This window comes from Adiantum capillus-veneris, chromosome 2, assembly GCF_014529385.1.
Source record: "Adiantum capillus-veneris isolate H3 chromosome 2, ASM1452938v2, whole genome shotgun sequence".
Lineage (NCBI taxonomy): Eukaryota > Viridiplantae > Streptophyta > Polypodiopsida > Polypodiales > Pteridaceae > Adiantum > Adiantum capillus-veneris.
In genome coordinates, this window is record NC_140932.1 from 79,858,340 (window position 1) to 79,930,428 (window position 72,089).

At 41.3% G+C, this 72,089-nt stretch overlaps 1 protein-coding gene across 1 annotated transcript; it reads left to right on the forward strand.

Annotated features, from left to right (window-relative positions):
- The first annotated feature begins 40,330 nt into the window (after window positions 1-40,330).
- Window positions 40,331-54,357, forward strand: LOC147463053 (Tetratricopeptide repeat (TPR)-like superfamily protein). Its single transcript, XM_086486828.1, has 6 exons — window positions 40,331-41,376; window positions 41,934-42,150; window positions 42,390-42,839; window positions 52,962-53,162; window positions 53,280-53,417; window positions 53,880-54,357. Exons 1-6 carry the CDS (start codon window positions 40,592-40,594, stop codon window positions 54,072-54,074), a joined length of 1,986 nt encoding a protein of 661 aa, XP_086342954.1. The 5' UTR covers window positions 40,331-40,591; the 3' UTR covers window positions 54,075-54,357.
- Window positions 54,358-72,089: the final 17,732 nt, after the last annotated feature.

Sequence of the window (72,089 nt, forward strand, 5' to 3'; positions counted from 1 at the left end):
AATGTGCGTGGAGTCTGGACATGGGATGTATAATAATCCGTGGCCCTGTGGGGAGCCAAGGAGACCTTACTTGAATTACTCAGTGATGAATGGAGGTGAAGAAACTAGTCAACAACCAAGGCATCTACAAATGCCAAATGGATCAAGACCACCTCCACGAGGGGTAGAAGGAGTTCCACCTTTGCCAGATCCGAATGTGCATGTGATAGAGGTGACAAATTCAAATGAGGTTGACATGGAAGCAAATGGTATTAATATTGGCCGTGGAAAAGGTAAGGAGAAAGAAGGAGTCGCATCACAAATTGACCATGGATGAGGCAAGAAGGCAAAGGAGACCAAGGAAGCCAAGAGGACTCGACGTCTTATCAACCTCCAAGACTTCCCTCTTGGACATGGTATGGCTCCATACAACCTGTTGAGGAGACATGAGAGGTAAGGGTCCTAATATCTCATGGTGTCAATTTCTTACATTATGTCCACAAGTTGGGTGGGATTTAATGAAGGCAGTTAGCACTAGGAGAAAGTTAAAAGAGAGTGTCCATGTGGTAAAAATTGCACAAGTTGAAATGAATGAGGACATTACTCCGGTGCTAGACTGTTACATCAAAGGAAGGTTAGTTTGGAAAGGTCTAGTGGACAGGGGTGAAAAAATTTGCATCATGACTGAGGAACTCATGCAGAGACTAGGCATGCACATCTATGAGACACATGAAATCAAAGTAAAAATGGCAAACAATAGCACGGGGCTAGGTGCGTAGGCATTTGTAAAAGTGTTTTGTGGAGGCCTTTGGTATTAAGAAGGCAGTGGATTTCTATGTTATGTCTACTAAAGTAAATGGTTACCCATTTATCCTAGGAAGACCATGGCTAATGAAAATGCGAGCTTTGCAGGATTGGGAGAGTGGAAAGTTAATTTGCAAGAATGAAAATCATAAGAAGGTTGTCTTTGACATGAAGGGGCAACACCATGAGGAGCTCCATGAAGAATCATCTCAAAGTGAGATGGAGGAAGATTGGACCGATAGCACTTCAAAAGAAGAAAGTAGCGGTAGCATTACTGAAGAGGAGTCTTTCATAAAAGTCATGGGGGTAAGGTTTAAGCCAAGCAACCAAGAGACCTCTTGTCAAGTCTTGGAAGAGGTAGGTCCTCATGAGAACCAAAATGTGCAAGATGAAGGAATGATAGAAGGTATGATATCAACAACACACACATAGGAAGAAAGAGAGGAGTTCAAATGTGTGCTAAGGAAGTTTCCTAGGCTTTTTGCTAAAGACTACACAGATGTGCGTGGGTTAGATGTTGTTCAACACAAGATTGAGTTAAAGCCTGAGGTCACACATAAAGCTCAGAATCTACGAAGCTCATGTACATGCACTACATGTTCCCATCATTACAAATGAGGAGAACAGAGCATAGCCGCCGCAAATTGGTGGATCTTTAAGACCTCCTAAGTTTATCAGTTACTTTTGCCCCAAATTGAAATGTATGCAAGATGTAATAAGAAGTGGGCACTTCATTATGATGCTTAACGGTGGATTCAAGTTTTATCACATGTATGGAAAATCCCTAATAAGGTCAAGTTCAAAGGAGAGAGAAAGAGAGCGATTTTATTATCGTCCTTAAAGGTCAAATATGACCTATGGGACCAAAGTTACATGTGATGTAGTATGTGTATGGCTGATAAGTGACTCTCGATGATCCAAAATTCTAGTGATGAGAGTCGCAATGGAGAGACCACATTGTGGCTGGGAGAGGAAAGTGTGTAGGTCTAAGTCATGGTTGAAAATGTGAGAGAGGCAAGTTCGGATGTGAACAAAAACTGAGCACTCTAGTAGTGTGTGGTACTCAGACTCTCGAACTTGCAGTGAGCATAATGTGCACAATCAATTTGACTTTTCTCCATTTGCCCCAACGCCATGTCTCGCATCGAAGGAAATGGGAGCTAAGCCGAATGGCTGCAATAGTGTGTATCGCTAACAAGGGGATAGGATCGAGTATGTAAGTGAGTACGGTTTCCTCTTTCATCGAAGAACATGGTTTTGTAGTTGGGGGCAATATGGTGGTGTAATGTATGAAGCGTGGCCCACCGGATTTCTCCCAAGCTGTAATACATTGGCATTGTAGAAAAGCTTCATTCACTTGGGAGTCAATTGAAGCATCAATGTAGCAGTTATAATGCATCCCATCTCCCAAACCACTTCTTTATGTCTTGCATCCATCCCGTGCTCAAGATCTTGCTTTTATGCGTCTTTAGAACTTTTTTGCTTGCTTCCTATGCAATTGTAGGAAGTCGATATGAGGGGTTTTGGCGCATATTTATCATGTACTCCACAACCCTGTCCATGTCCATAACCTCAATTAGAAGAGATCCCGACTCAAGAAGTAGGAGCACATATGGTGTTTGTGTCTTAACTTGGAGAAAGTTTGTAAGAAAACGCTTTTGGACATTCTCAAACTCTTTCCACGTAGACTTTGAGATGCTCCTGCCCCGCACTTCAACTCCATAAAGAAGAACCTGTGTCACCAATGCATCAAAAAGATACTTCTTGAGAACCTAACACTTGATGTTTCCCGCATTACACATGTTCTCAAATGCATAATATGCTCTCTTTCCCGCTTCCAAACGATGCATAGCACATTCATGCCACTTGTGATTGGACGAAACCTCAAGGCCAAGGTACTTAAAGCCCTCAACAACTTCAAGTGTCTCATTGTTGTACACAATGCATGGCTTCTCCTTATGGTTGGTTTTCACAAGCATAACCTTTGTTTTGGATTCATTCACAATCAGCCCATATGCAAGCAAAAGTTCTCAAGGACAACCATAAGCTTTTGTGCATCTTCTAAAGTGTGTGCTAGAAGCACTACATCATCCACATACAACAAAAGCATGATTTTACCACATTGCAAATAGTGACCTCTTCAATGCCTTCTTCTTGCATAAATTCAAGTACTGTTTGTTCCAATTGATTGATGCATAGACCAAAAAGGGTTGGTGACAATGGACATCCTTGTTTAGCCCCAATAGTGCTTACAAAAATTTCTGAAATTTCTCCTCCCATGCGCAATTGACAAATCACCTTCTCAGAGATTTAAGAAACCGCAAGCATAAACTCACTTGGCACTTGGAGTTCTTCCATCCTTCTCCAAAAATTGTTACGTGCTCCTAAAGGAGCTGATTGCACTCTCTTTATGCTGCCAGAGTATTGAAACATAATTTATTTTACTAGCCTTGTAAATGGTTCCTTCAAAATTATTGACTGTGTGCTCTTTTGGTATTTTCGTATCTCATGGAGAGCACAAGTGACGTGCATCCACCTATGCTTATTTTGGATTGGTGGGGGTGGTGGAGGCCGCCTAGTCCAAGCATCTTACTAAAAGAAGCCGAGCCCAAGGAGGATTTGTTTTCTGCTCAATAAGAGGTATCACCAGCACTTCAGTCTTGGTTGGTGCACATCAAGCCCCCCCCCCCCCCGCGGAGGCAGGTGGAGGCCCGAGGGAGCCCATTGGGCGTACCTAAGGTGCAAGCCGACCAGAAGCCCGCTCTGGGGTTTGTGCTCCATGGGGCAACTTTGGCCTATTTGACTTGGCCCCTGGGCCCTCACCTACCCCTAGGGGCACTTTCTGGTGGCCTAATTCTTGCTTGGCATTCGCAACGTATTTTGATCCATGGCCTTTTGACCTTGGATTTTATTCGAATGCTTTATCTCGATCATCATGATTATTACAAGACTAGATCTCATGTATACAATGATAAAAATGGTATCTTCATTGCACCAACACCATTGAAATTTACTTTAAAAAATAAATCAATACATAATCCAACCACAAGACATGCTTTTCTCATTGATTTGTAAAATTTACATCTTATGTGAGACTTTGACATCAACAACTGCTACAAAGGCTTTCCTAACTAGTGGGAATGGATGCAATCATTAGCACATAGATGCATTGCTAACACTATATCTTGCGTTTTAGGTAAGCCTATTGGCATGCATCATGGCCAACACGGCCTTGTTGTAGTGCTCCCAAGGGAGCTGATTGCACTCTCTTTACATTGCCAGAGTATTGATACATATTTTCTTTTATTAGCCTTGTAAATTATGCCTTTGGAATTATTGGCTCTGTGCTCTTTTGATATTTTTGTATCTCACAAAGAGCACAAGTGATAGGCCTCCACATATGCTTCTTTTGGATTGGTGGACGCTGAATAGTCCAAGCATCTTACTAAAAGAAAACGAGTCCAAGGAGGAGATGCTTTTTGCTTGACAAGAGGCATCACTAGCACTTCAGTTCCAGTTTGTTCATGTTAAGCCCCCCCCCCCCCCCCCCCCCCCCTAGGGGTAGGTGGGGCACTTTTTGGCAGCCTATTAGTTCTTGCTTGGCATTAGCAACGTATTTCAATTCATGGCCTTTTGACATTATATTTGATTCGGATGCATTATCTTGATCATCATGATTATTACAAGACTACACCTCATGCATACAATGATAAATTGTTATCTTCATTGCACCAACACCATTGATATTTACTATAAAAATTAAATCAAACCACAAGGCACGCTTTTCTCATTGATTTGTAAAAGTTGCATCTTATGTGAGACTTTGAAGTCAACAACTATTACAAAGGCTTTCCTAACTAGTGGGGATGTAGGCAATCATTGCCACGTAGATGCATTGCTAACGCCATATCTTTGGGTTTTATGGTAACCCTATTGGCATGCGCCATGGCCAACATTGAATCTTGAAAAAGAGAAGCCAAAATGTATTTCATGCCTTGTTGTAGTGCTCCTAAGGTAGCTGATTGCACTCTATTGTGCTACCAGAGTAATGAAACATAATTTCTTTTACTAGCGTTGTAAATGGTGCCTTTGGAATTATTGCTATGTGCTCTTTTGATATTTCTATATCTCACAGAGAGCACAAGGGCCAGGCCTCCACCTGCGCTTCATTTGGATTGGTGGGGGTGGTGGAGTCTACTCTCTACATGTCCATGCAGGAGTATCATGGCGGTACTTTTTTTGCCGCTCTTGAAATGCGTGCCTTGCTTCATCTGCATGTTGGGGGGTCTTTGCACTTAGGAATTGTCTTCCCCTTTGCCCCACCATGGCCACTATCTTCTCCTGTTTTCTTTCCACTTGGAGCATCATTCTTATTGGCCTCTTCCCTTTCTTTCGCTAGTCTTCTAGCTTCTTCGATTTTCTTTGCTCAATCTGCCTCCAATCTCTTCCTCTCTGTAGTAATAGAAGCCTCTCCCTTGTCCTTTTGTGCTACCTTTGCATACACTCTATCAAAGATTTTGTTGATTTTGCTTTGAGCGGGGGGTATCTTGCATCACATGGAATTTCCTCTTGCCGTTGCTTGTATGCCTCGGCCAGTGCCCTTACCCATCAATGCCTTGATAATGAGGGTGAGACTTGTACGCTCTAATCTTTGGCCTTTCACAACTTGACATTCATCTAGTTTGAGCACAAAAATAGCCTTTCCATTTGTCTCCTCTATCCTGAGATCATAATATTGAATCGTAGCTCGTTGTAGTGCTTCTACCTCCATGTAGACATTGTTAAACTTGATGTAGACAAAGTTTTTCGATGAAGACATTGGCATACCATCATCAACCCACTTGTAGCCACCTAGCAATGTGGAAACATCATTGTTTGCCAATTTTCTTGCCATAACCATATTGTACAATGTCAAAAGTATGGACCGTGTCATTTCCTTGCTACGTAGATGTCTTGTGATGCAAATATACAATGCCCTTTATCCCTTATCACTAACACCTGCTGAGTCACAAACCATAAGCATATCAATAGGCATGATAATTTCTTGGAGGTCCTTTAACAAAAGTTTTGAAACACTTTGGTGTAGCATGACATTTGCAAGATTAGATATCATGTTGATGACATACTTCTCATGAATAATGTGTTGAAGGATGAGTGAAGGATAGAGGCCTACATTGAATCCTCCGTACCGTTGCAACCTAGTATTGCTTTTGTACAGCCCCTGCTTTGCAAAGAAAATGGATTCTATTAACAGATAGTAGCAACAAAAGTCAGTTACTTCAAATGCTATAGATACCTTGTTTGTCACATATGTCTCTTGCGAACGCCTCCAAATTTGGAAAGGAGCCCCAAGGCCTTGTGCTTCGTCTTCTTGCGTTGTATCCCATGGGCAAATGAGTGAAGTGATCAACACATCATCGAAGGTTTTCAGTTGAATATCGAAGGCACCGAACATAATTGTTCATAACTCGATCAATGCTTTCAACATTCTCATCAAGCTTTGCCTTTTCCTCTACAACCTGCTTTGTTAAGTCCTTGATTTGCACCATCACTTGTTCCTTTTATCCCACAAAAGATGCCATGAGTTATTCATTTTCCTTCAAGCTTGATTCTTGAAGCATATTGAGGTTGTGTTGAACTTGATTTCACTTTGTAAGTTCTTGCAAAAAGAGAGAATGGAGCCTCTAACAATACCCTAAAAATCCATTGAAGCCGTCACCAAGAAGCGTATAGCTTGTGTGATGTTGCAAAAAGGTGGAGGTGCACCAGTCTATGGATCAAGGGGGTAGATGGTTCCATTTTTCCAAAGATCAATGGCTTTTGCCCCTTGCAATCATAGCACATCCATAGGAATATATCCTTTGTATCGATTACTGTGCATAGTTGCATACTCCTCATCCAAGTCCACATGCAAGAAAAACTTTGAGGGTTTGTTGGTGATGTCTTGCACTACCATCATATCAAGTGATGAAAATGGAGATGGAGACCAAGATTGTGATAGAGTTGGAGATGGAGATGGAGATAGATATCGAGCTGAAGATGGAGATGGAGATGGAGATTGTGACATAGTTGGAAATGGGGATGGAGATGGAGCTTTAGCTTGTTGTGCTTGGCTATGGAGCTTTAGAATGCAAATGAATGTGTAGTTGAGGGTGGAGATGGAAGTTTAGTTGGAGCTTGAGCTTTCAAGGATGTGTAGATATGCACCACTACACAGTAGAGGGGAAAGGGCTATGGTGGGCTCTTACGTGAGAGAGAGGGTGAAGAGAGCTAGAGGAGCTCTAGATCTGTTGTCTATGGATTTTGGAGAGAGAAAAAGAAGCCATTACTCAATTAACCCACTAAACTCATTTTAGAGAGAGGATGGAGAGAGAGAGAGAGAGAGAGATCTGCAACACCTCCGAAAAGGGGGGTGACAAAATTTTCAAATCTACTAGGTGAGAGATGCAGTAGGATCCATAGTATGGGATAGTACTAGCAGCCAAAAGGCCTCCTCCAGGTAGTTAAAACTATATTCTTTCCCTAGGTGAGTGGATCTAATGATTAGATCTCCTTTTGGCCTATTTTTCTTTTTGGAAAAAAAGAAATATACATTTTCAGGCCTAGCCCATGATCTTTGTCAAAGCTTGATTAGCACTTTAACCATTTCACTAAACATCTAGATAAAAGGGCCCAAGAAGACCCCAAACAAGTCCTAATGCCCCCTCCCCCCAAAAAAAATCCCCGAGCCTTGCTCACTATACCTTGACTTAGCTTGTGCCAAGTGGGTGTTCACTACATTAAGCTACACTTGCAATCTTTGGGCATGAGCACTTGTGTTCTATAGAGTGGTGGTTACGTCTTTCAATCTTTGTTCCTCTACTGTACTTATTGCAGAGAGTTTGTTCCAAGAGTGTAGTCAACTTGTTGATTTCCTAGATCTACTTTTGGTTCACTTCTTGCAAGCCTTGAGCTCTTTTTGGGACTTGTCATGCAATTCATGAAAATTTGCATTAAAGGCATCTGCAACCTCAAGCCATTTTCTTGATCTTATGGACGTAGTCCACATATTCTTCTATATATTCTTGGTTGCCATCCTCCTTGGTGTCTTTTGTGTCTTTGTGTATTACTTCTGATAGATCACTCTCTTTGGCGGTAGCTTTTGGAGCATTCTCTTCAATGAGGGGTGATAGTACCACATGTTGGGTTGCATACTTAGAAGATTTTTGGGTCTTTACTTGGCGTGGCTCTCTGGGTTTGAAGTAGTGGCCTCCCCCATTGGTGGTACCACAGGGATAGTAGTTGTGTTTGCTTCCTCTTTGGGTGATGCATCAAGAGTGATAACTTTGGTGTTTACTTGCTCTTGGGTTGTTTCTTCTACCTTTGCTTGTGCCTCCATCTCTTGGTGCTCCTCTTGGGTTCGTACCCTTTCTTCTTCTTCATAAAGGTATGCTAGCCCTACTTGTGGATCATCCTACTAATGAAACATAGGATTCTTTGCTTGGATCTTCTTTGGCTTGGGTTGTCCAAATTCTCCAAACTCTCCTCTTAAGCCTCGGTCCTAAGCCTCGGTCCAACTCAAAGGCTTATTGCTCTCTTTCTAAGTGGTTGACCCTCTTTGATGTCTCCTCTATCTTTACTAGTGGCATCACTCAACCTCGTTTACTTCATTGTTCTTCTATTTATAGAATGCAAGATGCATGTTGAGTGCGAGGGAGAAGAAGAGTAGACACACAATCTTGGTAGAGTGCAGAGTGAGGATAACAATGCTTCATTGCTCTTTATTCTATAGGCTTTAAAGAATAAGGTTAAATGTTAGGTGATGGGTTGGTAGGTAATGATCCGGCCAGTTGGCATGAACCCCAACAATCTCCCATTTAAAGGCCAACATGGCCCAAGTGGCCTATGTATGAACAACATGTACAATCACGAAGAATTCCAATGGCTTTGCCCTACACCCATCATTGCAATGCAATGTACAAATGGATCCAAGGCTAAGCTCTTTGTGAGAGCATCTGCAGGGTTGTCATCATCCATATGAATCTTGACTATCTTGATGCATTTGCTAGCCAATATATTTTGTATCACATGATTCTTGACATCTATGTGTTTTGACTTGGAGTGAAACACGGGGTTCTTTGCTAGTGCAATAGCACTCTGACTATCAAAATGCAACACTAGATTCTGATAGATGCCAAGATCTGCCACTAGACGAGCTAACCATACAACCTCCTTGCTAGCACTAGAAACTGCAATATACTCTAACTCTGTGGTGGAGAACGAAGTGTGATCTCGAAGACATGATCTGGTCCACAGAATATATATACATAGCCAGACATGGATCTCCATCATAGAACTACTCCAGCAAATAGGAATACATAGCTAGATATGGATCTTTGACTATCCACGTAATCCACATAGTCCATATTCGTGTAACCCAATATGGATGCATCAATGTTTCCAAAACATAAGCATTGATTGTTATATCCTTAAGTTATCTCAAAATGTGCTTCACTACCTCCCATTTCTTCTTCTTGGGATTTGCCATGAATTTGCTAACCACTCCCATTGTAAATACAATGTCTGGTCTAGTGGCTACCATGGCGTACATAAGACTGCAAATACAATGTCTACCTTGGTGGCTACTATGAAGGTACATAAGACTACCTACTCCTAAAGAATATGCCACCTTGGTCATTTTTTCTTTCTCAACATCAGATTTAGAAGCATCATTCTTGGTAAGCTTTGCATATGTTTGCATTGGGGTACTCAATGTAGACTTCTTGCTTGCATATTAAAATGTTATAAGATATTGTGGATATAAGTTTTTTGAGATAATTCCAATACTCCACATTGTCTATCTCTTCGGATATACATACTAAAATAGTGACTTGCATCTCCCAAATCCTTCATATAAAACTATGTGCTAAGTGAACTCTATTTAGGTAAGCCTATAGCATGCATTCGCACTGAGAACAAACCCTTAAGCCAAGCATACACCATTTATGTGCATAGTTATATTTTTTCCTATGGAACCTATAAGCCCAAGACATGCTTCTTAATTATGCACACATGATACACAATTATAGCCATATGCTATTTGGTGTAGCCCACATACTACTTGACCTTTTCATGCATGTAGTGGATATCACTTTCTAGCATTTATTGCCACCTTCCATTTTGAGCCTATATAAGGCCACCATGCTTAACTTGTATCTTTCTCTCAAAAATCTTGATCAATCAAGCAAGTTTATTTTCTTTTACATTGAGTGCATTCTCTCTAATAATTATTTCTAATTGTTATGAATCTCTTATTATGATGAATGCCTTATTGCTCTATCCACCATAGGCATTACATGTGGTAACAATGTTAATGCATAAGTAGCATTTCCTAATTACATGGATAGATCTCTATGCTAGATTTAGTGCTCTCTCTCTCTCTCTCTCTAAGTACTAAATCAATTCATAACTCTTTAGGAATAGGCTAATTAAGCTCAAGCCTAATTATCTCTCTCCTTGAGTTTTGGTACATCTATATGCCCACTACCCTAGCCAATGTTTTGGGATAATCAGATTGAGCATTAGAATGTATGCAATATTTCTTCTTTATTGAGACTTGCTTGATTATGTTTTGTTTCTTGCTCTTCTTGCTTTTGCCAAGCCGAGTTACCCCGCTTGATGCACTATTGAAATGCATTTGTGCGCGTATTGTTTCTGCAAATTTTTCAAGTGCACAAATTTATGTTGCATTTGGACTGAGCGTTAAACAAGGACATCTTGATTATTTTTTTCATACGTTTTATGCTTGATTTATTGCTAAACCTTGCTCCTAAATCTTGCTTGATTTCTTTGCTAAAACTTGCTCATAAATGTTGCTTGATTTCTTTGCTAAACCCTGCTCATAAATTTACTTGATTTCTTTGCTAAACCCTGTTGTGTGTGTGTGTGTGTGGGCGTGTGTGTGTGTGTGGGTGTGTGTGTGTGTGTGTGTGTGTGTGTGTGTGTGTGTGTGTGTGTGTGTGTGTGTGTGTGTTCCCCTCTTTTTTTTCCTTTTGAAAGTGTGTGGAACTGTGGCTTAAAAATGAACTTTTTCTTTTCTATTGCTTTTTGAAAGCCAACTACCCTTTTGCTAAAGCCCAAAGCTTGGAGGTTTTTGGCCTTCCCGAAAGGGGTGAGGCCTTAGTGATGCCTCCCCTTTTTACTAATGAAAAAGAGAGACTTATTTTTAAAACATGCACATTTTTTGATTGGTTGGTGGAGACAAAAGACACTCATTACAAAGACAGGAGACACCCATTTCAAGGATTGAGGACTCATGGTTATTATTGTGCCCTGACGATTTATGAAAAAGGCAAATTCTTTGAGAGGTACTGCCCACTCGTGACTAGCATATGTAGCTCCTAAATCCATGGCACGTGTGATCCTCGATAGAGCTCCTCAACAGTTGACCCACCAATACTCACCTTTTATACTTGAGCAAGACAACATGCGACTTTTAAGATGAGCCTTCTAGCTTAGAACATGTCCTTATTATGCTCCGTGCATCATGTGCCACATGCAAAGCTAGCACAAACATTGTGGTGTTGTGGAGTATGAAGAAGAAGAAGTCTCCATCCCACATGGATAGGCCGAGGACAATAACCAAGTCTACAAGATAGCCCAATTTCCAACTCTTGTGCTTGGAGTCATAAACCTTCAACTACAGGGGCATCTCCAAGTCTTAGAAAGAGCAATAGGTGGAGAGTAAGCATGACAGAATACTGAATGAAATCGTGACTATCTAACACCATGCACATAGAGCAAGGGGTCTTGAAGCTGGCAATAAAAAGATGATGTGGGTTGCAAGGAGCTGGAAGCTCCTTCAAGGATCTTGTGAGGCAATTGAAGACGACCAGGGAGAAGGCATGTTGCCCCCAACACCCGTGATGATGAACAAGAGCGCACATGAGACCACCCATGTTGACAAGGGAAAGCTAAGAGAGGGCCCTTGTCTTGAGCATGCAACTACTACCATGATGAATGCGCACACTGCAACCCATATAAGGAAAAGAGCTCGTGGTGTCTAGGATTGGGCAAGGGTAAAGGAAATGGAGAAAAGTATTTTTTGTTGTTGGGATGGGTTATTTCTATTGTTGTAGGCCAAAAGATCCCAGGTTTTGAAGTTATGTTTGGGGCATTCTGCGTTTAACCAGTAATCTACATTATCAATGCATGGATCTCCTAGCATGAGATTCCAAGACTTACGGACACAACGAAGCTGTGAAGGCTATGTTAGCTTGTGTAGAGCTCTCTTTCTCTCTCATGATTGGAGAGGACTCTAGACACATGTTGGGGGGTTTAGAGAATGGTCAAGGGCATCTCCCAAGTAATTATTTAATATAAAAAAGAGAGACCTTATGTAAATAGGGGTTGCCATAGCTTGAAAAACAAATGAGAGGAAAATCTTTTTAGATTCTCTCTTGTTGGGAAAGACAAAGAAGAATCACCAATCTGCATGTAGATCTAGTAGTACTCTCTCTCTCTCTCTCTCTCTCTCTCTCTCTCTCTCTCTCTCTCTCTCTCTCTCTCTCTCTCTCTCTCTCTCTCTCTCTCTCCCCCCCTCTCTCTCTCTCTCTCTCTCTCATTGGTGCAAGGTCCTCTCTCTCTCTCTCTCTCTCTCTCTCTCTCTCTCTCTCTCTCTCTCTCTCTCTCTCTCTCTCTCTCTCTCTCTCTCTCTCTCTCTCTCTCTCTCTCTCTCTCTCTCTCTCTCTCCCCCCCTCTCTCTCTCTCTCTCTCTCTCATTGGTGCAAGGTCCTCTCTCGCTTTCTTTGTAGGTGCAAGCTCTCATTGGTGTAGGGTCCCCTCTCCCTTTCTTTGCACGCACAAACTAATAGGATGGCAAGGGATAGCTAGTACCAATGTTAGGCTGCAACAATGCTGAGGGTAGCCAGGGTTCAAGAGTGTGAAGGAACGATGATGTTTGAGGCCAACAAACATAGGGACATAGGGTCTGTAGCATAAGGAGATGGGGGTGGGAGGGTGCAAAGGAATGGGTATTGTTCAAGGCCAAGGAAGATATATAGGGGTTGTATTAGAAGGAGGGTCATAAAGGAGGAGGTTTAAGCATTGAAGCATGGCTCTTGGTTGGATTTGCATTCCAATGTTGACTAGACCTATTCTTGGTAATTAATGCATCATGTGGGAACTGGAAATGGGAAATCAAGGCTGAACAACAGATAGACAATATGAGGCTCAAAGGCCAGGAGCATGTTGGAGGCACACTAGCTTAAGCAAGAAGGTCGACCGTCTTCGTTTTGACCAGTGACTATAAACAAAACCCTTAAAAGGAAACTCTATCACGTCGGTGTGGACTCTTTGTGATAATTTTTAGAGGACCACAGACTCTTTCAAAGTCCTCTTTTTGAGTTTTCAGGGCGAGATGCAAAAGAGGAGACCCTTGTTAACGAGGACTTCATGTGCAAGGGCAGAGGAGGTGATGAAGATCATGGAGGTATTGCCGACATGAAGGGTAAAGATGGGTCCGAGGTGATGGCATTGAATGGAATCATTGATTCTTCTAGAATGAAGATGAAGTACTCATTAATAAGGGTCTCTCTATCTCTATCTCACACACACACACAAAAAAACTCTCTGATAGAGTCCGCATCGATGCAGACTCTATCAGAGAGTTTTTTTGTGTGTGTGAGATATATAGAGAAAGAATAGGGTTCGTCACCGTTTCATGCTCACATTAGGCAATCCATCCACCTTATCCTTGCCTTCTCTTCTTGCTTATGGGATGGAGCACAGTTGACTCTTTTACTGAGAAACAACAAGGAACGATGCATTATGGGCCGCGGCTCCGCATTTGATATGGGTTGGCAAGGTGTAGGAACAGCAATCAAGGGAGTGGCCTTAAGGGGTTTTCGCACCTTGATGTCCTTGTTCACTCACACGGCTCGCTAGCAACCGCTTCACCTCCACCCTCTTCTACGAAGAGTTCCACAACAACGGTCCTTACTCCACCACTGGGCAGCGAACTGCATGGAAGGAGTATGTGTCATACTCAGTGCCTCTCTCTATCACTCATTCTCAGAGTCTTAGGCGGCCTTGTTCAACAAATTTTTATAGTCCTCTCTCTCTCTCTCTCTCTCTCTCTCTCTCTCTCTCTCTCTCTCTCTCTCTCTCTCTCATGAGTGGATGTCTGATATGTTCAACCTTGCACTTCAACATGGTATGCCTTATGATTGGAGTACTAATTGGGTTAAGCCTTTGCATAAAGGAGGGGATGTAAAGAATGTAAACAACTAGCGGACTACAATGACTGGGTCTCTTATGGCAAAGTTGTTTGGGTGCATAATGGAGATGAAATTGAGTGATTGGGCTGAAGAGAATGACAAGCGTGCAAAAAAGAGCAAGCGGGTTTTCGTCAATGCCATAGCCCCATTGATCATCTTGTCACTCTTCGTGTTCTCATGGAGGAAAGTCGGTTGAAAGGCAAGCAATTGTATTGTTGTTTTGTGGACTTTAAGAAAGCCTTTGATATGATTCCACGTAACAATTTGTGGAGAAGGATGGAAGAACTACAAGTGCCAAGTGAGTTATGCTTGCGGTTTCTCAAATCTATGAGAAGGTGATTTGTCAATTGCACATGGGAAGATAAATTTTGGAATTTTTGTAAGCACTATTGGGGTTCAACAAGGATGTCCTTTGTCACCAACTCTCTTTCATTTGTGCATCGATCAATTGGAACAAATGGTACTTGACTTTATGCAAGAAGAAGGCATTGAAGAGGTCACTATTTGCAATGCGGTAATCATGCTTTTGTTGTACGTGGATAATGTAGTGCTTCTAGCACACACTTTAGAAGATGCACAAAAGCTTATGGTTGTCCTTGAGAACTTTTGCTTGCATAGTGGGCTGATTGTGAATGAATTCAAAACAAAGGTTATGCTTGTGAAAACCAACCATAAGGAGGAACCATGCATTGTGTACAACAGTGAGACACTTGAAGTTTTTGAGAGCTTTAAGTACCTTGGCCTTGAGGTTCCGTCCAATCACAAGTGGCATGAATGTGGTATGCATCATTTAGAAGCCGGAAAGCGAGCATATTATGCATTTGAGAACATATGTAATGCGAGAAACATCAAGTGTTGGGTTCTCAAGAAGTATCTTTTTTATGCATTGGTGACACCGGTTCTTCTTTATGGAGTTGAAGTGTGAGGCGGGAGCATCTCAAAGTCTACTTGGAAAGAGTTTGAGAATGTCCAAAAGCGTTTTCTTACAAACTTTCTCCAAGATAAGACACAAACACCATATATTCTCCTAGTTGAGTCGGGATATCTTCCAATTGAGGTTATGGGCATGGAAAGGGTTGTGGAGTACATGATAAAGATGCGTCAAAACCCCTCACATCCACTTCCTATAATTGCATGGGAAGCAAGCAAAAAAGTTATAAAGACGCATAAAAGCAAGATCTTGAGCACGGGATGGATGCAAGACATAAAGAATTAGTTTGGGAGACGGGATGCATTACAACTGCTACATGATGCTTCAATTGACTCCCAAGTGAATGAAGCTTTTCTACAAAGCCAATGTATTACGGCTTGGGAGAAATCCGGTGGGTTACGCTTCATACATTACACCACCCATATTGCCCCAACCTATAAAACCATGTTCTTCATTGAAAGAGGAAACCATACTCACACTTACATGCTTGAGCCTATCCCCTTGTCGGCGATACTATCGTAGCCATTCGGCTTAGCTCCCATTTCCTTCGATGCAAGACAGGGCATTGGGGCAATGGAGAAGAGTCAAATTGACTGTGCACATTATGCTCACTGCAAGTTCGAGAGTCTGAGTACCACACACGACTAGAGTGCTCAATTTTTGGTCACATCTAAACTTGCTTCTCTCACATTTTGAGCCATGACTTAGACCTACGCACTGTCCTCTCCCAGCCATAGTGTGGGCTCTCCATTGCAACTCTCATCACCACAATTTTGGAGCATCGAGAGTCACTCATCAACCATACACATACTACATCACATGTAACTTTGGTCCCATAGGTCATATTTGACATCCGAGGACGATAATAAAATCTCTCTCTCTCTCTCTCTCTCTCTCTCTCTCTCTCTCTCTCTCTCTCTCTCTCTCTCTCTCTCTCTCTCTCTCTCTCTCTCTATAAAAAAACTCTCTAAAAGAGTGCATGCCGACAGGCACTCTTTTAGAGTTTTTTTTTTAGAGAGAGAAAGAGAAAGCTCACATGCTTCAGACTTCAGTGGTTGAGCAAGGGCTTTGTCCTAGAATGGTTTCAATGGATTCTCTATATCATCCCAAAATATCCGTGTTGACACAGCAAGTTTCAAACAGATGTAGACTCAATTTTATTTAGATGATAGACTCTTGCAAATTGTGTGAATGTTGTGTGGAGCTTCACCATGGCTAGTACTGCAAAGTCATCAAACAAGCACAAATGAGCAAGGCATTTGTCCCATCCCGATTTCAATGGCTTCTCTCAATCGTTCAAAAGTATCCATGTCGACACAACGAGTTTAAGAAATATTTAGAATCCATTTTATTTAGATATTATCTTTATCCATTTTGTTTCAACCGCCCATCCCAAATCTTCCATGTCGACATGGCCAGTTTCGAACAACTTTGACTAGGCTAAGCCTTCAAGACTTTTACAAAGAAGAGAGTATGGTGCCATGATTGATTTGATTTCTTTGTTAACATGAACCTTCATGCATGCCTTGGGGAGTAAAAAATTAGAAGGCATGCAGATGGAAGGAGTCGAGCAACAACATGCAAGGTAAGGATCTGGGAGTCATAAGGGCTTGGCAAAGATGGATAGGCTTTTCTGTTTAAAAGTGTAGCTGCACCATTGACAACGAGGAGAAAGGGATGGGATGGTCAGACTAGCAAGTGCATCTTCAATCGTGCACAACCAAGTTCAACTTGCATATTGTTCTAGTTGTTTTTAGCTCCATAGACTATTGCCTGCAGATTTGAGAAGGGAATCTTTGGAGATTCTAAGTAATAAAAATGAATACAATCCAATAGGTCTCAATGCAAACCCTATTCTTCTTACAAACTCATTTAGTATGTTATTCAATATCCGGATTTTTTGAAAATTGCAACAAATAACAAATGATTTAGAGAAAATGTCAGTGCTCTTGACACTTACTAGGTACTCAAGCACAAAAAGGATGAGAATCAAAAGTGAACTCTATTATAGGAAAAAATACATAATATTTTAATTGCTCAAATATGAATGCATTATTTCATAATAATAGTCAAAGCTCTTAACACAAGGACTTGTACAACAAGAATGTAAATATAGAAACAACAATGTTTATCTCTGCAAGAGAAAGAGGCCGGGGCAATCAATCACATCCATGTTGCTTTTTTTGAAACGGCATGCTTTTTTATATTGCACTCTATAGAGCCATTGTGATTAAATTTTATGTGTATTGGTTGTGCCCTTAGTCCTTTTCTAGAAGTAGAGTTTAGGAACAAGAGTTATTTCTTTAAATTATGTTTACTTATTTTTTTTAAACATAGTTTAATGGTCATGGTTGCCCTTTCCCTAAGAGATGATGTAAAGGATGCAAGACTAAGAGCTAGAAAAAAAAGGATCAACATTTCTTTGCACTCCTATCCAACTTCCCGTGTTGGCAAGGGTAATTTACAATGGTTTTGGTTTTTTGGTCTTTGTAAATAACGTGCATCACAATGGTTTGTCTGAGTGTATCAAAAAGATCTTCATATCAAGGTCATTGTGTGATTTATTAGAAATTGCTTTTTGGAGCATAAATTTTTTCCTTCATTGGTTTGTTTAGGATCCTATATTTCTTAACCGTTTTGATCAACAACCTAAAGAAAAGAATTACTTGAGTGTACCCTCCAATACTCCACACATGGCTTTCTTGACAGTATTGAGGGCACACTAGAGTATTTCTAGTTTCCATGGGTGAATGTGTGCTTGTAATTTCCCTAGGGATCATGTGCCTTTGAGTTTTAGTTTGAGGAAAATATTTTAATATGATTTGTGGTGTTGAAAACTATTCAGAGACATTGCTATGGAGGTGTCCTTTGCTCTTGTTTTTCCAAAAGCGTCTCAATAGTACTAGTCATGAATCCCCTAGATTCTTGATAGTTATGACTACTTTCTTGTTGTGTCACAATTTTGGTTTTCAACGTGCTTTTTCTTGGAAATTTATTATGATGACATTTCTTACTTCATATGTGTCTTTTTAAGAAGTCTTTGGCCATAATTCAAATGGGATGCTGCTTTTTGGTAGATAGTTTTTGACCTTCCAAAGGAAAGAGTGTGTGAAGTGGTACATTTTTTTTTTAATAAGTTAAAAATAATGATGAGGACTTGATATGAGTTGAGAGAGTAACGATCCATGTTTCATATACATAACCAATATTATTGGCTAGAGATGCAAGCTAACTATTATCTTTTGGCACAAGAAAAACTTCAAATGTTCCAACTACTTTTTCATTCATTTTGCTCGGTTTTTTTCTGGCTCAAAAAATCTCGCTCGCCACCCGGTAGGACTCATGGTATTAGAGCTAATGCATAACTAGCACTTTCTAATTACATTGATTAGATCTAAATACTAGATTTAGTGCTCTCTCTCTCTCTCTCTCTCTCTCTCTCTCTCTCTCTCTCTCTCTCTCTCTCTCTCTCTACTAATTTGAATCATAACTCTTTAGTAATAGGCTAATTAAGCTTAAGCCTAATTATCTCTCTCCTTGGATTTGGGTACATCTATATGGCCACTACACTAACCAATGTTTAGGGATAATTAGATTGACCATTAGAATGTGTGTGATGTTTCTTCTTTATTAAGGTTTTCATGATTATGTTTTGTTTCTTGTTCTTCTCTTTCTCTATGTTGAGTTACCCCTCTTGATTAAACTATTGAAATGCATTTGTGCGCATAGTGTTTTTATTGTGAAGTAAATGGGATATAAGAGGTTGTATTTATTTGGCAATTTAAGAAATTTCTTAAGATTTAAGCCAAGTTTGACCAAGCTTAGAAGAGTGTGTAAAAAAGCCAATGTTGGACTTTTAACAATAACATTTCTATATTTTGTTTTCAAAAATAGGTAAATTTTAACAAAAAGAGGGGATATATAATTTTGAACTTTTAATTGTGTTTTTGTCATTCTTGTCCTCTTTCTCTTACTATTGAACTTCCTATCTCTATCTTTACATTATATCTACGGGGCATGCCGAATAGCTTGTAGAGATGTTCAATGAAGACTTTTTCCAACTCTGGCATTTTAATCGTTTCCTTTGTGGCAATAGACATTGCCATTTCGGTTAACTTGTTCACTACCACCCACACTGAGTCACTTCCTTGACTAGTCTTGCATAAACCGGTAATGAAATCCATGGAAATGCTAGCTCGTCAAGGTCTAGACTGTCTCGTAGTAGATGGCCATTGTCGTCATCATGAATGTCTAAATAGTGTCTCCACTTTTTTAAGTGCATGTACTATAACTAGTAACTCTCACTCGTAGCCCGAGTAGTTACGTTGGACACAACCTAACTTTTTGCTTTCAAATGCAATTGGATGGTGCCTTTGCATAAGCATAGCTCCTACGGTCTCATTACTTGCATCTGTCTCCAAGACAAATGGTTCATTTGGATCCACTATACTCAATAAAGGTGCAACTGCTATAGCCACCTTAAGCTTTTCAAAGCTATTATGTTGGGCTTCCTCCCAACTTATATTTTTTCTTTTTGACCTCAATTGGTCTATCAATGGGACTGTGATCTTTGGTTAGTCCTTTACGTATTTTCTATAAAATCTTGACATACCAAGAAAAATTTGTAGTTCCTCAAGATTTTTTGGTGCTGGCCTTGGTGCTGGCCACCTGAGAATATCTTTTCTTAGATTCCAACCCCATTCCCTCTGCGGATATAATGTGACCCAGATAATGAATCTCAAAGAAATCACATTATCTTTCCTTATTAAATAACTTATATTTTGTCAATAGCTCAAACACTAGATGCAGATGTTCTCAGTGTTCTTTTTTAGATTTACTATAGACTAGTATATCATCTAGGAAAACTACTATGAATTTTCCTAGGTATGGACGGAAGATGCTATCCATCAATATCATGAATGTCATGGGTGTGTTGGTTAGTCCAAATGGCATAACCAAGAACTCAAAATGCACAAAACAAGTCCTAAATGTTGTGTTTGCGACATCTTCTAGTCTAATTCTGACATGATGATAGCCAGATCTTAGGCCAATTTTGGAAAAATACTTTGAGCAGGTTTACTTATAGTTTTTTACCCTAGCATAACATCGATGCCAAGGTCCAATTCTCAAGATGGTGGCAAGCCATCTGGTAAATCACTAGGAAATACGTCCTGGAACTTCTCTAATAAATTAAATAAAGCATCCATGTACTTTTTATTAATGGTCTCTTTTGCCTTGGATTTTTTTGTATTAGAATTGTATGCATGCCAAACATAGTTCTCAAATAGTGGGTCTCATCCAAGGCCATGTTATTTACAGTTTCGCTACAAAAAAATATATATTACTTTCACTTAAAATAATAGAATCTAAAAGAAGGTAACAAGCATATACCTTTGCTATCTGGCCTCTATTAATTGCTCTGTGAAGCTCCATGAAAGAGATGAGAGGGCTAGAGGGGACACTACACTCACCCTGTAGGGTGATGACCTACCACAATTCTCAAACTATAGCGTGTTGTACAAATAGCTCCTCATTAGACTAGGGCCTACATTGTACAACCACTCCCTACCTAGGTATACGTTTGCCCTAGCCAAATGCATGACCTGAAAGTCAAGTGTAGCCTCGTAGTCCTGCATGGCTAATGGAACCCCCATTCTTAACCAATGGCTAGATCCATCATCTATGAAGATAGTGACTCTACGGCCACCTATGGTGCCATACATGTGCACCATATCATGTGGACCTATGTTAGGCTACCACATAGCTGGTGTCATCGAACAAGCATGGCGCTCGCCACAGTGGCACATTGTCACCTCTTTGAACTCTCCAGAATTGAGAGGAAGCATCTGCACTATGTGCAACTGCCTAGAGGATTTACCATCTCTCTTAGGCTCACTACCACTCGTGCTAGCTTTGAGCTTCGGGCATTTGGTTTTGGTGTGCCCTATATCATTGCAACTAAACTCAACTAAGCAACAATTTTTCTTTCGCGCTTTAACATAGCTCTCTTTTTTTTTCCAATTTGGACTCTCGTTTATTTTTGATTAGTGGCGATTATTTAGTCCAATGACCACCCTGGTCAATCCTCTCTCCCTTCCTCTCACTATACTGCCTCTTTCTCTTGAATTTTGACCCCTTTTCCTCTTTTTTCCCCAGCTCTATATGCCCCATCTCGTGCACCATGGTGCTTGATGTTGTCATAAATATGTGTATATTTGATCCCCTTGAATTAATCCTTCGGCTGAAGAGGCATAATGTACTTAAGGTAATCATTCGTGAAACCCCTTTTGAAGCCTCACATAGCCTCACATAGTTTAGAATGCATCAACTTCCTTTAACTCGAGCCTATCGCTCTGTACTTTGAAATATACTATGTTAGGGACTTGTTCTGCATCGAGCAGTTGTCCCATAACTTTCAATTTGCTCTTCCTGATTGCTTGGCAAGAACTCTTTTTGAAACATCGTTTCAAACTCTACCCAAGTGACAAGACGAGTGGTCAAACTCATCCACCACTTGTATGCCTTGCCATCCAATAGGAAACTAGCCTCTATGGACTACACATGGGTAGGCTGATTTTGTAGCACATGAATATCTTACCACTTTGCTAGGAACATGTTCACAATATCTTTGTTCCTCTCCCTTTCCTCGCCTCCAAATTGGGCAATTTGAAATCCTTGAGAAGAGCCAATGCTATCTCTACGGATGGCCCCATAGGCGCATCGGCTTGGACCTCCATAACCAATAGTGAGGCTATGCTCACTCGTGCTATGTATGCCCTCCTACTCCGAGAAAGAGGAGATGTCATTGAAGCAGCAAACATTGCATTTAGATGTGTGGACATGCTTTGCAACATTGTGACTACATCAGCCTGAACTTTTTCTAAGGTGTTCAACTTGGCATTAAAGTATTTGATTATCCCGCTAGAGAGCTTTGTCTCCATAAGGATATCGATAGGATCGGCCAAGTCATAGTCATCATCATCATCTTCCACGGGTTTCACATCGTCCTCCTTAGTGATATCAGTCTCCATAAACTTTGGCTCGTCATCTAGAAGTGGGTCAATAGGGTCGACGACCTCTATCACTACAAGAGCTTCTTAAGATTAGCGGGAAGTCGGTATGTTCACCGACAGTTGGGGTAAAAAAATACTCGAGACCGCCAAAACTCAGATATGGATCCAAGTTTTTGCGCTCTCGAGCAAGCGACAAAAAGACGAAGGTAACGCTCTCTCTCCCTCTCCCTCTCCCTCTCCCTCTCTCTCTCTCTCTCTCCACACACACACACACATGAGAGAAGGGAGAGCCAGGTATGCTCCCTCCCTCTCCTCTCTCTCGTGCTCCCTTCCCTTCTTTCCTTTCTCCCTCCCACTTACACACACACATGCACACATTGAGAGAGAGAGAGAGAGAGAGAGAGAGAGAGAGAGAATGAAAATAAATGAAATGCTATATTGAACGTCTTCAAAATTCCAAATTGACCTTTGCCAGAGACCAAACTGATACAATCTCGATAGATCTAATTTAATGTTTAGGTATAAAAGTTCAAAAAAGAGAAAGAAGTAAGCTGAAAAACTAAAATCATTATTACAATCATCGTCAATGTACGAGGGGTAGAGAATTAGTTAGGATTAGGATTTAGGATAGATAACTACTTTTTAATTAAGGTTTAAATCTAAGATTAAGATTAGGGTTTAGGTTTAGGATTTAACTTTTAATTTAAGCTTTGATTTAAGATTATGGTTTAAATCTAAGGTTAGGATCAAGGTTTAGATTTAGGGTTATATGTATACGTGGGCTTTAAAATTAGATAGATCGGTAGAATATGGAGAGAGAGAGTAATAGGAGATAAATCTTCTATTGCTCTCTCTACCCTATCTTTCTAGTCTCTACCCTCTCTCTATATCATATTGCACTCAACTTACCACTTTCTACGTCGCTATAGAGCTAGAGAGGATAATTAAGTGTAGGTAGAGAGAGGGATGATTAGGTATCTATCCCACTCTAGAGTTATGGTTATAAGTGGATCCATTGTTTCGTGTTGTACACAGTGGAAGAGTCCTCCCGTGGCTATAGAGTGCAAGGTATATGTATGTGTAGGTGTAGATTTAGGATTATCTAACAAAGCACGGACTACAAAAACGACTTGTCCGCAAGCCGTTTGTGCATGTGAGCTTGCAAATAGCTTGCATGTAGCTTCCATGGGTTTAGGTGGGTAGAGAGTCGGATGATTAGGTATCTCACATGCACTTTGAAGAAGAGCTTCTTTATTGTGCTCTTTGCTATTGGTCTCTTCATAGAAGGAGGAGAGCTCGGGTGAGATGTATGTGTGCGATGCTCGGGAAAAGAGTATGTGCTAAAAAATATGTGCGGTTTATGTATATGTATGATTAAGGTTATGCATATATGTGACGATCACTGCAAGGTATATGTATGTGTAGGTTTAGAGTTAGGTTTCGGAAGTCCACAAGCATTTTTGGGTCCGAAAAACTTTGCGGACTTTCAAAAAGGCTTGTCCGCAAGCCAATCGTAGATGTGAGCTTGCAAATAGCTTGCATACAACTTCCATGGGTTTAGGTAGGTAGAGAGTGTTTTTGCGTCTCAAAAATGTTGTGGACTTTGGTAACGCTTTGTCCACGAGCCGTTGCGCATGTGAGCTTGCAAATTGCTTGCATGTAGTTGCTATAGAGTGCTTTGAACAAGAGCTTCTTTATTGTATTTCACGTTATGTAGAGTGATTTGAAGAAGAGATTCTTTATTGTGCTCCTTGCTCAACATCTCTTCACATTAAGAGAGCTCGCCACCACCACCATGTAAAGCCTTTCAAAATAAGCGGTAAATGTGAGGATGCAGTCGTTCGGGTGAAATGTATGCGTTGCTCGAAAAAAGAGTATGTGCTAAAAAAATGTGTACGATTTATGTATATATGTATTTAGGTTATGTAGGTTATGTCTTCATCTCTGTGCACCTCAAGACCGAGATGTGTGAGGATCGGGCACGGCTAGAAAATGTGAGGTAGTTTACACTAGCTAGATAGAGCATGGCTTGAGCATCAACAAGAGGGAAAGGGGTTTTACCAGCTACATGGATTTTCATGTAGACGTGGGTGCATGTGTAGATTTGTCGCACCCACAAATATAGGAATTGACCAATAAAGACGAGATTATAACCCGATAGTCTTGATCTCCGTGCACCTCGAGACCAAGGTGTGCGGAGATTGGGCATGGCTAGAAAATGTGAGGTAGTTTACAATGTGATGAGAGAGAGAGAGAGAGAGAGAGAGAGAGAGAGAGAGAGAGAGAGAGAGAGAGAGAGAGAAGATGAAATAGAAAAAGAGTTTGTTTATGTTCAATATTTGGATAGTTCACAGTCATTATGAGTGTTGACAATGATGTGGGGCCGTCCAATCGAGACGCCTATCTCACAACAAGGATCTTATGTCCTTGTAATCAATGCAAACATGTTGTGCGACAAACAAGGCGCGTTTCTTTTCAGCATGTTCGTGAGTTTGGCAAGCTCAACCCATCTATTATAGATCGAGTTGTTGCAAATTACAACTCATTAGACTCCGATGCTGGCCAACAAGCAATGATACTACAACTTGATAGACCTTTTCGGATGTGCTTTACTCAAGCAGCATATGTGAGGCCACAAAATGCACCCTCTTCAATCTTGAAGGGTGACCATGTAGAGCACATCCCAGATCAAGCTATGTTTGAGCCCAAGATCGACAAAATGATCGAGATGATCATGGATTCAAAAGGGATCATCTACGACGACATGAATCGTGAGGCCGACACGCCCTTGTATGATGGAGCATGAGTGTTTAGATTGAAACTGCTACTAGATCTTTTCAACATGCATGCAAAGTTTGGATGGAGTGACACTAGCATCACATAACTTTTTAGGTAATCTTTTGCAACAACTTCAATATACAATGTACCAAATTACGAGAGATGTTATTATGTTTCTCTGTGTAGATTGCTAAAGGAGCACATTTTGCTAGCTGATAATGTGATGCTAGATTCTAGAGAGATGCAAGAAAGATCCTACAAATCCTAGGGATGGATTACAATTCCATTCATGCTTGTCCTAATGACTGCATTATTTTCAGGGGGGATATGTGGACATGCAGAAGTGTCTGAAATGTGATTTTGTTAGATATCAAACGGACCTCTATGGACAAGTCCAGTGATTTTGCAGTTTTTTTTCATGTGGTTGTCATAGGCTTGAGTACCCCAAGTCGAGAATTCGACACAACACACGAGAATCCTTTAAATACTTCACAACTTTAAAAAATTAAGTCGACACAGCCCGCCATAGTTCCTTGCCCAGAGGTATTGGCCCCAAAACCTGGCGCCTCTTTCGGTATTTCTTTATTATATTAATGCTTGAGAAAAGTACAACTCCCAAAGGGTCCTTTGCTCTCAGGAGTGTGTGTGTGTGTGCCCCCTCTCATGCTTTCTCCACCCCCTCTCTTTTGCATTATTTAATTATATCATTTGGAAATGTGTCCTTCTTTTCCTCTTTGAGAGAAAAAACTTAATTATTTATTTTTTATGCATCTAAATTCTCATTGGACCCCTTTAAAACCTATCCAATAGGATTCAAGCACATCATGAGGGCCATATGTGGAGGATTTTGACATGTGTCTTTTATGCTTCTTAAGTCATTTGGTTTGAATTGAACACTTCAAGCACTTAGTCAATTAAGCATGGAAACCGTTTATGCCTCTTGAGAGTTTATCTTTGAATTCAACTTTCGAGAACCTTAGTCATTTAAGCATGAGAATCACCTCAAGCTTGGGCAAGGTTCCCACAAACACTTTAAGCACTTTAGTTAGCAAGCCGACAAGCACCTCATGCTTGGGTAGGATTCCCACCTCAAGGTCAGCCCTAGCTTGCTTAAGGTCAAAGGACTTTTTAACACTAACTTTTGGAGGTCTTTAACGAAGCTAGCCCTAAGGTCTTTTAAGCTCCATTAGATGCATGTTTCTCTTTGATAGACTACCTCCTTTTGGACCCCTATTAAGATGTAACCATCTCTCCTCTTGGTCCCTTGATGAGGTAAATCTAGAAGCACTTATTGCACTTGCTCTTTGGTAGACCGTCTCCTTTTGGACCCCTATTGAGGTGCAACCATTTCTCCTGTTGGTCTCCTATTGAGATAGCTCTAGAAGCATACATCTATATCGTAACTCTTGTTTCCTTTTTATCTTCCCATATTAAATGATCAATTTATGTATGAGAAAATCATTTGATAAAGTTATATATTATATTTTATGACATTACCTCTCTCTTGAAATCATAGTCGTCCTCGACTATGAGGTAGAGAAGATAAAGCAAAGTCATTAGTCCATGTTTCTTAGCGGGTAGAGGATCCCTTTTTACCCTACGACATCATTCCAGAATGGATGACTAATCCATTTTGTTCTTGGGAGACTTAGCTACTGCAAGAATGTTTGCTCTTTAGTCCATATCATACTTCGAAAGTAGAGTGACAAGTTCTACTTGGTGTTTGGGAGACGTCATCCCCACAAACATGATCCTAAGCATGCATACTTCTTAAATTTTGTGCACAATAAAAGAAAGAGAATGAGTCTTATAAGACAAAAACATTGTTCATTTAAAATGTATTTTCGTTTGCTTACTCTAGTGTAGCATTGTAAGCATTGAAAAGGTTCGTATTATCCTTAAGCTAGGTTCCTTGCATCCATCTAGTATCTTTAAAAGGATAATTCTTAAACTTAACAAGATATCACTGGATAACATTACCGTTTCTTAATACCTTGTTTTCGTGTCGAAGAATCGATTCGGACTACAACACCTCTTCTTGATCTTCGATCTCTGGCGTCCTCCATTATTGGTTCTTTTGGTGGCTCTCCTTTGTAAGGCTTGAGTAGGCTCACATGGTTAGCATTGTGAATGAGCCAATGGTTGGACAACTTTAGCTAATAAGCCATCTCATTGATTGGCTTAAGAAATTTTGAAAGAAAGGACCATAGTATCTTTTTGCTAGTTTAGCATAATACTCTTGGTGGCTCCTAGGATTCTTGTCCGTAGTATGCCTTAAACGAGCCTTGAGAAACTTTAGTAAGACCCAATCATTTTCCTTAAAGGCTAAGGCTCTTTTGTGCTCATTAACAGCGGCTCTTTTCGCCTTTGCTTTGAGATGGATATACCCTCTTTAATATTTGGAAAAAGATTCTTGTGAGTCTCAGCTATAATCAACAGCAGCGAAGATCTTCCCATCTACTTTAAGTAGTAAGGGACTTTTGGATCTTCCCTTTTTAACTTCGAAAGGTGCTTTCACCATAGAAGTATGTACAATGTCATTGTACACATACTTTACAAGAGGTAGGTACTTCTCTCATTGAGAATGTTGATCTACTTCCATGACATAGGCTTTTAGTAGATTCAAAAATCGTTAGATTAGTTATTTCACTTCGGTCATCCGTTTGTGGATGATAGGCCAAAAGAGAAATTTAATCTACTTCCTAGATTCTCAAAGAGACCCTTCTAGAAATTATTGTTCATTCTAGGATCTCTATCTGACACGATGGGTGTTGGTAATCCATGGTGTTTGAAAATTTGAGATATGAAGATAGTTGCCATTTGGTGTGCCTTAATAGTCTTTTTGAAAGGAATAAAGTGTGCTTGCTTGCTAAACCTATCGACTATTGTCCATATTCCCGTATTCCCATGGACAACAGACTTGGGTAATCCAAAGATAAAATCCATGGATATACTCTCCCATGGTGAATTAGGGATGGGCAATGGCTGGAGTAATCGAGGTTTCTTCCCTCTATCATACTTCGTCTTTTGACATACCACACATGAAACATACTCTTGTATGTCCACTTTCATGGTAGGCCAATAGAAGTGCGTCTCTACTCCTCGAAGAGTAGGTCGAATGCCTCTATGCCCCGCATAGGGAGGAGCATGGGATTCATACATGATTTTCTCACAAGGGAGTGGGTAGCACATAGCCTATTACCATGGAGAAGATAAACATCCTGCAAGGTGAATGGTTCCTCTTTCTTCCCCAAAGCAAGGCCTGACATTACATCTTTAAAGTCAGGGTCAGTAGCATACTCATCTCTCATAGAAGATAGATCATTGTGAGTTGCTATAGACACCACATTGACTTTTGGTCATCGTGAAAGTGCATCGGCCACTTGATTGTGCTTACCAACAACGTGAGCAATACGAAAATAAATTGCGAAAGAAAATTTTTCCACCTTATTTGTTTGTCGAAAAGCTTGGTTTACGTCATGAAGTACTTGAGACTTTTGGTGGTCTTTTTGTAAAATGAATGGAGTCCCCACCAATAAATAGTGCTTCCATGTGTTAAGGGCATGTAGAACAACTAAAAGCTCTTTCTCATAAATGCCCAAGACCTGTTCATCCGTATTGAGCCTTCGGCTCTCATATGCTATGGCATGCCCTTCTTGAAGCAAGACTGCTCCAAGGCAATCACCACAAGCATCACATTGGACCTCAAATGGCTTTGAGATATTCGAAATCATGACCATTGGTTGAGAGGTAAGCTTCTCTTTGAGCTTGCCAAAAGCATTTTGTTCTTTAGTAGTCCATGAATACCTAACGTTCTTCTTTGTTAAGGCATGGAATGGTCCTGCTATTTGAGAGAATTTTGCTATGAAACGTCTATAGTATGCACACACACCAATAAAGTTGAATATTGAATCTCTCATAGGAAAAAATCACTTTTCTTTTTATAAATGAAAAGCTTATTCTCTCTCACAACTTGAAAGATTACCTGGAGGTGTCACTTGTACTCCTGAAGAGAATTTGAGTGGCCTGAACATTTTTGTCCATCGTGAGTTTGAATGCGGCTGGAACATTTGTCAGGCCAAAACTTGTAACTAATCAAATAGATCTTCTACCCGTGGCATGGGAAATCTTTATTTTTATAGTGATCTTATCTAGTGCTCTATAGTTGACACACATCTTTCTTTTGCACTAAAAATACTGGTGAACATAATGGAGAGGAGCTAGGCCTCACCATCTCTTTTTCCACCAGTTCATGCACTTGCCTCATGATCTCCTCTTGTTGAGCTTGTGAAACTCAATCAGGAGGTTTATTAGGCAGTGAGCTTCCTAGTAGAAGCTCTATTGCATGGTCATCATCCCCTCATTTTGGAGGTAACTCGCTAGGGATGTCATCAATGAAAACATCTTGGAATCCATTTAGGAAATTAGACAACTCTATTCCTCTTAATTCCCTCTATTGCTACTTGTGAAAACATAAGAATCGTTTACAGATTCTGTACAAAAATCATATACACAAAAATAGAGATTTTCATTGACTTATCAAAAGCAAGCGTATTTATCAGGGAGATGGTGTTCCCCAACTCATTAGCATCTATGTGCATGCTCTTTTCTCTGTAGGTGAAGTAGATTCTCCTTTCAGGGAACTTCATGTTGGCAGCCATGTGGTTGAGCCATGGTGCCCCTAGGATAAGATCCTCATGTTGGAGAGGGAGATTAAAAAAAAGTCTTCTTTGTCGACATAGCTTTGGACATGAAGCCTCAACTTTCCAATCAAGGGATTAACGGAGGCTTGCTGTCCCTTGAAAGCTGCATCGGCAGTTACAGTATCTCCCATCTCAAAAGCTTGAATGCCCAACTTAGTGGCCAACTCCGTTGATATGAAGTTGTGAGTAGAGCTAGGGTCAAAGAGAATAAGGACATCATGCTCCCTTACTTTTCCCCAAGCGTAGGAGAGGAATGAGCCTTTGCAATGAGTATCCTCTTTGGGAGCTTCAACCATGGAAGCTCTAAGAGTGTCATTGTGCATATTTCTTTCAGTGCAAGAACAATAACCATGTCCTTGCTCCCCACACTTATGCTTGGTCCCCCCCCCCCCCCCCTCTCTCTCTCTCTCTTTTGCATTATTTAATTATATCATTTGGACATGTATCCTCTTTTTCCTCTTTGAGAGAAAGAACTTGATTATTTATTTTTATGCATCTAAATTCTGATTGGATCCCTTTAAAGCCTATCCAATAGGATTCAAGCACATCATGAGGGCCACATGTGGAGGATTTTGACATGTGTCTTTTATGCTTCTTAAATCATTTGGTTTGAATTGAACACTTCAAGCACTTAGTCAATTAAGCATAGAAACCGTTTATGCCTCTTGAAAGTTATATCTTTGAATTGAACACTTCAAGAACCTTAGTCATTTAAGCATGAGAATCACCTCAAGCTTGGGCAAGGTTCCCACAAACACTTTAAGCACTTTAGTTAGTGTGGGCTTCTGCCACACGTATCAAAGCAAGAGCCTTGCCTAGCACTGTGTGCGAGCCACGGATGGCTCCAAGCACACAACTAGCATAAACTAGTAAGCTCAAAGATGACGACGGTGTGTCACTCACCGCTCTACGCTTGCTATTGTGGAGGATTCCTCGCCACGAAGAAGAAGGAGCCGCCGTTGCGCCGTGCTCAACCACCTCGCCATCGTCGTACCGACGCAATGCTCGATCTCTCTCTCTCTCTCTCTCTCTCTCTCTCTCTCTCTCTCTCTCTCTCTCTCTCTCTCTCTCTCAAGCGCGCACACACACAAGTACACAAGGGAGATGGAGAAGGAAATGGAGCAAGAGCACTCTTCTTGCATTGCACAAATGAGAGAATAAATTATTTTTAAATTTAGGCGACTTTTATACGAGCTCGCCCCATTCACACTTGGGCACCCATACTTAGCCAACTAGCCCTTGAATGTTCCTGTTAGAGTGCGCCTCTCATCAACGATCACTCTTACCCTTTTCCTATTCGACCAACAAGCCCGGCCCATGACTACTAGAAGTGGATGCCAGTGGTTAACATGCTCCCCTTCCTGATGTAGATTCCGTCCTCAGAATATAATAGTGCAGCATCGGGATCCACGATAGAAGTACTTGTGTCAGAAGAAAAACAACATTGTGAAAGCTCAAAGGCAGCATGTGCAGGTGTGCAGTAAGCGAGATGCATATATGATATTCTAGGAGATGCAAAAACAAATTCATGAATTGTAACATTGCCAACTAGAACAAGCGTAGTACCTGAATAAAATGCAATTGAGTTAGGGTCTATTAGGTCGACTCTAAGAGAAGTACATAAGAGCTAGGGCTAAAGTAAGTACTAGATTGACCAATGTTAATTAAAAAATATTTACTAAAGAGTAGTTAACCCTAGGAATGCTCGTCGGGGTATAAGGACTAGTGGTCTTCTCACTTATACCACTTAAGTGTGATTCACATAAAATACGAGAAAGTTTATGCTATTGGTTTTCTCTTTTCTTTTTCTCATTTTTTTTCTTTGTTTTCTTTTTTGTAGTTTTCATAGTTGCTACAAGTAGCTGGGAGACTTGAGGTCTCAAATACCAGCTTAACACATGGGCTTCCATAACACAAGTCACACTTATGTGGAATAAATTAGAGAGAATTATATCCTCATAGCGTAAAACATTACTAAAGTTACTACAATTAATAGACTATTTAGGAATTAAAGTCAGCAATTAAGTGGCTTAGTTTAGCCTAAGGTCCTGATACCTACTTAAAGCCAACTAATAGACCAAACTCAAAGAGAAGAATAAGGTACTAGAAGTTTGAAAATACTATAGCATCTAAATTGGCAATGTCACAACTTCATAAATTTTATGCATTGTTAGAATTCAAATGACAAGATGCAAACATGTAAATGTGGAAGCATAGATAACACGAAGTAGTACACCTGATATAATGGAGAACATCCGTTGTAACATGTAAACATCCACTGTTGTTGTCCTTCAAAGGCATCCTTATATAGTCATAAACTACACAATAGTCGCCACCAAACATCCACCTTCCAGAGGCACATCAGTGGGAAAAGGTACCAACACTTATTGAACACAATTAAAAAACATAAGGAACCCTAACCTAATTATCTATACTCCCCCTAGAGAGTCAAGGGAATATGATATTGTAGAGATTGAGGGGGAACCCTAAGGCTAAACCCCTACCCTCATCATCGAGAAAAACAAAGTCATCATCCGTGAGATCATATGTACCATCCGTGTAATCATGTAAATCTTCTTCATCATCAGAGGCACAAATGTTTACTAAGAAGGTCACTAGACGCCTATAGTCATCTTGGTCAAAAGGATAGGCTTGTGCAATGGGAGAGACACTCTCTACTAAGTATGGATCAGTCATGGTCAAGAGACGTATCAGCCATTCTAACTCCTTGAAATTCCTCTCACATGCTAGCGTACCTACCAAATCCCATTCACAGGCAAGCACCAAAACGACCATGTGAAACACTTGTGAAAAGTAACGAGGGTACCTCTCACCCAAGGCAGGAGTGGATGACTCTAGCGTACTAGCCATATCTGTACACACAAATAGATGATGGTTAATGTGCAAATATTACAAGGGTCGTGTTCTTGTACATAATGTGTTTTTATGATTTTGTGTTATGTATAAAACTTGTAAGTTTCCACATTATTGTTTGGTGGCTCTTGCTCTTTTACTTTTTTATCTTGTTTTTGTGAGTATAAGGCTTTATATATACATTCCCTAGGATTAGAGATTTAGAGGTCACGGAGAAAGGTTGAGAGGGAAGCAAGTGAATGATGGATGTCAGCAAACACTCCCCCCTTCTTTGGGTAGATCATACCTTTTGGAATGATGTCGTCACTTTTGAAACCAATTGTTCCAAGTTGTTACTGGTGAAGGCTTTAACCAATAGTTTTCGACCACCCTATGTGTTTCATCTAGTTGCAAAGGTACTCTCCCATGATTTTATTTGCAACATTGTTGTAGGTGGTGAACTTACAACGGGAGGTGCAAACTCTTCCTGGTGTGTATAGGTATGTACAATGGTAGGTGGAGTTTGTGTCGAAGCTTCAACTTCCGTATAGGAACTACATGAAGAGCAAGAAGCTTCATTTGACTTCCCTATTCCTGAGCTTGGTGGAACAAATCGTTCTTTCTTCGGTACCCAAACTAGCTCTGGAGTGGGTGTATAGCATTCTGTGATTTTTTTCTTTCCGCAAGCTTCAATTCTTTTTGGAGCCACAGGATTGGGCTCACATGGGCCAGGTGACAAGTAAGAGCACAATTTACGTTTTGGCACCCAAATTTCATCATTTCCTTCATAGTAGCCTTGGGCTTCCAATAGTTTTTAGGAATCCAACGTAACTTTTCTTTACATTTCTTGGGGCGAGTGGGAGGTCTCTTACCAGGCTCCTATCTTTTAGCACTAGCTATGGTCGCTAAAGAAGCTTTAGGGACCCACTTGTATGTTTTCTTTGTTATATTGGGATGGGTCTTGTGTGTCTCAAGCTTTATTTCAACTACATCAGTTAAAGCTCTAGAGAGTTGGGCTATGGGGACATATGGTTCAACCTTTTGGACATGCAATGTTTTGGGTTTTATTTCCGTAAGAGGCAATATCTGAGGGACTATGGCTTGAGTGGCAGGGCTAAGAGTTGGTTTCTGCATTGTGACACCCCCAGTCCCCCAATCAATAGTGCATTTGGCGGCTATCATCCACGTGTATCCTAGGTTTATATTACCCTCCATAGTTCCAACAGGCATGACCAAAAAGTCTTGAGCTATAGCCCCATTTTCATAACTGACATAAATGTGCCAGATTCCAAAAATCGTAGTTTTTTTCTTGTTGACACCCTTGACTTGGATAATACTCTCAGATAGTGGTGGCTTCCCTAACTGACACCATATCCCATATGATAACAGATTATACTTAGCACCCGTGTCCAATAAGGCGTTATATAGCACTTTCCCATAGGCGCTATTTAGCTCAATAGGGTATCATAGAGGTGTGTCAGAGTCCAACCAATCCTGGTCGGTTTCAACGTGGAATGCATATGTAACTCCAAGGTTAGCCTCTTGTTGGCGTCTTATGCGTTGTTGTCGCTCCTTAGCCTCAGCTTGAGCTTGTATCTTCTTCAATTCTGTTTGCGCCTTGGCTGCCTTTTTTTGATGGATGGCACGTAGCTCCTCTTGGCTTAAAGGATCATAATATCTTTTAAATTTGCTACCATTGACGAATCCAATGGTTTCAACTCCATCTAGAGTCTCAACACGAATGGTTCCTTGTGGGGTGATTTCACATACTCTATATGGTCCTTTTCCCGCATATTTTAACTTTTCTTTTCGTTACGCACTCCATACATAAGGACATTATCACCAACATTGATATCTTTGTTCTTTAGATGATGATCAAGCCATTTCTTCCTTCTATCTTTCTCCACGAGTGCATGCATTTTGCACAGCTAATGGACTCTCTTCATCTAGCCTTTCAAGGATATATAATCGCTCAACTAAGGGGTTACCATCCCAACCTTCTTGAGAAGCTACTCGAAGACTAGGAATGACGAACTCCCATGGCATAACCGCTTCTTGGCCATACACCATCTTAAACAGCGTGCAGTTAATGGCACCTTTGTACGCAGTACGGTTAGCCCATAAAGCTAAAGTCAGCTTTAAATCCCAATCTGTGCAATGAGCTTCCACTGTTTTGGTCAAGATAGAGATTAAGGTCTTGTTGGTGCTCTCAGCTTGGCCATTTGCTTGTGGATAATAAGGTGTGGACTTGTGGTGAGCTATCATGAAGCTGGTAGTGAGTTCTTTTATTACTCCATTTATAAAATGAGTACATTTTCACTCACAATCTCAAAGGGACAACCAAATCTTGTAATAGTGTTCTCAAAGAGAAACTTGGCAGTTGGCCTCGCAGCAGCCTTACGTGTCGCTGTGGCTTCCGCCCACTTTGTCACATAGTTAGTGGCAATGGTAATGTATCGAGATTGAGTGCTACGAGCTGCCGGACTAATTGGACCTACAAAGTCCAAACCCCATTTTTCAAATGGTTGAGTCACTTTAACAGGATGTAAGGGCATCTTATCATCTTATCCTTTCATTGTGTGATTTTGTAACGTTGGCATTCATCAAATCCTTTTGCAAAAAGTGATGCATCCTTGAATAAGGTAGGCAAGAAGCTAGCGCATTGGTCAACCCAAAGGGCATAACCAAAAACTCGTAGTATCCAAACCGTGTTTGAAAGGCAGTCTTGGGTATATCTGCAAGTCTTATGCGTACTTGATGATACCTTGATCGTAAGTCTATCTTTGTAAAGATACGTGCATGAGTGAGCTTATCAAATAGCTCATCCACTATTGGTAAAGAGTACTTGTTCTTAATAGTTATCGCATTCAATCCTTGATAGTCTATGCATGGCGCATGTTACTGCCTTTTTTCTTCACCAATAAAATTGAAGAAGCCCATGGTGAGGAACTCAATTGTATAAAACCTCTACTAAGATAGTCGGCAATCTGACGTTCCACCTTAGTAGCATCAAAATGTCTCATTCTGTAGGGTGGTTTACTTACGGGTTTACTGCCTGCAACCACATCTATGCCATGTTGCATAGTCCGTGTCGGCGGTAACCCTGGTGGTAAATCGTGTGGGAAAACATCTTTATATTCCGTTAATAATTTCTTTAAACTGTTAGAAACATTTGCTTGTTCATGAGAGAGAGAAGTAGTTGTAGATGGAATAGAAGAGAGAGAAGCATGTGGCGTTGAGGAATTATCAAACAAAACATGGTCTACATTAGAAAGAAAATGATACATGGAGTGACACAAGAAAATTTCTTCTATTTCATCTTTAGAAGTGAGCTTCATAAGCTCTGCTCTACAAATGAGTGCTGAAGAAGGCACATCCTTCTCTCCCATCAGTAGCACATGCACCCCATTGGATTTGAACATTAAACTGTTGTGCTCATAGCTACGCTTAATTGCTAGTCCTAGACTATGTAACCACTCTCTACCCAATACCACATCTGGCCGCTCCATATTCATAACCTGGAAGTTCAAGGATGTATGATACCCTTGAATTTCCAATGGCACATCTCTCACTTGAGTGTCCCACACCTCGACGTTATGGCTGATCATCATTGTTACCTTGTAACAGTGGGAACTCGGAGCGTGAGGCAACTTGAGCCGTTTCACTAATGTATAGTTAATGAAATTGTGCGAAGCACTATCGTCCACCAAGATAGGCACCTTGTGCCCTTGGATGGACCCATGCATATGCAGCATCTCATGTCGACCGAAGGTTGGCTGTCACATGGAAGCTGTGATACAACATTCATGCACCACCTCGGTGTGTGTTACTCCACATTGGAGAAACGAGAGGAGGACTCAAGAGGCAATAGCCGCACCATGTGCACTACCCGCTCTTTTCCTTTGGCAACATAATTTCCCTTGGGACAATGCTTTTTGCCATGCCTACTCTCTAAACATGTAAAACATAGTTTCTCTTTTTTAGCCTTCTCAAACTCTTCAGTGGAGAGAGGACCCCTAGACCCCTTCGGTTTTTTAGAGGCCTCCGATGTAGCTACTAAAAACTTTCTTTTATTGTGCCCATGTTGTATGTGTGCATTTGCATGTGTAGTGGCAGGCACATGTGTCTTATGCAGTGGTCTCTTGTTGGGATCATCGTGAATATGAGCTTGCACTATTGCCTCCTCAAGCATCTTGGGATTCTGAGTCTTGACATGCTTCTTAAGCTCTGGTGCCAAATCGCAGATAAATCCATGCACTTGCTAAAAGGTATCTAATCCCTCCAGCTTGAGAATGACATCCCGATAGTGCAAGATAAATTCCAATAGTATTTTATGTTGTCGCATAGAACACTTATCCCAAGCAAACCAATTTCTGTCTACTTCATTTGTGGGCATAAATTATTTTCTAAATACAGCATCCAAGGTTGCCCAAGTCTGTGGTATGATGCCCTTCTCTTTGAGAGACATCCACCATTTATAGGCCTTGCCTTCTAATGTCAGACTTATTTGTAGTGCCTCGATTGCATCCAAGTGCGTCGCAGATCATGAATTCCATCCCGCTTACTGAGGAATATATTCACTGCATCTTTATTGCGTTTTCTTTCCTCTCCCTTAAAAGTCGGTGGTTTCGTATTTTTCAACAAATCATCCACCTCTTTTTGGGAGAGAGAGTGCAGAGAATCCAAAGGGGGACCTTGTCCCTGATTGGAGCCTTGCTCCTGCGTATGTGTATCAGCAGAGCCCTTGGCATGCTACTGCATATATTGCGCTACTAAGTTTTATAATTTAGTAACATTGTCATTCAAAGATGCAAATTTTTTTTCCATCACAGACATACGTACTTGCATGGCACGAAACTCTTGTATATCAAGTAGTTCATAGCTATCATCTGGCCCTGATGCAGTGCGGGTACCCTCCATGAGAGTATCTGACCGCGGGGCAACATCAGGAGGATTTGGCATAGAACGCTCAAAAATCAAATGCACGAGTCATATTAATGTCCGAATCCATGGCGATGTGTACTATGCTAGCAAGAGAATAGAAGATACCTTATCTTTAACGTGGTCGGATGATAACAATTTGAAACTACCTTGATTGGCCATGCCATGTAGAAATCACTAGTAGATGAAGTCAAGGCCAAACAACAAGTTATGACCTTCATCCAAGTGCCTCAATGCTTTACAAACTTAATACCTTGGTTGTAAAAGCCTTTGGCATGTTTGATCCACAATCCAAAATGCCAAATTACACCTCTTGAGTGCTTGCAGTGTTGAAAAAATCGACCACCTATCGATTATGTTGAAAGTGGTGGTGATAACCACGCCTCCTTTCCCCCAAAAAACAACCTTGCTCTTGATACCGATCTAAGAATCCACGATACTTCTTAGGAGATCGACCTCCCTACCACCCTATATACAGACCATAAGACTCATAGCCTTAGTCCGTTTGGATCCCCAATCCGCATTCCAAGCCGTCCAGGCCTTTGGCCTAGGTCCGTGGTGGCCCTTGGCCTTACAATAAACCATCCACCATCCAAACGATTCTACAAGTAGAAAGGGAAAGACTCCAAGGGCAAAACAAAGCTTCATGTGTGTTATATTTTGTTCGCCCTCTTGAGTGATTGACTTGGGATGCTTGGGAAATCACTGTGATGGTGAGGTTTAGCTCCATCATGAAAGTACAATTGTTTGTTGTTCTCGTGGTTAATGGTTTAAGTATTGTGTGGATGAATGAATTGTAGATTGGAGTTGAAAGAGGTTTGTAGAACAGTCTCACCTTTTTTTTAAAAGTTGTCGTCATGGTTGCCAACCCATAATTTATTTTGTATGTAGCTTAGCCTTTAATAAATTAGTCTAGAAATAGTGCTCATGGGAAGCTTCTCATGTAAATATGTGGATGAGAATGATATGACAAAGAGGGGCTTAAAATTGGCACAAGTTATTGTCATAAAATTATCAAACACCCAAGTGCAAAGGGACTTGTGTCGTGCACTTTAGGGGCTAAGATTAAGCCATTATTGTGCAGATTCTCCTTCTCTCTCTACTCTATGTGTTTAAGCCATCCATCTTGTCAATATCTTGCTAATTATTATTAATATATTTTCATAGTTGATTGATTGTGCATGTGTAAGTTTGCACCTAGCATGTCTACATTTGATTTGGAAAGCTTCTAAGTGATGCTTGATTGTGCGTAGAGTTTCCATGGTTTTAGTTTAGTGGTGCTTTTCCCCTCCAATGTGGTAGAAGAAGGCCAAAGTCATTTTATTGTTGTTGCTTGTCTACGTACATATGCTCGTGTTGATGGGTACTCCATGTACTTGCTAGCCTTTTGTTTGAGGGGAGGCATTGTGGCCTTTATGGGAGACATGTTGTCTCAAGGGCTATGTTCACGATGTCTTTTAGTTGTCTTGCATGTTGTTACTCACAAAGAGTTACACTGTGAGAGCATATGTCAAATAAGAAATAGATAGATGCACAGTCAACTAGACACACTCCAACTGATAGGATTCTGTTTATCAAATGAGAAGATAGTGTTAGCCTTGGGTCTTTTACATCATCATATATGCCACAAGTGGTTTTTGCTTTTTGCATGTCAAAAGAGAGGATATATGCATACATAACTCAACATGTTCCATATGAGAGCATCTTCTATTTCAAATAAGAAGATAAATGTGGGGACTCAGCCACACACCCTCCACTTGAGAACATTTTGTATGTGCATGCCTAATTATGCTGCTACTCATTACAATGAGACTCATATTGCTAATTTTGAGGTTGAGTTGAATACAAATTTTGAAATGCTATAGAGTTGGGTCTTCTCCATCATTATATGGGCCACAAGTGGCTTTTGGTAAATTAAGCAAGAAACTTAGCCTATCGTATACAAAAGATAATGGTGATTTTAAGGTTTATTTGCATTCAATGTCTGAGTTATGAAGCTCAAATAAAGCATCCATTGTGACTATACTTCAAAACATTTAGCGGAGGCACATGTTGGGACAATAGTTTTCTATGTAAAACATTATATTCATCGCCATCGAATGCATTATGATTTGCCAAGGATTCAATGTTGTATCCTTGGTTGTCTCATGCAAAGCACATGGAGGGGCTTTAACTACACTAGGAAGAGACTCCTTACTAAGGAAGTCAGTTTAGCTTGAGTGCTAATGCATGCCAACATGGTATAAAGGCTTTGTCTTGTTCTACTTTAGAGATTGATCATAGTTGATCATAGTCGACAAGGTGTTTCACTTTCTCATACATTAAGTGCTAGCTGAAGTTCTTTGCATCTCTACCAATGGACACTATTACTAGGTTATGATCGGAGGCAATGTATGCCTATTATTTTTTTGTCTCTTTTGTATGTATGCTCTTTATCATGCTTGGACTTCCTGATCTTTGTTCTTTACACACTTAGTGAAGAATCTTTATCACGATCATTCTTTCAAGTTTTGCCACCGTCATTATCAACTTCTCTCGTGTACACAACCTGTAAAACATGTATTTAGCTAGGAGACTAGAGCACATCCATGCTAATGGGCTAGGATGCATTTGTAATGATGTTCGTCACCACTTTGCTCATTAACAAAGTTAGAGGATGGTGAATATATGGGTTTGAGGCGTGCTTCACTCATTCGGCATGAAGTGAGCTTGAAGGGACCATCAAAAGTGCAACATTCGGGTCCTATGGATGAGGAAAACAATGGATTACACGGATTAAGTGCGAAGAGGTGCAACTTCAAGAGAGCTAGCAAGTCTGAAAGCATTCTCTTTCCTTAATGCCTTAGCACAACACCCCACAATTTTTTTAGCAAGGATGTCCAACGTGTTTTGACAATCTGAGCAATAAATGAAGATTGCATGTACTTACACGGGCCTGAAATATGACCTTTGGAGTAAATTTTGCAAATTGTTGTGGATAAACTTGTTTTGTTAGGCCCTTGGAAGGTGGGGGGCCCTTTCAAACCAGTTTGAAAAACTAAGGGCCCCATGTCAATGGTAATCCCTAAACATAATGTGTAGCAGTGGCAAAGCTAAGGCGCTTCATTTTACCTCTTTTACCATAAATCTGCGTAGACGAGCTCGTATGGCAGCTTGAAAGGCAAGTCGAAAGAACCAGGTAGCAGACTTTCTCTCACTCTAACACTGAAAACCCTTGTTTGCTCTTGCAATGAAGTTTCTCTTAGCAGGACGTCGATGATGATGACGACAATGTTGATGGCCGAAGTGTTACTCTTTTGTAAATAGCAGCGAAGAGATTCAGCCTTTGTAGCCATGTCTAGTTTTAGAGGTTTTTTCAAACTGTTCTATAGAAGGGGGATCAAAGCCAAGGAGGCACGGGGAGTACATGCATCACATTGTGTTGACACAAGCCCAAGCTTGCTCAGACATTCTACTTTGCCAAACTTCAAACCGGCTCCTGATTCACCTGCCACAAAAGGAGTGAACATTAATCTGCTCACTGGCCATGGTTTTCTGCAATTTAGAGGTCTGCATGCAAGTTTGCAAGCATGGCAGATGTCTCAGCCTGAAGCGGAAGAGCCAACACCCTCACCTGATGCTGGTGAAGTTCCTGCCCCTGCCTCTGCAGAAGCAAATGTTGCTCCAGCCTCTGTAGAACAGGCTGCCAGTGCCGCTCAAGGTGATAAGCCGGTGGATGCAACCAAAGGGGTCTTGGCTCCTATCGTTCCTGGTATGCCTGTTGTGCATCGTGGTGCGTCAGCCCCTGTCGTTGGTCATAGCCTAAGCATTCATGGCTTGGTCAAAGAGATGACTGAACGCATTCGTCAAAGATTATTTGAAGAAGCTATTCAGATTTATAGAGAGTGGTTGCAATGCATCGATCCAGTCACCGGCAAGCCAAATAAACCCTTGGTCACCCCTTGCAACATTGCCTTGCTCGCAGAGGGTCTGAAGGGAGCTCCGGTAGATGTCCTGCTAAAGCGAGTTGAAGAAATGGGACGCCTAGGTCTTGCTCCTAACACAGACACTTTTTATGTATTGTTTAATGCAGCTGGAGAGGGCAAAGATTTGGCTGTTTTTGATCGCCTCTTCAAAATGTAATCTCTCTCTCTGAATAGATGACAGATTTTTTGAGTATCAGCTGAAAAGGTATGATTTTTATTTGTTCATCCCATGTTGGTTTATTGCCAATGTGCATCACAGTTATTGGAGTGTATTCAGGACAACATATTTTTCTTTGAGTTATCATCCTGTTTGCTGTGGTAGTGTTTATTGTGGTTTTTTCAGTCTCATATTTTCATTTAGTCCTTGTTTATGTTTATAGACCTCAAAGCAAAAGCTCTTCTGATAAGATCAAAAAATACTGCCATCCTCAGTCCAGTCTGTGATCAATTCATCCTTGTATGTATTATGCTATGGTTGGTTTTCAAAAGGCTAGACCAAGGCCTGTACGTTTTGTGGCGAATAGATTGTTTTTTAGAGTCCATGTTGATTCGTTTTCTATCAATACATCTGCAGGCAAATAGATGACTTTTTTAAAGTCCAGATTCAGTTTGGTCGTTTATTACAATGTATTAAAATGCCTTCAGGATGATGTGTGGTGATTAAAAAAGGTTACAAACATGTCTAATTTGGAGAGATTTTTACATTCCAGTGTTCAGGATTTGGGAATACCGGTTCAGACAGAATGGTGCACCAAAGCTATTGCTCGGCTTCGATTTGATTCTGATGTATGGAAAGCTATGGATTATGTGCGAATAATGGTTACCAATAATCTTTCTCCTGATGATGTCACTATCAGCAAATTAGTCAGTTCTTTCTCAAGGATTGGCCAAGCTCAGAAAGCAACTGATCTTGTGAGATGGGGCCAGGTATATTCCCCGTTTTCTTTTGATGTACAGGACAGATGTGCGAGTATCTGTCTCTTACAAGTCTGATAAAAATATCTCTGAGGCATGCATACTCTCTCCTTTCCTTCCTCCTCTCTCTTCATCTCTTTCAGTTATGCACTAGGGATTGGCACTTTATACAAGTTGCTGTTCCCGTGTGGAGGTGATTCTGAAGAGCTTCTTTCCATGTGTTCTAAAAATCTGTAATTGGTTTTACACAGAAAAGAGATGCGCATCCATCTTTGAACTCCTTGGGCGATCTCCTCCAGGCTTGTGTGGAAAGTGATGTTTCAGAGGGGGCTCTACTTTCATTGGAGCTTTTGTTTGGCAGGCGAAAAGGTAGGCCTGTTAGGAACCCTTCCCTGGATGAAGGGACTTTGTTGGCAGTTTTAAGTTTGGCAGCAAGGACCGGGGATGTAACTCTTTCCACGAAGGCATGGGAGGTGCTCTTGGTGTCTCTCAAGCAGAGTCATCCTCCAAGTGAGGCTTGTTTTCTTGCTCGGCTACATGCTGCTACAACTGGGGGGGACCTTGATTTGGCAATTTCTACGATGCAAGCAATGGAGAAAGAGTATGCTTCTGCTGTCAATACTGAGGTGTTTTCACCATTCACCTCTTTGAGACCCTTTGTGCTAGGTGTTGCAAGGGGTGGAGGTGCAACTCTTGATACGGTATGATCATCAACTTCCTAACTCATTTCTTTTCTTGTTTTGGCCAAGTAAAAAGTCATGACGATTTTCTTATGTACAGACCCATCAGGCGCAAACATAGAGTTATTTTTTAAATGGCCTTTTTTTTATAGGATGCACATTTCTTGTCCTTTCAGTGGGTCCTTAATAACGGTTACCACATCTGGCCTCCATGGGTTAATGTGGCCTAGAAATTAGTATTTGTCTAGCTCCTTATTCAAGTTTCAAGTCTTTTTACTTGGTCAAGCTCATGATAGTAAAAGGTTTCATGCACCCAGACATAGCCACATTTGGAGAACAATCATATCTAAGAAATGGGTGAAGCTCTTATTTTGTGAACTGAATCTGTAAGTGGGTGCCATTTAGTGAGAGTATATCTCATTGTTGAGCCTATGTTGCCATTTCATAAGAGTATATCTATGGTTGAGCCTATGTGCAGGGTGTATATATGTGTGCGTGTTTATGTATGTATATATATTTATGTATGTGTGTATACACACACATAAATATAGGTATATATGTCACGTGCACATGTCTATGTGCCACGTGGACATGCTACTACTACATCTTCAGATGCAAGATTTGTCTATAGGCAATTTTGTGAGCCTCTTGCAAGACATGCATGTTTGGACAAGTCCATCATATAGCTTTTCTGAGTTGTGGAACCCTCTTTGGAAACCCCTTGCATAAATGGTTTGTGTATGTTTTGATGGATGTTATTACAATCGGTGGGCATCTGGCGTTACAAGCATGTAGATTTAGGTTAGAGGAACCCAACGTGCCAATTCCCTCGACAATCAAGATTTTGAGCTAGGAGATGGGCGATGTTCATCCAAAAACTACCCCTCTTCATAATTATTAATAAGTGACTTATGATTTAATTTATTAATTCATGTCAAAGTCACTTGCCGGACCTAGGGTTAAGAAAGTATATGGGAGGTACCTAGGAGTATAAAGGGAGGCAGACTCTCAACCTCCTTATTAGCCACTCTCACTCTTACTTCATCGTGCATCGGGTACGCTCCCATCTTCGCTGCTGTGTCTTACAGGACATAAGCTATAAAGAACCCAAGACGTGGTGTTCATGGATTCAACAAAATATTTGCAGTTTCTTATCGATGAGCTTCGCAACATTCTTTCACAGCATCCTCAGTAGAATTTTTCGATGCTGCAAATTTTTCAATAATTTTTGAATTACATGTTACCTCCTCTGATGTCCCAAGTGGTACTTCCTTCTTCGACACCAAAAAGTACGAGAGCTTCCAAGTGGCAACCTTTCCTGCCGTCTGTTCTGATTGGGAGAGTCTTCAAGAATATGGTACATCCATCTGACCCTGATCTAGTGCAACCGCCTTTGCCCCCACCTCCCCCACCGCCACCGCCACCGCCACCGCCACCGCCACCGCCACCGCCACCGCCACCAGGCTACAATGGTTGGAGCCCATATAGATACGCGCCTAACCAACCGAAAGATTTCAAGGATAGCGGCACGACAGTCAAATTTTTCACTTTTTCTAGGTTGAGAGGTCGGAAGAAAGCATTGCAGTTCCTACAGCAATTCGACAACATCTATGCTTTGGGGAACTATACAGAGGAATCCAAGATTTCTCGAGCAAGAAGATTTCTTAAAGATAATGAATGCTATGCAGTGGTGGAGTTTAATCGCAACACAACCGCATGCTCCAAGGACCTGGCACTCTTTCAAGAGAGTATTTGCATGCTGTTATATGACTTCTATGTTTGAAGTTTGGATCTTGGTAGAATGGGGCAATTTCAAAATGCTTGCCACATAGACCATGGACGACTATAACCAAAGGCTTCTCGACGTATACCTTCCGGTATCCTTCTTTAGGTTCGTTCCCTAGGACGCCCAATGTGAGCAATACTCCATTAGACTACCATCACCGTTGCAGGAATATTCTCTCTCCAAGCAAGTCTCCACCATGCAAGAGCTTATGGACCATGCCGCGGTCGGCTACAAACTGATGAAGGGAAAGCTGGAGTTTACCACAGAAGAACCTCCGGCCACTAACCACAACTCTCGACAACAATGAACAAATTCTCGGGAGTCTTGTGACACCCAACCTCAAAGGCCTCGTCTGACACAACGCCAACGAGAAACCCTTTACAAGAAGGCCGATGCTTCGGATGTTTCAAACAAGGCATACATTTACTACGTCCTGAGCGAGCCTTGACATCTCTAAAGCAACCACGATAGAACGATCCTCAGGGCCACCTCCAGCCAAGAGAGCTAGACCCGCTATTGGATTAGTCCCTGATATCTATGGCATATACCTTAACCTTGGAACGACGTAGACGGGATGTCTGGGGAGTGTTTGGTTGTATGCTTGAACCTCCGAACGACACAGATTGCGGTCTGGGGAGCGTTTGGTTGTGCCAGTCCTCTGAACTCATGGCCCATATCTTTTTAGGTTATTTTCGGAGGGAGAGACGAGGTAGTCGTTGAGTAGCTTCATAACGTAGACCGTGTCTTAGGGGAGTGCTCAGCGGCGCTGTTCGTTGTGTCTTGTAACATGCATATGTGAGCATTTGTGTTGCATTGTGATGTGCCAACCATTGAACATTCCTTATTGGATGAGATAGTTTTGGGAAGTCAACGACCTAGGATATCAAGAGTTCCGATCTGGAATGAGACTCCTTATTAGATGAGATTCTTCTGGGAAGCCAACGACCCAGGAAATCAAGAGCTCTGATTTGGAATGAGAAAGCTTATTGTTCCTCGAAATGTCCCTCGGAATGACCCTCAGAATTTATTGAGCTAACTTGAGTTGTTTTGCAGATATGTTGTAATTGCGGACGGTTACTTTATTTCAAGAAGGGGGGATGTCGCAAACTGCTGACGTGTCAAGCCATTGAAGAACGGAGCCAACATGTAGATCCCGGCCGAGGAGCCTAAAATTTAAGTGAAGAAGCAGAAGCAACAGAAGAAGTTTTACCAACTTGCAAAGTCTTGCGGAGTGGCCTGTTTCTAAAGAGGAGTTCTTGCCAACTTATGGAACCCCGTCCGATGGGGCCCAAGTGACCTAAAGGGATTAAATAAAGCAGGACCACACACACTCACACTCTATTTGCATAGCAACTGATGACATGGCAGACTTGTACGGATTTTTGGATTTTGCGTTGAGGACGTGGCAACCTGTACGGATTTTCGCGTTTTATGTTGACTGTTGACGTGGCAGAGTTTTACGGATTTCCGCAAAATGCGATGGCAGCTTTTGGTACTAGTGCTTTTGGGACCACTTGTTTTTGAGTTTGATTACTGTTCATGTAATTGCTTTTCAAGGCCAAGGGCCTTTAAATATGTGCGGAGGGCTCATTCTCTGGATTGGAGTATCGGCATTGTACACAATTGAAGCAATATAAAGAAATACCGAAAGGGGCACCAAGGTTTGGAGCCAATACTCTTTGGGGTGGAATTCTGCCATTCGCGTGTGCTCTCTCTTTTTCAGTTCGGTTGTTATGGAAGTGCTAAAAGTCTGTTCAGTCTGGTCTTTTCTATTGGCACGTAGTGCCCGTCTTGTGTCAGAATTCCCAGACGTATTGCTACTAGTAGAAGCATTAGGAACAAGTGATTTACCACTTGCAGAAGAACCATGAGAAGTGGCTACATTGTTGTTAACGCCTTTTCTTTGAGCAACAATAAAGGCCTGTTCAACTGCACGTTGTTTAGCCCTATTTTTTTGGAAAGCGACTCTTGCAATAGCAATGTGCATAATGCATCAAAACTTGACAACTTCTGGATTTCCTTGGGTCATAAGTCTCTAAGTACTAGCAAAAGTCTGGTAAGAATCTGGCAAAGCATCAAGAACAATCTGCACAAGGGAACTGTCAGAATGACTTTGCCTACAGAAATAAGTTGTTGATTGATATCCTTGACACCAACAAGGAAAGTGTCCATCTCATCTTCCTCATGCATAATCTTTGACTCCAGCTCTTTATGCAGCAATGCAATTTTAGGTTGGGTTCAGACGAGACTGGAGGAAGAAAGGCTTTCTGTAGGTCTATCGCCGCCTCGTTTGAACGGTGCTGGAGGAAGAAGAGCGAAAAACACAGAGAGGTGGAGAGACGCCAGCAGTTCTTCCGACAGGGGGTATTGAAAGAAAAATGGCGGTCCCGGAGGAAGATGATATTGCAGCAAATAGGCTTTTGCCACCCAGCTTAGACGCCCCTGTGGGAAGCATTTCCGCCGCAGCGTCTGAACTTGCCCTTAGCCTCATTGCGACTCGCATAAAGACCAGCCAAAATATCCTAAGCCTGTTTTTCAGATTTTGCTAAACGAATATGAGGAGTAATAGTGCGCTTCTCAGACAACGCAATCAAAGCATGAGTGTGCGCATCTTTTACATCCCAATGAGCTTGCTCAACTATAGGCAAAACAACTCTGGCAACAACAATCCTGCCACCTAAACCTGCAACATCCTCAACATCGCCTACATCCTTAGAACCATGACATACATCAATGCCCTACGTAATATTCCAAACGCCCTTTGACACAAGGACATGTTGCATCATATAAGTCCACATAGGGTAATTGTCCCCATCCAATCTATCGTCAATAGCAAACATCTTGAACATATCTGTGTTGTTGTTAGCCATGGCAAATGCTGCACCTAATGTGAAAACTGCCCAAAAAGAGGAGAAACAAAGGGGGAGTAACACGTGCTATAGAGCACAAACCGTAGAAGACTGTAAGGGACATGTTATGCAGAAAATGGCACTGACAAAATTTTGCATAAAATGATGAAATTACCTGTGCAGCACTGCCTGTAGTGGAAACGGAGGCCGAAATGAGTCCGAATAAAAAATTTGAGCAGATCAAGCTCTACGAGTACTCCCGAAGTATTTGTCGACTTGTTGGCACTCATCAAAGCTCACAGAAATCTGAGAAAGTGAGCAAGCGTGTGATGGAGTTGCTTGCGACTAAGCCCGGGAGGACGCAACCTGCTCTGATACCAATTGTTGGAATTAGGGTTGCAAGGAAACACACATAGCTTGGAGAAGACGAAGGAAGCTTAATGCACATAACAGAGAGTGTATTACTTAGTGTGCAATATGGAAAAGATAAGATAACCCTAGAGTGATGGGCGTATATACAATGCACGGGGGAAAAAACCTCCTAATGAGGGAAAAAATGCTCCGACGGTCCTAAATGTGTTCACACACATCACTACCACATGTATATGGTAATAGGTGTTGCTAAATTGGCTTTATGTGACAGAAAAATAATTCTAAATGAATTATTGAAATTTTAATTTAGAGGGTTTTTTCTCACCGGAGACATCTGAGTACAGATATTTCTAGTGCGTCATTCAGAGTAATGACGAGAGCATTGAGAACGGGAATATCTGTTAGGCCACCACGAATGGGTGCTTTTGATGCGTCACATTGAATGGGTGACAAGGAGCATCGGAAAGAGGTATTCGACCATCCAGGAACGGACATCTCTGATGCGTCATAGGATGGGTGACATAGAGCATCACGAAGGAGATTGTACCGTAAGTTCGGTAGGAAAGGACTTGGTGATGGATATTCTTGATACGTCAGATGGTGGGTGACGAGGGCATCGGAAAGGGAATATTCCATAGTTGGGAGGAAATTCCGAAATGTGTTAGAATTGTGCACAAGGATGAGCAAGCACTTGAATGAAGATAGGTTCAAAAGAAACTGAAGAAAAACAAACGCTTTCTAAGAAAACGGGTTGCTTTTCGGGAAAGCAGATGCTTTCTTGCGAGGAAGTCTATGTTTGCATTGCATCTGTGCCTGTGGTTGCATCCAGGGACGCCTAGGAAGTGCTGTGTAAGCATTGTTAACCGCGAATGAGCAACAGGGCGAGTCCTTCGAGTAAAACCGGGGGAGGGGGGGGGATAGAGTGTGCGGGGGATTGAGGGCAGCAAACGAAGGGGGGAGGTGGCAATGGCGAGTAGCGGGGGCGAGAAGGAGCGGGCTGAGCAAAACGTGCTGGTTGGGTACAACAACGCGTAGCTACAGGCGGGGGCAGCGCGTAGCTGGGTAGGCGTGAAGACGAGAGGGGGGCGGCAAGTGTAGGCGAGGGGGGCGAGCGAGAGCAGGAGCGAGCTAGAATCCTGTATCACTTAGACTACCACTGCAAAAGAAAATACCAAAAGTTAATCCCGTATCTCTTTAGGTAGACCACAACAAAATCGCTCAATTTGTTGCTTAAAGGTGATCCTTTTGAAAGAAGAGGCCGATATTAAAGTATCCTAGAATCTTTGGCAGTAGACGTTTAATGTGTCTTCCTTGGTCATCCGTAGATGATTCCAAGCGGCGATTGAAACCGGCCCGTAGGGCGGTAGACTTTAGCTTTCACATGATTCTTTACTTGAAAAACTTTACTTGAACTTTACGACACAAAGGAACTTCATGGGTAAACCTGCGATTGGAACTTAACACTTCAAACGAACACACGGCTTGGCAGCTAAAGTTCTCCAAGCAGACAACAACACCCGGCAGGCCTCAAAGACTTTTCGTTATTTCTTTATTCTTATTACAAATGAACTATCCGAACGCTTTCACCTAACTCTCACCAAGCTGTCCAAACCTGTCCATGGCTGTAATTGCAGGGTTTTGACCCAATTTCGCCAGCATAACAGTGCAAAAATCCCTATAGGTCAAAAGCATTCGTCAAGGGCACTTTCCCTTGCGGTTTGGAAGCTTTTCAGTGAGCTGCAGGTCAATTTCAGCATGCTGTAATTCCTTGTTTTGTCACTGTCAAGTGCCCAAAGCCTTGTTTAAGCATCCCACGGCTTTCCCGAGGCTCCCTTGGCGATGTCTTGCAGTTTAGGTGCGAAACCCTAAACCTGCAAAAAAACACAACAGGCTGTAATTTTCTGTTTTGGATCGTTTTGGGCGGAGCGAACACGTCTACGTGTGTCTCAGAGGCTCCCGCACTCAATGGGACAGTTCCCCTTTGAAACGAACGAGTTTCCACGCGAGAAAACTCTTCTTTTGCGATTCTGCGCGATGGAACTGTGCATACCTGTGAGGGATTAGCAATTAGCTAATCCTGTACCTGTTCAGAAGGCTCTTGCCTTGGCAAACGTGCATAAAACCCTCAAAATTGCACATGGTCAACTGAGAAGCCCAACTAGTGGGGCATTACCATATGTGCCAAAAGGGAGAGAGAGATGCGGAAGAGCAAATCATCGTGCTACATGAGACAAGGGAGAAGGCAAGCTTTTCATTAAAGCTGTGAAACCTGCACCCAGTACTCACCCACACACTGTAAAGCACAATAAACAAAAATCAGCCTCCACCCTCAACTTTGGGCGCCTTCTCTTGGATAAGGCCTGCATGCAGCTCCCTGACTGCCGTGTGTTCATTTGACTACCTTTGGTTTAATTTCCTAGTACCCACGAACTTATAACGTGTAGCGAGGGGCCTAAATGACTTTGAATTGAGCCTAGACACCTTTTTATTGCTCGGATTTCAGTGCTCATTGGCCCAACCATCTCGTGGCGACCTGCCCTTCCTGACTGCAGGTGAAACTCTTGGCAGTCGGCCATTTCACACTAGCCACACAATATCCGGCCATTTATGACTTCAAAAGAGGGTCCCAAAAATAAAAAAAAAATCAAGGGAAAGAAACCAGCAACTAAGGTTAGTGGTTGCCACAGCCTCGTGACAGTGATCACGTCATGTTCGTTACAAAATTCTCTTGAACTATAGCCACTTCATTGGTGCTTCCCTCCGTAACAGTGCGGTAGACCATGTTTGTGCGTTTCCCTTAAGATAAGATGCTTCCTTCCTGACCTTGGAGTGCTCGAACTGTTGATTGAAAGCGTGGGCCTTGTGGGTATCTCGAAAACCCGAAAAAATATTAAATTTTAATGCTTTCCCACCCTCCTTGAAATCTTCCGGCTTCTTGCCCTTATCCTCGAGAAAATCATATTGATTGGCTCTGTAAAAATACTTCCTCTTTGTAGAAAATTTCTGCTCATCGGAGTCTTAACTTTTAGAGGAAGACGAGTCCTCATCCGACCTGTCAAAGAACTTCCTAGATCTCCGGTGGGATCGGCTCTTCTTTGCCTTCCTCTTGCCTTTGCTATGCCTTTGAGTCTTTCTCCTCTTCCTTCTCTTTCTGTCCTCGTCACTAGAGTCAGAGGAGGAAGAATTGTCTGAGCTGTCAGAAGAGGACGAGGATGAACAGGAAACATCCTCAAAGCGCACACGCTTCTGTGTCTTTCGTGCATTCTCAAAAGTAGATTTCCGGCCCAAGTAGCCAGGATAGTCTATTGCTCGACTCCGTCTCCTCGGCTGCTTCTTGGTCTTCATGAGTCAACTGACTCGTTTCTCTATTGCTTCAAATTCATCCTTCGAGTACACCCTTTGAGTAGGTGTTGCCAATGTAGATGTCTTTTTCAGAGCGGACTTCAGAGGTGAATGGATGGCCATACGCCTTCAGGAATGCATTTCATCAATCTAGTGCTTGATAAAAAATTTCGCATACTGAGGATCTTTTGAATACTAGAGCATCTGCTGGGCACAGGCATCTGCTGGTGGAAGTGGCCCGTACTCCCCCTCTGAGTCGACCGACAGAAGGTGGTCGACGTTTGTTTGAATCTTCAGTATTTCACCCGAATTTGAGTGTTCCGGTGCGACAGTTTCCTCCTTGTGGGATTCGCCATTTGAATCCATGTGTGTCGCGATAAAGGGGATCAGATTCTCCGTAGAAGGAAAAATCGGCTGAGCTCTGAAACCCATTGTAGTAGACTTGGCACCCCAAACCAAGAATCTAATGCAACATACGTGGGAGAAACTGAAAACAACTTAACAAACTTGAACAAAACTGAGAGAGAGACGACACGGCACGGCAAAGTTTTGCGCCCAGAGAGATTGGCCCCAAAGATTGGTGCCCCTTTCGGTATTTCTTTATTATTGATGCTTCTCAAAGTACAATGTCCGAGGGTCCTCAACTGTGCCAAGCTCTCACAATGGCTAGAGTGAGGCCCTGGCAGTTAATTTATAGGCCCATGGCCGTCTAAAAACAGTTACATGAAAAGCTGCAAGTCAAAAAGCATCCTGGGCCCAAAAGCTGGCGCTAGTGGCAGCCAGCGAAAAAATCATGGAAATTTGTACGGTACCACATCACCAGTCAGTGGAAAATGTGGAAAGTCAGGACAGCCAGTGGTTAATATGCTTCTTGACTTTGAGAATGCATTTGATCGAGCAGATTGGGGCTTTTTAGAGGGTAGTTTGTAGATGATGGGCTTTCCTTCGCATTGGATTGCAGGAGTCGCGGCTCTCCATTGTCCTGCTGCTAGCGCTGTTGCTATCAGAGTTCACATTGGACGACGATTTCATCTCTCTCGCTCAGTGTGGCAGGTATGCCTATTGGCCCCATATTTGTTTCTGCTCTTTGTTGAAGCTGTGCCACTTTTCTTTAGAAGCCAGACTACGCAGTTGTGCAGTCTTCATATGGCTTTGGCTGGGTCCCTTGAGTTGCTGGATCAGGAGTATGCAGATGATACCTTCAGATGTCTTAGATGGCCTACGAGCAGCTCTCACTACCTTTTGCTTGAGCCTTGACCAGTGGTGCTCTTATCAATTGGCTCAAGTCATTTGGTTTTTTGGTGGGAGGTGAGGACTGTCAGTGGGGAGTGCAGGATCCCTTTACTTGGCTGGCGCAAGGTCAAGTAGCAGATCCCCTAGGCTTATCTAGTCTACGCGGTAGCTTTGGGTCATAGTAGCATGTCCACGCAGCACATAAGAGCCCATGTGCACGCGACAAATTGCACTTTTCAGCATGAAATCACTGGATTGTGGTGGGCTCTGGTTCTAACAGCTCAGCCCTGAGGCTAGATTCTAATTTATTCACACCTGTTTTAAAAATTTACGGATGGTTGTTTGTTCTACAATAATGATCAAACAAATTTTGGCCTTCTCTGAGACAGATTATTCCAAAATTGTATCTCATTACCAAAGATGACCGAGCTATTGCTTTTCGTATGTTCAATTATTTTGGTGGGTATTTGCATTTCTTTCGTTGTCACAGGGACTTATAATGAAGGGAATGTACTCGCTGTCCAGCTGTTTTCTCAAATTCACTCATCTTTTTTTGTACAGACTTATTTCAAGCTGGAAGCTTTGGCATCGACCTATCAGGTGCCTCTATCAGCTATCAACTGTGTGATTCTTGGGTGTGCGAATGTATGGGACATTGACCGCTGTTATCAAACATTCGAAGCAATCAGGAGTGTTTTTGGCCTCATGCCAAATGTGCATTCTTGTAATGCTCTTATAGAGGGATTTGCCAAAATGAAAAAGGTGTGCACTGTGTCTTGTTTAGACACTGACATATGCAGTTTTTACTTCTTAAGAACAATTGTCAATGGCTGTCAAGGGAATTCTGTTCGTTTGAAGGCATTTTATGGCTTTGTGTAGGTTCCTGAAACGCTGAAAGTCTATGAGTTTATGATTGGGTCTGGGTTACACCCTGATCAGCGCACATTCGAGTCATTAATCAAAGCTCACATAGTAAATCGTGATACAAAATCAGCAATGGAAACTGTCAACGAGATGGTAAGGGTTTTTGGAGTTGTCTTTGGTTTGTCCACATTGACCGGCTGTCGGTTTACTTGTTTGTTACATTGGTTAGTCACACCATGTCTGCATAATGTCACTATTGATTAGATACAGGCACCTGTTGGCATCAGCCATACACTTTTGCTACATACGTTCCTTAAAGTTGCATGTGTGACTGAAAACCCTGAGTTATCCCATACTTTATCGTGTTTGTTTGTGAAGTTGAGAATAGGTCCTTCCTATTTGTCAACGCTTATAGAGGGATGTATAGCAAGCTCCTACCTTCCAATTCCTCTTCGTACTTTTGCTGATATGGTATTCTTTTAATATAGACTGGGTTTTCATAAAAAAATGCATCATTTAAAGTTCTTGCAACATGGAGTTGAATATCTTGCTTTTGTAGCCACATAAACTGAGCCACACTCTAATTCCCTATGTTTTGTTTCATATTTGTCACAGATTGATGCAGGTTTCTCTCTGCATAAGGATTTGGCGGTGAAGTTAAGAAGACGGTTTATAAGAGAGTGTGATGATCAAGGGGCCCGTGACATACTGGGCTTCAAACAGAAGTTCAATTATGCAGATGGTTTTACTGGTGATGCACGAAGGGCTCTCCTTTTCCCTTTTTCTCATGACAACCGTAGAGCTGCCTAATCAGTGAAAGTTTGCTTCACCTAGATTCAGGTACTGCACAGTTCAAACTTTAGGTAACTCAACTTCTGTGAATACAAGGTTTTGGTAGTTTCTGCAAGATACTTATGCAGATGTACGCCTTCTGCATATGTTTGCACTGCGGTGCTTATGCGCTTCCAGTGGTCCCCATGATTTTGATTTGCGCATTAGCGAATTCAAGATTCAAACCAAATTTCCTTTCTGACATACTGGAATGAGGTGTTTCATTTCTCTCTACTTCTATGGAAAGTTTACTTTATGCAGAGTGAAAGTTTCCGTCTCTTTATCTCTGCAAAAACCTGCAAGCATACTTGTTTGTTGCGCATAGTGCAAGACAATATCTGGCTTATAGTGGTCCAGAGTGGCTGTCAATTATTCGGGTGGTGAGTCCTTGTGGTTGACCTTGTGGACCTACTCTTTACATTTATGCCTAGCGGAGGTGCCATTTTATGTCTTTTATGTTCCTTAAATCGATGAAGAAGTCGATCTGATTGCACAAGCAGAAGCAGTTTTCGATTCGTTCATAGTTACACTGATGTGTGCTCTCACGGATTTGTCAGCTGTCCTGTTGAAGTTTTCCTAGCTAGCTTCACACTGACAGTAGGTACTTTTCATCTATTCGAATGCCCAAGTAGTTCGCTTTTTTCCAGATTCTTAGTTTGAGACTTTAGCACGTTTCTGAGGAATTCTAGAACGAGTTTTGTGTAAAATGGATGCACTTGTATGCTGTGTAAATGATGGACAGACTTGATCAAAGTACCTATTATCTTACTAATTTCTGGGTTAAGTAAATGAGTATTTGGAGAAGGTAGCCGGCTTAAGTAGATTTTGATGCGTAAATCCAGGGCTATCCTTAGGTAATTACCTTTGGCAGGGCTTGTGTAAGGCCTAATTTGGGATGTCCTTCAGCTTTTCCTTCATCTTCTCCATCTTTCACTTTCTTAGATTGAGGGGATATTTGGTGAGTGTTCATGAGACATTTCCTTTGATGGTGCTTGTAGAGCGTGCTATCATTGGAATTTTGACATTTTGGCCTCTATTTTCACTAATGCGTAAGCAATTTTGTCCTTTTGTGTAGGTTTTCAGATAGAGCATATTTTTGCAAAACATGCAATTTATAGATTGGTTTTGTACAATTTCTCCTTTACACAGGCAATTTTTGCATCAAGTGCAATTAATGCCTATGGCGGACAGCATGACGCTTTTTGCATGCCGTCTTATGAGGATAAATTGGACAGACACAACTGCCACTTCGGGCACACATGATACTTGCCCTTATTACAAAGGGTATTTGGAACAATGTGCATGGTTATGATATAATATGTTATGTGGATATAGACTTTGTGGATGATGGTTTGCCCACTATTAAGTAGGCACCTTGGAATGCTAAAGATGTGTAGGCTCATGCGTTGATTTCAAGTCTTTAACCATTCATTACTCCATGTGCTAAGTAAAAAGTAAAACTAGCATGAGATATACTATCTTCCTTATTTGTGAAATTTATTGAGACAAAAGATGCTTACATGCGTAAAGACTTAGAATCAAAGGTTATGTACAAGAAGGATGATATGGGTGTTACTTGACGAGCAAGTAATTTCTATGGGTGGGGTTATTCCTAACAATTACCAAGATGCGAAGTATTGTCAGATTCTAATCAAAATTTGGTCTTCGCTTAGAGACTTATGATGGAGAATAAATATGATGCTATGAAATTGAAGGTCTTATTTTTGTATTGTTGCAATATGTCTTGTTTAGCTACAGAGCTAAACAATGTGCTGTTGAACATGTATATCTGGCTATGTAGTAAGGAAGAATACTATTATTGTCATTGCAATAGGTCCTTTCTAGAAACAACATGGCTAAGTAACATGCTACATGCATATGCGTTTGTATAGTAAGAAAGAATGCTATTGTTGCCACCCCTAATGCTTCTTCAAGCAACATGCCTACAACATTGATTGACTCTACTTCAAGCAATACTAGGTCTAAGAGTCTAGTGAGAAAGGCAAGAAGAAGAAAAGATTCCATTATTGTAAGAGGAAAACTAACATCATTAAGCAACGTCCTAAACTTAAGGTTAAAGAGGCAAATGCAGTACCCATGGTAATGGATGTTGCCAAGGAGAAAAACTCAATACTTAGTACGTTGCTAAGGAGGAAAGTTCATACTTAGTATGTCAATAAGCACATAAGATTTAGTAGCATACTTAATATTCAAGCTAGCTAATTCAATGTGCTAATCATATTCATTATGCTAACAAGAAAATTATCTATGCTAACTATTACATTTCAGGGAATGTGTCCAAAGCTGTTTTTTGAGTATTTCTAATTCTTTGCTAGATTTAATATAATTGAGTAGATTTTCCTTTGATGTGTGCAGGCTGATGGAAAGCTCCAAAGGTCATAATTCCCGTTCAAGACAAATTTTGTACAACTTTGTTAGACTAATGCTACTTATGGCCATTCCATGGAGGGTTTAGATCCCCAAATGGTTTTAAGTGTTCATACAAACAAAGTTTTCAAGCTAGTACTACATCAAATGTAGCATCGTTCACATCGACATGGTCGATGACGAATCTACACTACAATGTATACCAAAAGGGTCCAACCATTGTACATGCAAAATTTGCGCACGGGAGATGCAAAATCAACAAAATTCTATTTTTAGTAGCCATCACGAACAATTTCTTGAAAAATAGTCTCTACATAAATTTACCTAATAGGCACTAAAATGTGATACTCTTGCAAGCTAAGAGATTGAGGGCATGCACAAATTCACGATCCACATCATAGATACGATAGCTTCTCTTTGAATTGAGCTTCACAGCTCCTAGTTCTTGCATTCCCAAAGTCTAGCTTCGGAAATCTCTCCTTGATAAAGCCAAAAACCTTCCGTTCTCATACCACTTGAAGGCAAGCTTATTATGCACACATGTATGCACAAAAGGTGAGAGAGAAGAAAACACATATTGTGGGTGGGCAGAGCTTCAATCTATCATCACACCTTGCTTACATTTTTATGGTGACTAAGTACGGTTGTGATAGCTTTCATTCTTTTATTTGAGTATTCTTGGTGTGTTGAGCTAGTTTCAAGCCTTGAATTTTAAAAAGTATCCATACACTTTTTGACTCCCCTTTGAGAGCGAGCTATGTTGCTATGAATAGCTTAATAGCTACTATCCATGGACCTTAACTATGTACACACCCTTACTTTGACAGGGAGCCAGGATGCTCTTTAATAGCTTAATAGTTGGTGTCTAGAATGAGTTGGCCACTTTCGATACCTATTTCAGGTTGGAGATTTAAAGTTAGATATCAGATTAGACGGAGAATTAGATTCAGATTTCAAACAAGCACAGGAAATCGGATATGAGTTGAATTGAAAGTACAATGTCAGATATTGGACGCAAAGTACTGGATCTGATATATTCAATAAATGAATGTCATGAAAATTAATTTCTAACCTTCTAAAAGTCTTTTCCATCTTAAATTGGCTACTTAGGTATGGGGAAAATAAAAGAGAGCAAGAGAAATTGATTAAAGTGCTTATAGACTTAGTTCGATCCAAGGCTTGGGGCCAAAGGAAAGACGTCTATAAAAGAGAGAGGATAATTGCGATTTAATTCCCAGGTTAAAGATACAGATCAAGAAAGAATAATCTATCTTGAGTAACTTTGATCAAAGGTGGAAGACAAAGGGGGTTAATTAGAGCAGTAATAGGAGTCTAAAATAGAAGCTAACTCTATAAATTTTAAGTAATCAAATTTGCTCATTAGACTCCAAGTATGAAGTTGGGAAGCCTTAGGGTAAAATTAAAACGTACCAAAGAAAGTTTAAATTTAGCAAGTTTCGGGACCAGTTTTGTGATGCTTCCCAAGGATTGTGCTAAGGTTTTGCACAAGAGGTGAAGCTCCGAAGCCCAAGGATAAATTCAATTTTACCAAAGCTCATTCTAATTTAAGAGGTTTTAAATTAGCAGGTAGACTTTGGCTGGGGCTAGTTGGCTGGGGCTAGCTTCATAGAGCTAACCCGGGCTAGAGTCTACTTGCTACCAACCTTCAAAGGATTGTGCAAAGGGCTTGCACATGAGCTAGTTAAATTGAAGGTAAGACTGTGGTTTTTTAATTGATTGAAGGGAAAAGCAAAAGACTAAGGTTTGATTCGTCCTTCCCTATTTAAGAAGTTGAGTGTAGTCCTTCTCTTCCAAGTTTGGCTAGGTCACATGTCCAAAGTAGCTCACACTTGCTTTATGAGAAGTTGGTAAAGAGTGTGTGTGTGTGTACACACTTGTCAAATACAAAGTCAAAAGGAGGAGAGGGACGAGTTCTTTTAAGAATGGTAAGGGGAGACATGTGTTAGATTATGCATGAAGTTGCATTTTAGGTCTTCACTTGTGATTGGTCCATGCAATAAACATTTCATTTGAAGATTTTAGCAAGTGTGGAAGAGGGGAAAAGAGAGGGCTTAAGGGATTTCTCTTGCATTCTCTCTCTCTCTCTCTCTCTCTCTCTCTCACACACACACACACACACACACACACACACACACACACACACACACAACACACACACACACACACACACACATGGGAGCTCAAGAGATGGTTTCCATGCTCAAGAACTTGGCTATGGATGCAAATCCAAGCAAGCAAGCTCATTTTCTCTTCCTCTTCCTTCTCTATTATTCTAGATTTGCCAAGAGCTTGCTCATGGAGCAAGCATATAAGAAAATATAACTTCTTTGCCTAAGAAATATTTCTCTTTACCCTGATCTACCTCCATCCCGACAGTTCTTTCCCCTCATTGGGGTGTTTAGGGCATGGGAAGGAGGGTTACACCATGGAATCATGAAGCTTATCATATTCAATGGTTCAAGGGAGCTCTGCAAGAGCATCAACTTGTATTGTAATCAAAGTTCTCATTGAGAGAATTATGATACAAAGTCCTTTTGGAGGGGGACCCGCTCTAGGAAAATACGATCCTCAACAAGTTATCAATCTTGATATGCTATTCTGTTCAGGTTATTTTCATGGTTTGATACTTTGATATGTAAATGATGCAATTAAATCAACTCTACACTACCTATAGTTCTCATATAAAGAATCCTCTTAAGGGAAAACTCTCCTTTCAGAAATCAATTCCACTATGATTGCATGTAATTTTTTAGATACCGTGACAATGAAGGAGAGTACAACTGGCACCAAGTGCTAATATAACGGACCTAGATGACAAAAGGAACAATAGATCAACTAATACAAAGACTCAAGACTCCCTACTTGAGTAACAATGACCAGAGACTCGATCAACAGACTAGCGATGAAGGAGAGTACAACTGGCACCAAGTGCTAATATAACGGACCTAGATGACAAAAGGAACAATAGATCAACTAATACAAAAACTCAAGACTCCCTACTTGAGTAACAATGACCAGAGACTCGATCAACAGACTAGCGATGAAGGAGAGTACAACTGGCACCAAGTGCTAATATAACGGACCTAGATGACAAAAGGAACAATAGATCAACTAATACAAAGACTCAAGACTCCCTACTTGAGTAACAATGACCAGAGACTCGATCAACAGACTAGCGATGCGAAAGACCACGAGAATGAGAGTAGTGGGTCTATTTATAGGTACTTGTACTGGGTTCTGACTTAGGGTTCTGACTTACTATACACCGTGACATTTACAACAATAATTATTGCACACTAACTACCAGACCCGACTATGTACAAGCATCTATATAAGACGTGTTCCCACTGTCTATATTGCTTCTCTCCTTTTTTCTTTGAATTTTGTCATATTTTTGAAATTCCAGATATGAAACTAATGTTAGCGTTTCCGCTTCTGCTTATCTGAAGCCTCCTTCAACGTTTCGTTTGAACCATATATGGTGGAGTCTGAAGTGTTCCAAGTTGACCAGCTCCTTGAGCGTTGGAGGTAGCGTTCTCCTTTTGGACGAGTCTGTCGATGGTCACCTGCTTCAGCTTCTCTTTGAGCTCAACCATCATCTCTATTTCTTAGGGTGTAAGCACATTCAAGGTCTTCGTATCAAGATCATAGCGGGTCTTTTTTGCTCTAGTAAATCTTGGCTCCAGCCAACTTGTGACAGATTGACGTTATATGAATCCAACTGGCTAGATGTGGCACGTTGGCTTTGATCCAAGTCTCAAACAATATTTCAACCATTTCTTTGAATTGGGGTTCAAAGGTTGCTTTGTTGGTTAGGTCTTTCTCAGGGATCTTTGAAGCTTTGACTTACAATTGGAGTAGCTCATTGGTATATTTCATTAATGTGCTTATCTGGCTCCTCCACTGTGTCATCATTCCTTTGAAATTAATAAGCTCATTCTTTAATTTGAAGACCATCGTCTTCAGTTCCGTCTCATTGAGAACATTCTTCCATGCAGCCCAAAGAGTCTTACTTTGCTCATACCATTCTTTGATTTGGTCTACTATCTTGATGTACCTTTGCTGATCAGCTGGTTCATTATATTTTGGGTACACAGTTGGATAAAATATGGGAAGCTCATCTTCATTCATTGGCAAAGAATACATGAGCATCGGGGAATCAGACACTACTTCAATGAAATTCACCACAATTTGGTTCTTTTTACATCATCATTTTTCAGAGAATGCGCACAAGATGAAACAAGCTCTCCAATGTAGTTTCTAGTCCTGAAGGCTCATTTTGGTTCTTGGACCTCTAATGCTGGGTGCATTGTTTGCTAGCAATATGACCACATTGGTCCAACAGATGCCTAACAATTTGCATCTTGGTTAAGAGTGCTTGAATCTCCAATCTAATATCTTTCATACATTTGTACGAAAGTCGGTTGCCTAGCAACATTTTCAATTGAAGACGCAGGCTCTGAACACTCATTGTAGTTAATTGTTGAGCCTGAGGGTTCACTAACATATCATCTCTAGTGAGTAAAAACTCTGAAACCCTAACTAGTGTATTGGGGTGTGGAGGCAGTATGCATGATGCCTGTTCATAATAACTTATCTTCCATTGTTCTATCATTCTCTTTGCTCCAAAAAGAAACATCTGGAACCTCTCCAGATCCGAATATGCATGCTCATCATGTAAGAAGTTCTGGATATGGAGGACCTTCTCTCTTTGTAAGCTTTTATTTAGAGGACCCGTAGCTCTTCCTTACGTTGGTCTGTCCTGGTTGCCCCTTGTTGCTGAACCTAGAGTTGGAGGAGGTTGGTCGCCATCATCATCCTTTTTATCAAAAGTCCTCACCCCAATTCCCTTGTCTTGATCTTGCTCCTTGTCATCATCTTCTTCCTCTTCATCTTCATCATGAGTCAAAAACTCCACTACAACGTGATTAGATAATGTGCTCCTATATATTGAGGTATTTTCTTCCAAAATTCCTTTATATTGCTCACCACATTTTGTAAGTCCTCAAAATTGATGGTGAGATTACCTTCATCATCAGATATGTCCACCAGAGATTGATAGATATATTTATCTAGAATAGACTCTTTTAGAACTGTATGAACATCTTTCAGACTACCAAAGCCAGGAGTCCTTTCGTCTAATTTTATCGGCTGTGTATTCATGTTGTTGGTCAGTCTCCATTTATCTGCACTTAAGAGTCGACTTTGAATTTTCAGTTGCTTTACTTGTTGTTGAAGTGCCTTGATGGTCTCCTGTATATATTCAACATTAATCAAAATATCTTTTTTGGCAAGAATATCTTGCTTTAGTTCTTCCTATTTGATGATTTCTCTTTCCAACTTAGCCTCCACACGGGTAACGTTAGATCGTTTTGATAGAAGTTTGGGCTTCCGTCATTTGAGCGATGGCGTTCACGATGGTATTCCACCCCATCTGGATTGTGGCTACACATCCATCAATGATGGTATTGCCACCTGTCTTGTTAGTCCTATAGGTGAGTACATTCATCTTATATGGTACTAGCATCTATCTTAATAGTTTTGGAGGTGAGTACATTCACTTTATATGGTACTAGTAGCTTTCTAGAGGTGTCCATGACTATGCTGCCGACCACTTTGTTCTTTTGAACTGCTTGGAGCTAGTCTTGTGCTGTTTCTATAATGGTAGAGGTGATTATAGCAGGTTGGTTAGAGGTTGTGGCTAGCTTAGGACTCTAATGTGATTCACTTGCTGTTTTTGGTGTGGTGCTTGGCATCACAATTTCTTTGTCTGATGATGTTCTTGGGGCCTTTCCAAAGACCGACTCTGTAGTTTTCTAGACAGTTGATACAACGATATTTTTCTTGCTATGGGCACTGAGTTCGTCCCAAAACTCCTTAGTTGGTTTTTGCTTCTTGGTTACTGGTTCAAATGTTCCAGGCTCTGTCTTTTCTAGATCTTCCTTGGTTCTAGTTGTCATCAGCGTAGTCCATTTTGCCTGAGATTCCAGACCAGTGGTCTAGTCCTTGGGTACTTCGAGTACATGTTCTAGCATACTTGTGGTGTTGGAATTAGGGTTGCAGAGAAACACACACAGCTTGGAGAAGACGAAGGAAGCTCAAGGCACACAATAGAGAGTGTGTTACTTAGTGTGCAATGGAAAGATAGATAGCCCTAGAGTGATGGGCGTATATACAATGCACGGGGGAAAAAACCTCCTAAAGAGGGAAAAAATGCCCCGGCGGTCCTAGTGTGTTCACACACATCACTACCACATGTATATGGTAACAAATCCCCCCTGGAGTGATGCGGTGAACGAGAGCTGGCACATGAGTAAAGGGAAGTGCCATGCCCTGAGGACAGGATCAGTCCACAAAGGGGAGTAAGCCCAAAGCTTTGCGGAAAGCTTCAAGCTTCTCACGAGACAATGCCTTTGTGAAAAGATCTGCAAGGTTGTCCTGTGTTGGCACATAAGCCAAGCTGATCTCTCCTGCTGAGAGCCTCTCCCTGACATAGTGGTAATGCACCTCAATGTGCTTTGTGCGAGCATGAAAAACTGGGTTCCTCGCAACTGCCAATGCGCTCTGACTGTCAGTGTAGATAGTGTTGGTAGTGTCCTGTCCAACACCCAAGTCAGCCATAAGGCGTCTGAGCCATACACACTCAACCGTAGCTGTGAAGACTGCCCTGTACTCAGCCTCACAACTCGAAGTGGCCACAGTAGGTTGCTTCTTGCTCAACCATGATATACATGAACTGCCAAGCATGAAACAAAAACCACCTGTGGACACTCGCGTGTCAAAACAACCAGCCCAATCTGAGTCCGAAAAAGCATGTAAGTCTGGCGGCAATGATCCCCCCTTGGGATAAAACAAGCCAAGATGTAAAGTGCCACTAAGGTAGCGGAAAATCCTCTTGACAGCCTGCCAATGCTTAGACCCTGGGCTATGCATAAATCTACTGACCTGCGAGACTGCAAACTGAATATCTGGCCTCGTGTTGCATACATAAATGAGGCAGCCAACAGCAGTTTGGTAAAGAGTGACATCAGCAGGATCGCCAGCATCATGTAGACTCAACTTCAAACCTGTTTCCATGGGAGTGGCAATAGGTTTGCAATCCTCAAGTCCAAACTTACATAGCAATGTCTCTATGTAACTTTTCTGACACAAGGCAATACCACCATCACACTGCTTAAACTGTATACCCAAGTAATGATGCAACAGCCCCAAATCTTTCATCTTGAAAGTAGCATTCAAATCAGCCTTAAATTCAGCAATATGTCGTTCATTTGGTCCAGTGATCAGCAAATCATCAACATAAAGAACCACAATGAGAAATACATCATCCTCACGCTTTACATACAATGTGCTTTCTGTTGGACTGTTACGAAAGCCTCGTTTAACCAAATGAGTGTCAGCTTTCTCATACCAAGCACGAGGAGATTGCTTCAACCCATACAAAGCCTTCTTACATTTGCACACTTTGTCCTCTTGTCCTTTTATGACAAAACCGCGAGGCTGCGTTACATAAACTTCCTCAAATATGTCACCATTCAAGAAAGCAGTAACAATGTCTGATTGATGTACATCCCAACCAAAATGAGCTGCCAATGCACATAGAAAACGCACAGTAGTCATACGACAAGTGGGAGCAAAAGTCTCTTCATAATCTATGCCTTTTTGTTGTGCATAACCCTTTGCAACAAGTCGAGCCTTATGGCGATCGATCTCACCATCCGGCTTGCGTTTCAACTTGTAAACCCACTTCGTACCAATGGCCTTTTTGCCAGGAGGCAAATCACATAAAGTCCATGTGTCATTCTCTATAAGTGCATCATATTCTGATTTCATGGCAGCAATCCAATTTTCTGAATTCTGTGCTTCATCAAAAGACAGAGGCTCCTCAACATCATGTAAACTAGACACAGCCAAAGCATAACAATCTGATGCATAAGATGCATGGCGAGAGCCTGAACGAGTACGACTAGATAAAGGTGCATCCAATTTACTGTCACGCAAAGTGTGCACCAGCCATTTTGGCATACCTCTAGCCTGCTCATTTTCAGCCCTTTCCTCATCAAGTACATCATGTACATCTGCATCAGTAATAGGCTGTTCTAAAACATTTTCAGAAACCCCCATAGGCTGTACATTTGCCTCATTGGAACTTACATTCGTATTTCCACCACTGAAAAGAGGCAACAAAGTGTCATAAATGTCCTGTGAGCTTACATTACTGTCTCTAGTACATGACAGCAAGGGTTGAACAGAATCTTCCACAAACACTACATCCCGTGAAACCAAAATACGTTTTGTTTGCGGGTGATACAACCTGTAACCTTTGCTTTCAGCACTATAACCAACAAAAATACATTTGACAGCCTTATCATCCAATTTTCTGCGCTGCACTTGTGGCACCAAAGCATATGCCAAACAGCCAAAAACACGCATGTGCTCAATAGAAGGTTTTCTATCATGCCATGCTTCATATGGAGTAATAGACTGCAAAGCTTTCGTAGGACACCTGTTAAGTACATAAGTGGCACACATGATGGCCTCAAGCCAAAAAGAATGCGGCAAAGCTTGACTTTTGACCATACATCGTGCCATTTCCGTTAGTGACCTGTTTTTCCTCTCAGCAACACCATTTTGCTGAGGTGTATAAGGCACTGTACATTGGTGTTTTATCCCACGACTAGCCAGAAATGCATTAAATTCATGAGACATATACTCCCCCCCTCGATCGGAACGGAGGGTGCCCATAGTACATTTTGAGACATTTTCAGCCATAGCCAAAAATTGTTTGAAGCACATAAAAACTTCGGACTTCGCTTTAAGCGGAAATACCCACGCATGCCTGGAGTAATCATCAATGAAAGTCACGAAGTACAGGTAATTGCCCAAGGACGGAGTTTGCATGGGCCCACAAACGTCACTATGCACAAGCTGCAACCTGCATGTAGCCCTAACTGAACCATCCTTTGGAAACTTAGAACGCTGCATTTTACCCAGAATACAGCCTTCACAAACATGTTTGATAGGTGCTTCAAGAGGCGGCAAAGAAGCAACCATATCAGATTTCTGCAAACGCAGCAAACTGGCAAAATTCAGATGACCAAAACGTGCATGCCAAAGTTTTGCATCTGAAATAGCCCTTGAATCTGCAACAGCATTTGCAAAATTTTGTCCACACTTGTCATACAAAGTGAGCTTATACAGCCCACGGCACAAAAGCCCAGATGCAACAATTTCATCACCAAAACTGAGATCATGAACTGTACATCTGTCATCCACAAATTTGACTACAAGTCCAAGTCTAGCAAGTGCGGATACAGACAATAGATTCTTCTTGATCCCAGGTACATAAAGTGCATCAACAAGTGTGAAGGAACTGCCATTAGCAGCAGTGAGCACAATCTTTCCAACTCCCTGAACTGGATAAGAGGCGTTGTTGGCACAAGTGACTGAATTCCCATGAGGGACAGACTCGAGAGAGGTAAACAATTCACGATGTGAGGTAATGTGCTTTGTAGCACCACTGTCGAAATACCACACATGTGCATCTGCAGCAACTGACAAGCATGCATCATGGACAGCAGGATTGTAAGTGCACTCTGCGCTAAAAGCCCATTCTGCATCAACATCAGCATCCCAATCTCCTTTCACAGAAGACTCAACAATGGCTGCATTTGTAGTGGAACCAGCATTTGCAGTGGAACCACCCTCTTTCTTCTTAGCCTCTTTGGCCTTCAACTTAGGACACGACTTGATCAAGTGATCATTGGCTTTACAATAATGGCAACGCATCTTCTTTTTGCCCTTATCACCAGAATTGCCAGACGAAGTGCTGCCAGCAGAAGCATTAGGAACAGAATTTTTGCCACTCGCAGCAGAACCATAAGAAGTGGCTGCATTACTGTTACCACCCTTTCTTTGAGAAGCAATAAAAGCCTGTTCAACTGCACGCTGCCTAGTCCTGTTTTTTCTAGAAAGTGACTCTTGCAACAGCAATGTGCATAATGCATCAAACTTGACAACTTCAGGATTTCCTTGGGTCATCAGTCTCCAAGTACTAGCAAAAGTCTGGTAGGAATCTGGTAAGGCATCAAGAACAGTCTGCACAAGGGAACTGTCAGAAATGACTTCACCTGCAGAAATGAGTTGCTCATTGATATCCTTGACACTAGCAAGGAAAGTGTCCATATCATCTTCCTCATGCATAATCTTCGACTCTAGCTCTTTACGCAGCAAAGCAATTTTAGCCTCATTGCGGCTTGCATAAAGACCTGCTAGAATATCCCAAGCCTGTTTTGCAGATTTTGCTGAACGGATGTGAGGAATAATGGTGCGCTTCACAGACAACGCAATCAATGCATGAGCCTGCGCATCCTTAACATCCCAACGAGCTTGTTCTGCTGTAGGCAAAACAACTCTAACAGCTGCAATCCTTGCAGCAAGACCTGCAACATCCTCAACATCGCCTACATCTTCAGAACCAGGACGTACATCAATGCCCTGCACAATGTTCCAGACACCTTTTGACACAAGAACATGTTGCATCATATAAGCCCACATAGGGTAGTTGTCCCCATCCAACCTGTCCTCAGCAGCAAACATCTTGAACACATCTGTGTTGTTGTTGTCAGCCATGGTAAATGCTGCACCTGATGTGAAAACTGCCCGAAAATAGGAGAAATGGAGCGGGAACAACTTGTGCTATATAGCACAAACCGTAGAAGACTATAAGGCACCTGTTATGCAGAAAAAGGCACTGACAGAAAATCTGCACAAAATGACGAAATAGCCTGTGCAGTACTGCCCGTAGTGGAAACGGAGGCCGAAATGAGCCCAAATCAAAATTCTGAGCAGACCGAGCTCTTTGAGCTTCCCCAAAATATTTGTCGACCTGCGAACGCTTGCCAAAGCTCACTGAAATCGGAGAAAGTGAGCAGGCGTGTGCTGGAGCAGCTGGCGACTAAGCCCGGGAGGACGTGACCTGCTCTGATACCAATTGTTGGAATTAGGGTTGCAGAGAAACACACACAGCTTGGAGAAGACGAAGGAAGCTCAAGGCACACAATAGAGAGTGTGTTACTTAGTGTGCAATGGAAAGATAGATAGCCCTAGAGTGATGGGCGTATATACAATGCACGGGGGAAAAAACCTCCTAAAGAGGGAAAAAATGCCCTGGCGGTCCTAGTGTGTTCACACACATCACTACCACATGTATATGGTAACATGTGGCCCACTATGAGAACTGCCACACATACCATGCGTTGAAGGGATGCCACATTTGTGCTTTCGCTGTTTATGCCCTAACATTGTTGAATAAGATGGGGCTGAGGTTAATTGATGCCTTGGTATTCATGGTTATGGCCAAAATATATTGAATAAATTTTTTGACGCATACATTGGGTTATTCTTCAGATTGATTGCCTCAATAGTGAACTTGTAACCTACTCCATGTTTCAGTGTTGATACTAGAATTCCCCAACCCCCATCTTTGCGTTTCTTTGTGGCCTGAGGGTTTACTTCAAAAAATTGATAACTTTTTTTGTTGAGAAGGGTTGTGGTTTCTGATAAAAAAGCAATCTAAAGCACTGCAACATTTGCCTGAAAATTCCTTTTATTGATGATGATTATGCCCTTATCTGAGTTAAAGGTATCAATGACGGTGCCATCAAATGGTATTGTGGTATCTTCAACTACCACCTCCATGCCTCATATCTTTAACAATGTTTGTTCTTTCTACTGAAACACATACTTGCTAATGTTCTAATGAGGCGCAAAACATTGGGCTTCGGCTGATGTCACAACTTGCTGTAGTCCTCCAATTTCTTGAGTTTTCTTATCAATTATGGCCTTGATGTCTTGAGAGGTCAATGTTCCTCTTTTTACTATCGTGGAGCTATGTGACAAGCCCTGTGTAGAAAATGAGAACTTGCTAGATGATGATGGTGAAGCTTATGACGAGTAGATTGGTGTGTCAGGATGTATAGTAGTTGGGAAAGAGAAGGATTTTTAGGCAAGGGCTTTGTGTGCACACGAGGGGAAGGAATGTTCGTGAGCTTGCACACCCTTCTCATTGTTATTCTAATATGCACCATGAATGTACCACACTTTTGCACACCTTGAGGTCATACCCACCATTATTGGTGTGAAGGTCATGCATTGGTCTGCCCTTATCATGATGACGGAGGGGATTCTCCAAGAGATACGATCTTTAATGCATCACTAGTGACCATTATGAGGTTTAGATGCCTTTTGACTTCCAACTCTTTGATTTTAGTGTCTACTAGTAATCCTCATATCATCACCTGCATCCTATCCTTAAAACGTCCAAACTCCATCTAGTCTGATCATGAATAAATCCAGTAGTTGGTCTTCAAAATTGGATTCTTCTTTGTCTTGCTCTTCTAGTGCTGGAGGTTCATCTGATCTAGAGTAGTATAACTTGATCTTTGCTACGTTTTAGACGCGAGGTAGCATTAGTCTACATAAAGCCTTCACTTTTACTGTGCCATTTGAGAATACCCAATCTACCGCATATGGTCCTGGCCATGCTATTTTCATATTAGGTTTCAATGGCCTAACTTTGACTGGTATAGTAAGACCAAGTCCCCTTTCTTAAACTTCCTGATCTTCACCTTACTATCATGCCAATATTTTCTTCTTTGTTGGACCACTTCTTGTTCCAACATTACCCTCTATTTGATCTCATCCTGCTGAATTTGATCTCATCCAGCTTCAACAACTCATCTAGTGGATTCAATGTTGAATTGTAGTCCATATCATGTTCAATGGCCATCCTAAGGTTAGGAACAACAAACTTCATAGGCATTACTACCTCTGTGCCATGCACTATTCAAAATGGAGTCATCCCAACTCTGATCGTGTAAGCCCACAATGCTATCTCAAGCTTCTCATCACAATTATGAGATTGAAGGTCTTATTACTACTCTCCGATTGTCCATTGCATCTGAGATAATACAGTTTTGATTTTTGATGCTTGATCGAGAATATTTTTGTCAAAATATGGATTGTTTCATTGATAAAACGGTTTCCCTAAATTTGAAACTATCTCAATCGAACAACCATATCTGCACACAACATGCACAAACAAGAACCACGCTGTCGACTTTCCTGTGTTATTGGGAAATGTCTTGGAGTCCACCAATTTGTTGACATAACATGTGGCCATTGCTATGTACTTATTGTTCCTTGAATTCACCTTCTTAAATAGAACCATGAAGTCTAGACTCCACTCTATAAAAAATCCCAATGGTGGTATGTTACTCAAAGGCGTCATATCTATTGATATTGGTCTACCAATCCTCTGGCAAATATCACATGTTTTGCAAAAAGCCCTAACATCTGCTACCAAACCATGCCACCATAATCCTTCTTGTAAGATATTCTTGTGAGTGATGTCACTGGAGAAATGACCCCCTGAGCTCCCATAGTGAGACTCTCAATCCTTTGGAAATCCTCCGAGCTTTCTTTATGGATTGGGACCAATCCTTTGGAATCCTCCGAATTGGAGAAAATCATACACATCCTACTTCTCTCAATCTAGCCCATCCATTGCCATACTTTGGAATAATTTGGTATCTACCAATTCATCTCTTAGCGACATGGCTAAAATTCCCTCAGTACTTTTGGATAAAAAAGTCAGCATCATCACAATGAGTTTTCCTTGGCTTATAAAAGATCTTAAACTCAAACTCCAGGAGAAACATCATTCATTTGATTAACCGGCCATGAATCACCACCTTGTTAATCAGAAAGAGAAGCGCTTGATGATCTACATAGAAGTGAAATAAATACCCCAGCAAATAGTGTCAAAAATCGGTTGCACTAAACACCATTTCAAGTGCCTCTCTCTCAATCATGGAGTATCCTTACTACACTGGACATGGAATATTACCTTCCAGTTAGGTTGACAAAGAATTGGCTTCCTATGTGCTAATCGCCTCTTTTAGACACTAGAAACTCCCTCACATTTCGGGGTCCAAACAAACATCACTCCCTTCTGGGGTCAGTTTATATAATGGCATTGCCATATAAACAAATCTTTTGTAAAAATTAATATACTCTAGGAATGAGATCTTGCTTGCTGAACACATTGGACTTTGTCTTCAACCATTTTAATTTTATTTTTGGATACAATATGTCCCAAAAGCTGTCTCTTCCAGACCAAAAATATTGATTTGAAGGGATTCATACAAATTCGTTTTTCTTTGCATCTCTTGAACACCATTTTCAAGAAAAGGACCCACTATATCCATCCATGAAATTGTACATCTCGTGTCTAGCAATCTCATCCAACATCATATTGGTAAGCGGAAGATGAAATGGGTCCTTGTGATGGTATGAGCATTCAACTTTTGATAATCAACACAGACCCTCAACTTCCCATTCTTGTTTGGGACAACCACTGTAAAAACAACCAATCATTGCTTGCTACTTCACTAATGAACCTTGATTTCAAAAAAATTTCGGATCTCTTCTTCCACTTTCTTGGCGTAATTTATGATTTATTTTCTACCTCTAGAGCCTTACTGGTCATGTATCTAGTTTCAATGGTATCCTATGTTGGCATACCTCTGGATCTACACCTATCAGGTCTATATGCTCCCATGTGAATACATCCTTATACTTCTAGAACAGGTGCCTTGCTTTCTCTTATATCTCTAATTTTAGATGTTTGTTGATCTTGACCATTTTTGAGTTTTTCTCTAAACCAAAATTCCACTCTTCAACCTCTTGACCATCTTGACCATTTTTGAGTTTTTCTCTAAACCAAGATTCCACTCTTCAGCTTCTTGATTATGTGGAAACAATAACCAATTTGGTCCACCACCTTTTCTCTTTGCTAGAAATTCTGCTTCCTTATCCATACTTATCCTTGCTGCATATTCATTTGTGAGATTTCTTAGTCTTGTTAAATATACCTCTCTATCTGGATGTCCACCATTCCAACAAGGCGTGGCTACACTAGTCTACCTATGGTCCTTATGTGGTCTAATACCCTTAGCTATCTTACTTGATTCTTATGGCGGCTCCAGATTTACTGACCTTTCTCTTGGGTTAGACTAAGTGAAATGCTCTGGATACTGCTGCCTCTGACATTCTACTCTCTCTTGATTTAGCAACACCCCATTGAGGTGTATCTCTGCTATAGAAACTATATTCATTGAGGCACATTCCTTTGATCTTCTTCGTGCCATGTTTCCTACACAATTACTCTGATCTCATCGCCTTATTCTAGATTTTGGTGTTATTTATTTTTTCCTGAATTCTCCTATTCGGTCTGTGGATTGTTACCATGTGGCCTGCATAGTCATGAATGGCTCCTACGCTTCTGAGCCTAGGATGTTTCAATAGCATAATGTAAGCTCCTTGTACATCAAGTACCATACAGCTGGTTTTGAATTTCTCCTTCCCACTATGAGCTGTAGATTCTCGACTAGGCCACTGGTCTAGACCACTCTATGATATACCATTCTAGTTTAAATGGAAGAGGTTTCACATGCTCTCTTTGAGGATGTTCACTCCAACCTTGCCATCCAGTATTACTCTTGATCGGAGCTCCCACTATTT

What these genes read in the sequence shown, in the direction of transcription:
- LOC147463053 (XM_086486828.1), top strand. Translation starts at nt 40,592, where the DNA reads ATGTCTAGTTTTAGAGGTTTTTTCAAACTGTTCTATAGAAGGGGGATC. An exon ending in GATTTGCCAAAATGAAAAAG is followed by an intron (nt 53,163 to 53,279) that starts GTGTGCACTGTG and finishes GGCTTTGTGTAG; the next exon opens with GTTCCTGAAACGCTGAAAGT. An exon ending in TGGAAACTGTCAACGAGATG is followed by an intron (nt 53,418 to 53,879) that starts GTAAGGGTTTTT and finishes TATTTGTCACAG; the next exon opens with ATTGATGCAGGTTTCTCTCT.